We start from the raw sequence: 66,811 nt of genomic DNA on the forward strand, positions 1-66,811 counted from the left end.
GGGGGATATAAATCCAAACTCCTCCTGCTCCTTCTTCTTCCTCCTCTTCTTCTTCCTCTTCCTCTTCCACTTCTTCTTCCACTTCTTCTTCCTCTTCTTCTTCTTCTTCTTCTTCTTCTTCTTCTTCTTCTTCTTCTTCTTAATAAACAGTAGACTTTGGCAACTTCTTTCCCGTAAGACTGCAGAGGGTGGTGGTGGCATTTCTTTTTTGTACATCTTTGCATGTCAGAGAAAGGCATGGGTAGGGTTCTTGCTCACCTATAATGCACCAAAGTGTCTCCACCCCAGTACCACATGTGCTTTTGTAGTATGGGTGGACAGTGCATGATGCTACCAGGAACAACATGCTATGTGGAGAACTTCAGTTAGAAGTTCTCTTCTGTCTAATTACATAGTGGTAATGAGTCTTAGTTTAGAAGTATACAGTGGGGATCATGGAGTTGGAAGAGACCGCAAAGGCAATCAAGTCCAACCCACTGCAATGCGAGAACACACAATCAAAGCACTCCTGACAGTTGGCCATCCAGCCTCTCTTTAAAAATCTCCAGACTCCACCACACTCCGAGGGAGTGCATTCCACTGTCGAACAGCCCTTACTGTCAGGAAGTTTTTCCTGATGTTTAAGTGGAATCTCTTTTCCTTCACTTTGAACCCATTACTCCTGGTCCTAGTCTCTGGAGCAGCCGAAAACAAGCTTGCTCCCTCACCAACAACTAAACATGGCTATCATGTCATCTCTTGACCGTCTTTTAACCAAACTAAACATGCCCAGCTCCCTAAGTCTCTCCTTGTACGGCACGGATTCCAGACCTTTTACCATTTTGGTTGCCCTCCTCTGGACCCGTTCCAGCTTGTCAATAACCTTCTTGAATTGCGGTGCCCAGAACTGTACACAGTATTCCAGGTGAGGTCTAACCAATGTAGAATAAAGGTACCTCCAAGGTCATTTAGTCCATCCCTGTGCAGAACACAGGACATTTACAACTAGCTTCCCCCCCCCCCCCCATACACACACCCAGTGACCCCTGCTCTATTTCCAGAGGAAGGCAAAAAACTTCAGGATCCTTGGCCTACTAACACCCCAAATGTCTGGGTGAGTGCAAGCACAGATTTCACTTTTTTGAAGTTTTATCAGTGCCAGAAATTTTGAAAGGGAAAGGTAGTAGACTATGGCCCCTTCCGCACACGAAAAATAATGCATTTTCAAACCACTTTCACAACTGTTTGCAAGTGGATTTTGCCATTCCACACAGCTTCAAAGAGCACTGAAAGCAGTTTGAAAGTGCATTATTCTGCATGTGCGGAATGAGCCTATGTTTGAAGAACCCTGTGATTTTTCATCCCACCCTCCCATGGAAAAAACAATCCTGAGCTCCCAGTAGCCACTTGTGCCATGAAGTTGGAGTCGAACGGGAGTGTCTTATGTGTATATGTAAGCTCTGAATGATTGTTAAGTTTAGCCTTGAGTTGGAGTTTCCAACATGTATGGGTGTGAAAGTTAGACGAAGAAAGCTGTCAGGGAGAAAGTACGTCTCTTTGAAATATGGTGTTGGAAGAGAATATTACAGATACTGCCAAAATGAATAAATAACTAACAAATAAGTGGATTCTAGATCAAATCCTGTTTGAACTGTCCCTAGAAGCTAAAATTACCCAAACTGTTGTACTTTGGTGCTGTGTGGTTTCCGGGCTGTATGGCCGTGTTCTAGCAGCATTCTCTCCTGACGTTCCGTCAGATCCTCTGAAGATGCCAGCCACAGGTGCAGGCGAAACGTCATGAGAGAACGCTGCTAGAACACGGCCATACAGCCCGGAAAACACACAGCACCCTAGTGATTCCAGCCGTGAAAGCCTTCGGCAATATGTTGTTCTTTGGTCCCATAAAAGATTAACTGGAAAAGACAATAATGCTAAGAAAGGTAGTGGGAAAAAGAGGAAGGCCCAACAGGAAATGGATTGATTCTATAAAGGAATCTACGGCCTTTGGTTTGCAAGACCTGTAAACCATAGGACCTTTCGGAGGATAATGATTCATAGGGTCACCTTGAGTCCAAAGCGACAGTACTTAATGCACTCACAGGACTCCCAACAATATGACCTTCAACTGAACTGAAAGAATTTGGGAGTCCAGTAAAAGCAGCTCTGAGCCCTATGGGGGAGAGCGGCACATAAGTTTGATGAAATACATAAGAGAAAAGGCGAAACAGGGGCCAGAACAAAAGGTATTATGACATACTCCTTCACTTCCGCTAGAGCTAGGGAATGTTGCAATGAGGTTAGCTCCTGTTTTAAGAAGTACCGACTTCAATGCTAAACAAACAAGAGAACCCGAAGAGTGCCAGGAGGACAGATACGGCGTGCGTCACAAAACTTCCACTCAAGATAACTTGTAACGGAGCGTAAGAAAATCTCCCAGCAGCGGGAATAAAGAGAATGAGAGTGGTCGGGCTTTATCAGGCATAGCTGTTTCCTTTCCTTGCAGGAGTTTAATGGGAGGAGGATGGTGAATCTCTGTGGCTTCAGAGCTGCTACAGCATGAGAGGAACTGGGGCACTTAAAAGCAAATCAGCCATCTTGTAGGGGGAATACATAGAACAGCATCTATTCATGTTTAGCAGACTTTGATAGAGCAAGAAATCTGATCCTTCACAACCAGAGGTGTGTGGGGGGGGGGGAATGGGGCCCAGGGCAACACCTGCTCCAGTCAACCCCCATGGCCCACTTACCTTAGCCGGCGGGAGCCTGCCGTGGGCCACCCCTTGGTCTGGCCCTGCCAGGCTGCTCTTTCAATCAGCGGAGCCTCCGCCGGCTGAAGGAGCAGTCTGGTTGGGCGGGTCAAGTAGTTCCCAGCGGCAGCCCAGCCAGGCTGCTCCTTGTGCCACCTCTAAAGGGTCAAACTGGCAGGGCGGGGCCGAGGGGAGGGGTGTGGTGTGGGGGGGTGATTCTCCACCCCCCACGTGACCAACTGGCCTGCACCCAGGGGCATGTGACCTCGCATGTCCCCGTGAGCTTTCCACCTCTGTGTACAGCACTGGAGTCCTTTGGATGTAACACTGAGAAACTTAGTGCTGCCATGGGACATCCTAGGATTCATTGGGCTTTGCCTCATACACTCCAAGCCCTACAGTACAGGAAAGGGGCTGGGAAGTGTTCTGCCCTTCTCCATGCTTGGAAGCTTCTTGACACGCTGGTCATAGGGTTTTTCCAGCACTGCCTCCCCAAACTACAGGAAGATGGTATCTGGGGAAGGTGGAGTTTTGAGAGGATGTGGTGTCACTTCTGCATGACGTTCTAGGAATTTTTGCTGATCTCTGTGGTAAAGTCCGTAGATGCACAGGGAAATTCCTAGAGTATCTCTGTGGAGGTCGTTTTTTTCCCCTCCTGCTTCTCAGTTTCTCCAGGGCAGGAGACCAGGCTCGTAGCTGCAATGGGGACATCTGGGGCGGCTTGTCCCAGGCGGCGCCATTGTAGTCACGTGGGGCGGGGTGGGGAGAGTGCACGCTGGCAGTTCATGCCCCGGGCGCAATCCCCCCCCCCTTCATCACTTCAGGAGACTGAGGCTAACGTTGAGAGTTGCCCACTGCAGCTGGGCAAATGGCAAGGCTAGCTAGATCCACCTAGCATTCTTGTTTCAAGAATGTGTGTTGAAGCCCAGGCCTAGAACATAGGTGTCAAACTCGCGGCCCTCCAGATGTTATGGACTACAGTTCATATCATCCCCTTCCAGCATCATGCTGGCAGGGGATGATGGGAACTGTAGTCCATAACATCTGGAAGGCCGCGAGTTTGACATCTGTGCCCTAGAATGTGGCAGGATCCCCCCCCCCCCCGCCCCAAATACTGCTTCGGTTGAAACTGCTCAGTGCGACTATGTTGCTCAGTCCTACACAGATGTTGCTTTCTTTTCATGTCTTGGCAGAATCAACGTAAGCAGGGTTCCATTTTTCTAAGCCCGCTGACTTAATTTGATTTAGAGAGCCAGTGTGGCATAGTGGTTAAGAACGGTGTACTCTATCAGGAGAGCCAGCTTTGATTCTCCACTCTTCCACACGGATCTACATGGGCCATCACAGTCCTCACAGAATTCCCTGAGGCTGCCCAGAGGCAGGCAGTGGCAAACTACCTCCATTGGTCTCTTGCCTTGAAAACCCTACAGGTTTGCCATGTCGGCTGTGACTTGACGGCACTTTCCACCATAACTTCATTTAGGATTGTGCTCCAAGGCACTTTGCGTCCTGCCTTGTCACTCAAAGGAACTTAATTTATCAAACTACATATATATATTTGTGGTTGGGTCACAGCTGACTTCTGGGGATCCCCATAGGGTTTTTGAGGCAAGTGATGTCCAAAAGCAGTTTGCCATTGTCTGCCTTGAGTCATATCCCCGCTATTCCTTGGAGGTCTCCCAATCAAATACTACCGTGTTTCCCCGAAAATAAGACAGTGTCTTATATTAATTTTTGCTCCCAAAGATGCGCTACGTCTTATTTTCAGGCGATGTCTTATTTTTCTGTGTTCTGTTCATCGGGCATGCTTCCAAACAAAAACTTTGCTACGTCTTACTTTCGGGAGATGCCTTATATTTCGCACTGCAGCAAAACCTCCACTACGTCTTATTTTCAGGGGATGTCTTATATTCAGGGAAACAGGGTAGCCAGGGCTAACCAAACTTAGCTTTTCACCATGCCTACCTAGAAACCGTCATAATGAACCTGACATACAACTGAAAGCCAGCGTGGTATAGTGGTTAGGAGCAGGTGGATTCTAATCTGGAGGACTGGATTTGATTCTCCACTCCTCCACATGAGTGGCAGAGGCTTATCTGGTGAACCAGATGTGTTTCCGCATTCCTACATTCCTGCTGGGTGACCTTGGGGCTAGTCACAGTTCTTGGGAACTCCCTCAGCCCCACCTTCCTCACAAGGTGTCTGTTGTGGGGAGAGGAAGGGAAAGGAGTTTGTAAGCCCCCTTGAGTCTCCTTACAAGGGAGAGTAAGGTGGGGTATAAATCCAAACTCTCCTTCTTCTCATTTTGATACACAGAATTTAAAGTAGAATCTCTAACTACAAATCCTTGCAATATTGTCCACTAATCCCTTTTCTTCTCCTCCCTTCTGTAGTTCTCCATTTATGCTTTGTAAGACTGCCTGTATTTTCTTCATTAATTTGGTGTGAGCTGTATTGTACTGTATTTACTTGAAAGGAAGACAACCCTAAATCAGTGGTGGGATCCAAAAATTTTAGTAACAGGTTCCCATGGTGGTGGGATTCAAACTGTGGCGTAGCGCCAAAGGGGCTGGGTGGGGCACGACGGGGGCATGGCTGGGCATTCTGGGAGCGGGGCATTCCAGGGACGGGGCTGTGGCAAGGACGCAGCCGCTGCGCCAGTCCTTGGTGGGAAACGAATGCACACAGGCGCAGGCTGCCATGCACGCCGGTGCACCTCCTGCTAGACTGCTTCAAGTTCTGGGCGCTACTGCTGAGAGGAGGGGCGTAACTAAGGCAACAATCACGTGGCAAAATCACCAATTAGTAACCCCCTCTCGGCACACACAAATAATTAGTAACCTACTCTCGGGAACCTGTGAAAACCTGCTGGATCCCACCTCTGCCCTAAATGTAAGATATCCTCCCTTTAAAAAGTTGAAAACACCCCTACAAAAATTATTACCAGACATCACTGCAACTTGTATGCAAATGTAGACAACCTGCTCTTGTTTGGGACAGTATACCTGGGGAAGAAATCTAGTCTTGCTTTTGAGTAAGTACAATAAGTTCTAACAAGAAATTTGGAAGGGGGGGGGGCATTTGGTGTCAAACAGGAAAGGGATAAAACTGTTGAAAGGGATAAGACTCCTTAATTCAGCACATAAAAGCAATGGCTTCTAATTGACTCTGGGAAGAGAAATTCTTATGGATTAGTACCAGCGGAAGCATCTCTAGGAAATGGATGAAGATGGTCTTAGACTTCATCAAGTTTTTCATATTCCACAATTAGACTTTAAAAAAAAATATGAAACCCAACGTTTCCAGGGCTTGTGGGTTTTGTGAGTGTTGCTTTTGTATAAAGCCTTCTAAAACTGTTTTTGTGTTCTCGGTGCCAAAACAAACTATTATAATTCTAGGCTCAGAATAAATTAAAATGGGTATAATCTACAGTTAAAGAAACCCAATTCCCACCCGAGTCTTGTTCTCACGCATTCCCGGTGTCTGATTCCCTCTTGGCTAAGGGGGCTTTTTGGTAGATAATTCGTGGATAATTACCGCATGTAAATGTGTTGGTAGAACTGGGCACGGAGTTGCTTCCAATTCCCGTTGAGTTAAGTGGGACTTACAGCCTATTGTGTTTGCTGAAAGCATGAGACATGGTGTGACGAAAAAAGTATTTCAGATTCCAAGGCCCCAGCACCGAAAATTTGAATGCTTTCGAAACCAGGCACCAGGGATTTTTCAGGATTATTCTGGATTATTTTCTTCAGATTTTGATCAACCAATGTCTCTCCTTCTTAAGAAACTATTGGTGGGGAGGGGGGAGTGAAGAGATTTCCGGCCACCTGTGATCTGTTTTAGAAGTTTCTGTGAGTCAAAGGTTCTGTTCTGGTGGAAGGATGGGTGAAATTCCCACCAAGTAAGCTTTGATACAGATGCCCAATCACTTTTTCCCACTAGCAGAGGCGTAGCTAGGGAAAATGAAGCCCGGTGCAAAATCTGAGTTTTGCTCCCCCTTTTGTGTTTTTTTTGGTATTTTTTAGGTTTTTTTCAGTTTGCGGCCTTTAGGGGGCGCAGTGTTTAGGCTAGCAGCATACAAATTTCAGGGTATCTTTACGAGACTATCCTGATGATACCAGCCAGGTTTGGTGAATTTTGGTTTAGGGGGTCCAAAGTTATGGACTCTCAAATGTGTAGCCCACATCTCCTATTAGCTCCCATTGGAAACAATGGGGGTGAGGCACCTCCTTTGGGAGTCCATAACTTTGGGCCCCCTGAACCAAACCTCACCTAACTTGGGTGGTATCATCAGAAGAGTCCTCCGAAAACAGCCTGAAATTTTGGTATTGCTGGCCTAAAAACTGCGCCCACTGCAGGCCAAAAACTGAAAAACACTAAAAAATACAAAAAACAAACCTGAAATTTTTGCTGGCCCCCAAGGTGGAAGCCCGGTGCGACACTCACCCCAATCCCCTTGTAGCTACGCTTCTGCCCACTAGGGTTGCAAACCACAGGTTGGAAAATTCCTGGAGATTAGAGAGTGGAGCCTGGAATGGGAAGAGTTTGTAGGGGATAGAAGTCAGCTTGGATGTGACATTAGACCAGTGGTTCTCAACCTGGGGGTCGGGACCCCTTTGGGGGTCGAACAACCCTTTCACAGGGGTCGCCTAAGACTCTCTGCATCAGTGTTCTCCATCTGTAAAATGGATGAATGTTAGGGTTGGGGGTCACCACAACATGAGGAACTGTATTCAAGGATTGCGGCATTAGGAAGGTTGAGAACCACTGCGCTAGACCCTCCGAATCTACCATTTTTTCCAATTTTTCATAGAGTATCCGTATATAGCTGTGGTGGCGAACCTTTGACACTCCAGATGTTATGGACTACAATTCCCATGCTGCCAGGGGCTGATGGGAATTGTAGTCCATAACATCTGGAGTGCCAAAGGTTCGCCACCACTGGTCTATAGAATCTGGAGGTCTGCTGTAATTCTGAGAGACCTCCAGGCCCCACCTGGAGATTGGCAAGCCTGTCCATAATGCCAATGCTTTCAACCAAGACTCTGCTTCTGTAGAGATTCAGTGGGTACCTACAAGGCCTTCTTGGTAGCGGCACCAAGACTGTGAAATTCCTTCCCCAAGAGTCTTACTTAGCACTGACCCCTCTGCAGGTTGAAAAATACAGCTCTGTTAGACTAAATGTTAATGCTCGTTTGCATGATTTACTGCTGAACCAAGCATTTTATTGTTTTCAACTAGTTGTTTACTGCCTCCAAAAAAGTAGCGTAGGAATACTTTAACCAAGGAAGTAAAAATGAACATTCTCTCTCCCCACCTTCTCCTCCCTTCTGAGATGGAAAAATGGTACAATCTGATCTCATTCCCTTCCCATTTCCTACGTAGAATGCCCACATTGCGTGTTACATTTTGAACCTGGTGGGGGAGACCACACGAGCACATTTTCTTTCGCAAGTACACAGTGTTCGTCCCAAGTAAGTGTCTGAACCAGGCCTTAGGTATCCCTTTTTCAAAATAAATTTCATTTAATTTCATTTTTTTAAACCGATTCTCTTCTTGAAAACCTGTTTGAGATCCTTATTGAATCTCACCGGGAAAAGGGGTCATTTGCCAGCTCTGCAGAACGGAAAACTTAAAAAAAAAAAACCTTGCAGAAGATATTTGTCCTCCCTTACGATACAAAATGTCCGTCTGATCAGATACCCTGAACTGAAGTTACAAATATTTGCCTCCTCTTCGTGGTTCTTTCGTATTATTTCCAAAGTGCTGCTGATGTGTTACCAAGCACAAGAAGACAGTCCTGACTCTGGGGTACTAACCATCTAAAGTTTGAGATGATCATATAGGGGGAGGGAGATGCCCAAAGGGATAAATAAGGAAAATGTGGGATTATTCTGGTTGTGATGGAATATCTGTCCACCTGTTAGACTAGAGCAGCAGTGGCGTAGGAGGTTAAGAACTCGTGTATCTAATCTGGAGGAACCAGGGTTGATTCCCAGCTCTGCTGCCTGAGCTGTGGAGGCTTATCTGGGGAATTCAGATTAGCCTGTACACTCCCACACACGCCAGCTGGGTGACCTGGGGCGAGTCGCAGCTTCTCGGAGCTCTCTCAGCCCCACCTACCTCACGAGGTGTTTGTTGTGAGGGGGAAGGGCAAGGAGATTGTCAGCCCCTTTGAGTCTCCTACAGGAGAGAAAGGGGGAATATAAATCCAAACTCTTCTTCTTCTCCCCCATTTCCCGCCAGTAGCCCTGTGAGGAAGGCCAGGCTGAGAGTTTGTGACAGGCTGAAAGTTACCCAGCAAGCTTCCATGGCAGAAGTGGGGATTCCCAGGTTAATCAGAGTCTTGGGCCACTGCTCTATCCACTATACCAGCCTGGCTCTCACCACGCTGGTTTGGAGCAGCATCCCTCCCCCCCCACACACACACACCACCTCCTCACTCTCGCCCATAAAAACACTCTGCATTTTTACAGTTCCTTCAAATGATGATTGCACTATAGTCCTTATCAAAAGGTGAAGATGTGTCAGAATGATTGCCCCCCCCCCCCGTATTGTAAGCAGGGGAGGAAGATGAGGCAAAGAGTGGTGAGAAGCAGTGTGGTAGTGCCAGACGATACTGTGCCAGACAGCTACTGTGCCAGACGATAAGAGACTTGGGATCAAATCCCTGCTCCCCAGCATCTCTCTAGGACCTCAGGACTTTTGACCCACCTTCTCCTTGACCTTTTGAAGGGGAGACTCCAGGGATTGAACCCTGCGACCTTCTGTCTGCAAAGCAGGTCCCCTGCTGCTCAGCCACGGTTGCTCCTGTAGCTTTCTGCATCCACCGCTCTGTTAAAGCCAGTTATACCCACTCCTTCATCCCATTTACAGATCACCAAAAAAAAATTAGCACTGCTGAAGCATTTCTGAGCAGGCCCCTCAGAGCAGCAGTGGCGTAGCGGTTAAGAGCAGGTGCATTCTAATCTGGAGGAACCGGGTTTGATTCCCCGCTCTGCCGCCTGAGCTGTGAAGGCTTATCTGGGGAATTCAGATTAGCCTGTGCACTCCCACACACATCAGCTGCGTGACCTTGGGCTAGTCACAGTTCTTCTGAGCTCTCTCAGCCCCACCTACCTCACAGGGTCTTTGTTGTGGGGAGGAAGGGCAAGGAGATTGTAAGCCCCTTTGAGTCTCCTACAAGAGTGAAAGGGGGATATAAATCCAAACTGTTCTTCTTCTTCTTCTTTGGAGCAGCAGAGGTGGAAAAACAGGGTCACTGTCACAACCTGCTCTTTCAGGTTGCCAGCCTCCAGGCATGGCCTGGAGATCTCCAGGAATGACAACTGACCTCCAGGTTACAGAGCTCAGCTGCTCTAGAGAAAATGGCCTCTTTGGAGGCTGGACGCTATGGCATTATATCCTGCTTAGGTCCCTCCAAGGCTAAGGTGACCAGATGGTCACCTTTGTAAACCGGGACAGGGGGTAGGCGGGAAACGGCAAGCCCCAAAAGGCCATGCTCCTGCGGCCGCGTGTGCGGGAGGCTGCCGCACTGCCTTGCGCCCTAGAAGGCAGTGCGGCAGCCTCCCAAAAATCGGGACCATTGAGATAACCCGCGGGACGCGGGACAAACTGCTTGAAGGCGGGACTGTCCCGCCAAAAGCGGGATGTCTGGTCAGCCTATCCGAGGCTCAAACCCAGCCCTCCATAGATTCTACCCCTGAAATTTCCAGGAATTTCCCAATCTAGTCCATGCTGATGGGCAAAGCAAAAAATGTTTTGTGGGGGACCGCTTGACCCACTCGGAGGATGTTGTGGGGTGGGGATTTGATAGGGTAGCTCTGCATAACCAGCTACCACCTGGAGGTTGGCACCCCTAAGATTTGAGTATCTCCAGAGAGGAATCGCAAGCTCTTTCCCTTTCTGCTGCAGTGACAGCCAGGCAGCTGGGGAAAGAAAAGGAACTGCAGAACATGTTCCAAGCCATCCTGCACCCCCCACCCGGGGTGGCGGCTGCTGAGGTGGTAGAGCCGAATTTCCCTTCCCTGCAAGACCTGCTGCGGGAACCAGACTCCTTGCGCAAGAAGAGCGTGATCCTCCTCTTTGTTGGGCTGGTCCTGAGCTCCATGCTGGTGACCCTGTTGCTCATGTGAGTATTGAGGGGGCGTATCTGGAGAGGGAGGGTAGGAAGTCGCCGGGCACCCCTTTTGCCCACAGTGCCCAGACCGGGCCCCTGACAAGATCCTGTGCAGACTCCAGCTCAGCCATTCTCAACCAGGGTTCCGTGGTACCCTGGGGTGCCATGTGCATGTCCCAGGGGTACCGCGGCAACACTACCGCCCCCCCCCTCATTTTTGTGGTGTCTCCCACCGGCGCCAGCAAAGACATGGAGCTGGCCCATGGGGCAGGGTCTGCCACAAGGTCAGCAGCCACCACCACCCCCAGTGCTTCCCTTCACCCTGGGAGGGGAAGGTGGGGGGTATGGCAAGCAGGGGCAATGGGAGGGGGAGGGGGAGGGTGGCAGCAGGGGTACCGTGAGATGTGAAGAGTGAGGTCAAGGGTACCCTGACCTCAAAAAGGTTGGGAAACACGGTTCCAGCTCTTTCTTGGCTAGGGGGCGGGTTGGAATAGGTGGCAGTGTGGGAATTCCTGGCTTGTTTTGCTGTTTAGTTTCGCTGGTGGGTTTTGCTTTGGGAACGCAGTAACTTTTCTCATCCTCTGAGCCAGCGAGCCCCTGGCCTTATCTCTACTTTGGCCTTGGACACCTGACGCTGCCTGAAAACACTACTGGTGATCTCATCTCACCACTGGGGGCCCGAGGGTGAGGGCTGGAAGGGGTTTGGGAAGGAGATATTGATCAAGAGAGGTCACAGTGGAACTCGGTCCCAGCAGAGCTTGCTTGGATGCTGTTCGTAATATCCTGTCAATAAAGCCGTTTTTGAACTCGAGAGTCTGGTTACTGCAGGGGTCAACAAAACCTTCCAGCCCCTCCCGGAGAATCTCCTCCCGGAATAATGCTTGTCCTGAATTTTAAAACCCCCAAAGACATTTCAATGCCTGCGAGCTGCAGTTGGGTTGTTAAAAAATATATATAAAAGATGGTATATATATATACCATCTTTTGCAGAACCCAGGCAGTATACAAAGCCAATATTTTTTAAAAAATAGAAAAACCCTACATAACTGCCCTCTTTTTAAAGTTTTGCTCATCCCCTTCACACACCACACATGCATCCAGTTCCTCTGAAATATAAGACTCCCTGGCCATCTTTTGGCTGACAAAGCAGGACAGATAACTAACACAGGCACTGTCCTGACTTTATTTCTGATTGGAGCATGGCTGGGATGACCGACTGCAACACAGAACATGCATGACTTTTCTTCTGAGATCTGCTCCCCAGAACTTATCGCGGCTCCAACATCAAAAAATGTAACCCTGTGAGAAATACTGAAGTCCACATAACCCACTGCTAGATTAAAGTTTTGTTAGTCTTTCTCAGATGCCTCCAAGACGACTCCTCATTTTGGTCCCAGCCGCTGAAGGCTGCAGTCCTGAACTGACTTGCGAGTAGACCCGGGTTGGACCCAGCGGGCTTCCTTCTCATAAGAACATATGAACAAGCCAGCTGGATCAGACCAGAGTCCATCTAGTCCAGCTCTCTGCTACTCACAGTGGCCCACCAGGTGCCTTTGGGAGCTCACATGCAGGATGTGAAAGCGATGACCTTCTGCGGTTGTTGCTCCCGAGCACCTGGACTGTTAAGGCATTTGCAATCTGAGATCAAAGAGGATCAAGATTGGTAGCCATAAATTGACTTCTCCTCCATAAATCTGTCCAAGCCCCTTTTAAAGCTATCCAGGTTAGTGGCCATCACCACCTCCTGTGGCAGCATATTCCAAACACCAATCACACGTTGCATGAAGAAGTGTTTTCTTTTATTAGTCCTAATTCTTCCCCCCAGCATTTTCAATGGATGCCCCCTGGTTCTAGTATGGTGAGAAAGAGAGAAAAATTTCTCTCTGTCAACATTTTCTACCCCATGCATAATTTTATAGACTTCAATCATATCCCCCCTCAGACGTCTCCTCTCCAAACTAGAGAGTCCCAAACACTGCAGCCTCTTCTCAGGAGACATACACTAGATGGCGCCATAACGCTTCTGGGATTGTTTCTTCTCCTGGCAGATTATACGCATAAAAGCCATGATTGAATCACAGCACAGTCCTTAATGCCCTTCTAAACCAGTGGATTTCTCCTGCCCATTCCTCGAAAGTAAACCCAGCAACAATAGGGACTTTCTTCCTGATACAATCCAGTTCGATTTCGAATACCTTTAATGGCATATAAATAGTTTAACATTAACATTTGCAAGATAATAACAGCCTTTACAACTTCTGGCGAGTATACAATCCAGTTGCAGCTTTGACGGGGTAATCTTTTGATTTCAAATGCTTTAAGGCTTTCCGTTCAGGGTTATCTAACTTGGAGCCATTTCAAAAGCCCTTCTTAGAACCATGCAATCACTGTTTTCTCCTTGTTTCCTCTATCTTCCCCAGGGGAGTTTATTATTGGGCTACAGACGTGGAGAAATCCTGAACCATGAAGAAGTCCACAGCGACCTCCCATCTCTTCCCTCTCCTTGAGACTTCTGCTGTTCCCTAACAAAGACCATACAGAGATAAATTGTTATATAATAATTAAAAAAAACTTCCATCAACTCATGCATTTGGTTTCTAAAAGCAAGAGATGAGTTTTATATTGGTCATCCAAGATCACGGCTCACCAAAGGCTGGGAGGCATCTGGAAACGCAGGCCTGGATTCTAAGCAGAGTGCGGAACTAAATCTGGCTCTTAAAAAAAAGAATAAAGTGACATCTTTAAAGTACATGGGAGGGGTAGGTGGGATGCACGAAAGTTCAGCTTGCAAAAGGAAAGGTAAGCAAGACATTGTATGGAATGAAAGGAATTATCCGTAGGGTTGCTAACTCCAGTTTGGGAGATTCCTGGAGATTTTGGTGTGTGTGTGTGTGGAATGTGAGTAGGTATGTGATGCCACTCTAGGACTTCAGTTTCTCCTAGACTCTCTGGTTTAGGAGACCTCTGAAGGTTCCATTCCTTCCAGAGGAGCCGATCTCTGTAGTTTCAAGATGAGTTAATTCCAGAAGAACTTCAGGCCCCCTCCAGAGAATGGTTACGCTAGAGCTGGTTACTCTACAGGCAGAGAACCGTTGCCAGTAGTCCAAGTGCAAAACATGGCACAGATTCATGCCAGTGCATTAAAATCATTCATCAAGTGTTACTCGAGTGTATTCCTTACAGTGACGCCTCTCGTGCGCCCCTGTCTAATAAAGGATTCCAACAACCAGCATTTGAGCTATGGATACATTATTAGTCAGTTGCGAGCAATGTTTCCAGTGATGCTGTTTGTTTATTCCAAACAGTGAAGCAAACAGAACCGGCTTTTTATTTGTTCCTTCCTCTGCATTTTGTTATCGTTTGGCTTCCTGAATTACACAAGCGAGCTGAGCCTTCTTCCACCCAAATTCAGGAAAGCTCGCGAGTCAACGAGCTACGCTGCAGCCCTCGGAATGCTTTCCTGGAAGGAGGCTGCAATTCAGCAGGATTCTGAGCTGAGCTGATTCGGGATGGCGCTTTTCACAAGAGATGTCCAGCAGTGCAAATGCTGGTAAAATGACAAACGCCAGGGACTTTCTGCCCAGGTGCTCAATCAGGGCAACTCATCAGTTATTGAACCCGATTCTCCGCTGAAGAGAGAGTGGCAGGCCAAGGGAACCAGCAGGATGCGAGAAGCAAGCGCTAAACAATGTATTGTCGAAAGCTTTCACAGCCGAATTCAACTGATTGTTGTGGTTTTCTGGGCTGTGTGGCCATGGTCTGGTAGATCTTGTTCCTAATGTTTTGCCTGAATCTGTGGCTGGCATCTTCAGAGGAGCAGCAGTGGCGTAGGGGGTTAAGAACTCGTGTATCTAATCTGAAGGAACCGGGTTTGATTCCCAGCTCTGTCGCCTGAGCTGTGGAGGCTTATCTGGGGAATTCAGATTAGCCTGTACACTCCCACACACGCCAGCTGGGTGACCTTGGGCTAGTCACAGCTTCTCGGAGCTCTCTCAGCCCCACCTACCTCACAGGGTGTTTGTTGTGAGGGGGGAAGGGCAAGGAGATTGTAAGCCCCTTTGAGTCTCCTGCAGGAGAGAAAAAGGGGATATAAATCCAAACTCCTCTTCTTCTATATCAGAGAGAAGTCTGTTATATACTATGTCCAGATATGTGTCTGTTATACACTGGACAAAGTGTAAAACAGACTTCTTTCTGTGATACACCTCTGAAGATGCCAGCCACAGATGCAAGCAAAACGTTAGGAACAAGATCTACCAGACCACGGCCACACAGCCTGGAAAACCAACGACAATCACAAAAGCTGTTCAGTTGCTTGGCACATTCTCTGCTGTTTCCCCCAAGCTGTTCTACTGCGTAATGGAGAACATCCAATTTACTATACTTTTAGTCTATTCACAGACAGTGTTTAGTTATCGGCACAACAGCCCTGTTGTTAGCATGGTTGGGGAACACCTGATGGTGGAGCCGGAGGAGCGGGGACTCAACAAGGGGAGAGTCTTCAGTGGCGTTTAATGGCATAGAATCCACCTTCTAAAGTGGCCATTTTCTCCAAGGTGAACTGATCTCTGTCACCTGGAGATCAGAGGTAATATTAGGGAATCTCCAGCTGCTGGCTGGAGTCTGGCAACCTAGCCTGTTAGGTCGGCCAGCACAATCCCTTATTGCAAATAGCCTAACAGGTGATACACAGGTAACGATGTTAAGCATTGTCTCCAATCATGGCTAGGGTGGGTACTCTTTTCTGCAACAAACTGCAATTGACGTAATTACATCTTCCTTTGTACGCCCAGCATTCTCTGGCCTTTGATACTGCTGTTTAATGAAGAAGAAGAAAATAAGTTGTGGCATTTGGGGCTACCAGCTTCCGCATGGGGTCTGCAGTTCTCCCAGAAATACAGCTGATTTCCAGGGATTAGGCTTCCTGGAGAAAATAGCAGCTTGAGGTGACCCACTTTATGGCAACACGTACCTGCTGAGTTCCCTCCACCCCAAGATCTCCAGGACTTCCCCAGCCAAAGTTAGCAACTCTAGTACCTGTTTCCCCGGAAATAAGACAGTGTCTTATATTAATTTTTGCTCCCAAAGTTGTGCTATTGTAACCTCTATCTGGGGGTTCTGTGGGGCAGAACTTGGAATGAGTTTGCAACAACAAATTTTAAAAACAAAATGGTTTACTTTCTTAACATATAACATCAACATTTAACATCACACTTCAAGGTCCTGTTCAGGTTGCATTTTCAAGTCCTTATATTTACAGTCTACTGATACTGCCAAGTCCAATTCTTCTTTGCAAGTGGGTTGGCTCCTGAAGACTCCAAGGGCTTGATGAACAGGCTTCAACATGATGAAGGTTTCCAAGAGAACTCTCACCCATTACAAACATAAAAAACCCTGAAACAATAAACTCCAACATTTACAACATAGCAAAAATAAACAACTACCTTCCCACTAGTTCCCAACAGCATTGCAGTTACCTTAACAAGGTGTTAAGGGCTGATACAAATCAAGGTCCAAGTCTGGTAGCCTTGTCTCCTCCAAACTAGATGAGCTCTGCAGCCTTCTGCTGCTTTGAGTCTCCACCCCTTTCTGGATCAACCCATTCTGAGCATGGGGTTTACACTATGTCTTATTTTCAGGGGATGTCTTATTTTTCCGCTCCACAGCTACATGCTCTGGTCAATGGGCATGCTTCCAAACAAAAACTTTGCTACATCTTACTTTCGGGGGATGCTTTATATTTAGCACTTCAGCAAAACCTCTACTGTGTCTTATTTTCAGGGGATGTCTTATTTTCGGGGAAACAGGGTAGCCCAGTATGATGTTCCCCAATGAGGAACCACTAATTGTATCTGACAAAGCCACCTCCCCAATGACTTGAAACCTCTTTAAGGGGCAGTATGAAATATGGCATACACATTCAGGGGAGAGTTGAGTTATGGTTGGAAAGGGGCAGAATGAGACACCAGTGGGAAGGAGAGATAGAAATGCCAGAAGACCAGAGGTGGGATCCAGCAGGTTGTCACCAGTTCCCGAGAGTGGGTTACTAATTATTTGTGTGTGCCAAGAGGGGGTTACTAATTGGGTCTGCTTTTTCGTTAGAAATTCCATTAGGTCCAAAAATCATAACGTCCTGTTGTTTCCTATGTGGCTGGTTAGCGAAGGTAGAAAACGGGATCATTCTCCCTGTTGGGCTGTTTTAAAAACATGTTTTAGAAATATGGTAAAGTTCCTTGTTTAAGGAAAGTATCCTTCTTTTGATTTCTAGAAACAAAATTAAGTCTTTGAAAGTATTAAGTATTTGACAGGCAGTCCATTAGAGGAGAATTAGTTGTTTCTGTTGGCAGTAGACGATAGGACTTGCTATAATGAGTTTAAATTATGGACAGAAAGATACCAGCTGGAAATTAGGAACTTTTTTTTTACAGTAAGAGTTTTTTTACAGTAACAGAGAAATTATTAATGCCCCACCCCTGGAATGCCCAGCCATGCCCCCATCGTGCCCCGCCCAGCCCCATTGGCGCTACGCCACTGTTTGAATCCCACCACCATGGGAACCTGTTACTAAAATTTTTGGATCCCACCACTGCAGAAGACCCGTCATCTAGTCCAGCTTCCTGTTTCACACAGCAGCAAACCAGCTGTCCTGGAGGATCAAGAAACAGGGCAGAGAGGCCTGGTATTGCTAGTTCTAGGGCTTCAGTTTACAGCCTCTGCGAAGATTCCCTTTAGTTGCCCTGGCTAGCAGCCACTGGCAGACCAACTAGCTGTGGGTTTATCTGATTTTTTTTAACCACACATTTTGACGCATTCGGCCCTCCCTCGTTTTGAGATGCAGTCTATGCCCGTTCAAGAAGGTTTGAAAGATTTCTTCCTGTGAATGCCACTTGAATTGCTCCCAGATGGGTAGATACCCTGTTTCCCCTAATATAAGACATCCCCTGAAAATAAAATGTAGTAGAGGTTTTGCTGAAGTGCGAAATATAAGGCATCCCCCGAAAGTAAGACATAGCAAAGTTTTTGTTTGGAAGCACGCCCGACAAACAGAACACAGGAAAGATAAGACATCCCCTGAAAATAAGACATAGCACATCTTTGGGAGCAAAAATTAATATAAGACACTGTCTTATATTCGGGGAAACACGGTAGGAATCAGAAATCCACTCTGTGAGCTTCAAAGGTGGGTGGGGATTCAAATGCACCTCCCTCTATCCCTAGTCCTGTGTTCAGGATTCCAGGAGCCGATGCCAGAATAATTATCCACCCCAGCCTGGCCTCTGATTAACTCAGCCCACTTTTGTTAGGTTCTTCAAATGCCCCCAGATGCCCTTTTTAATGCAAAGCCAACCTCCATAGCTTTAAGCAAAGGGCCAGGATTGTTTCCTTGGGGCTTATTTGAAAGGCCATCTTATCTGGCCGGTCTACTTATGGTAGAAAAGATTTTACTGATTTAATCACGGGCTAGGGAGGGGTGTGGCTCCCCCTGCGACTGAATCAATCATCTTCACTGTCCCCAAAGGGCGACTCCGTGTTTGGAAGGACAAAATTCTTTGAAGGCCTTCCTTCGGGCCTTGTTTGTTTCCCTAACCCATTTGCCACAAGCATTCCAGCCCGTTTGTGAGCCAGACAGTTTGTGTTGACATTTTTAAGGTGCTGTATGGATGCCTGCAAATCCATACATTTTACAAATACACTAAGGTTGTGTTACTGTGATCTAATAGTGGCTCTTTACCTGCCAGTCTTATTGTTCCCTTTCCTTGTTTCCTTTGAATATTTTCGCTTTTATGCCATCCCTTTTATGTTCCCCATACTTTTTTGCAAGAATTTTCTTCTGCCAGTAGATTCTTGTAGAATACATATTTCGGCTTTAATATATTTTATCCTTGAATCTTGTTTGCCTTATGTTGATCTATGACTATAAGAAGAAGAAGGGAAAAAGGGTTTGGATTTATATCCCCCCTTTCTCTCCTGTAGGAGACTCAAAGGGGCTTACAAACTCCTTTCCCTTCCCCCCTCACAACAAACACCCTGTGAGATAGGTGGGGCTGAGAGAGCTCAGAAGAACTGTGACTAGCCCAAGGTCACCCAGCTGGCGTGTGTGGGAGTGCACAGGCTAATCTGAATTCCCCAGATAACAAAGATTGATTGATACAAAAAATAAACAAAACCTTCAAGACTTAGCTATTCCAGCTTGAGCTTCCACAGACTATTAAGTTCTTTATTTCATTTACACCTGATCTGTCTCCCCCAAAGAGCTTCATATCATTTCCCTCCACTTTATTCTTCCCCCTAACCTTGCGAGGTAGGTTACTCCAAGAGCAGGTGACTGGTCCAAGATCACCTAGCAAGCTTCCGTGGTAGAGTGGGGACTCGAACCGGGGCCTGTGACTAATTATTGCCTCAGGATTCTGGATATCCCTCCATATCACGACTACCTTCTGAGTGTTCACTGAGGAAGTGGACAGTAGTCCACGAATGCTTAAACTGGAATAAAATGTTCTTAGACAAGACCACTGTTTCTATCACGGTCCCGCTTTTCCCTTTTAACTTGGTTTGCCAACCTCCAGGGGGTGGCTGGAGATCTCCAGGAAATACAACTAATCTCCAGCCTACAGAGATCAGTTCACCTGGAGAAAATGGGTGCTTTGGAAGGTGGACTCTAGGACACCGCATACCTGCTGAGGTTTCCCATCTCCCCAAACTCCCTCCTGACATCCCAACCCACAGTAGGTAAGACTATCTGCAACTCAATTGCAACCCCTCTCTGGATGTATTATGCAAGATTGCTGTGCCAAGGAGGTTGCTGAACAGTGTTGCAGAGTGGTTAGAGGAAGAGTTTAGATTTACACCCCACCATTCTCTCCTGTAAGGAGACTTAAGGTGGCTTACAAACTCCTTCCCCTTTCTCTCCCCATTACAGACAGCTTGCGAGGTGGGGCTGAGAGAGTTCTGAGACTGGCCCAAGGTCACCCAGCAGGATTGTAGGAGTGGGGAAACAAATCGGATTCACCAGATAAGAGGAACCAAACCTGGTTCTCCAAATTAAGAGTCCATCACTCTTAACCTCTACCCCATACTGTTTAGTGTGCCAGTTTAGGACCATGAAGTTCCTGCACAGTTACAATGATCACTGGGGAATCTTTGGCTAGCCATTCTCTCAGCCTTACCTACCTCTCAAGGTTGTTGTAAAAAAACATGGAGGGGGAAGAAGAAATGTTGATTTTTTTTATACCTCTCTTTTCTTTCCTGTAAGGAATCCCAAAGCCACCTACAAACTCCTTCCCCTCCCTACAACAAACATTTGGTGAGACAGGTGGGGCTGAGAGAGTTCCAAAGAACTATGACTAGCCCAAGGTCACCCAGCAGGCTTCATGTGGAGGAGCAGGGACTCAAACCCAGCTATCCAGATTAAAGTCCACCACTCTTTAAGTATTAAACCACATTCAACATCGGGAGACCCTTAGTGGCAGGATGGGATACAAATACAACAATACAGAGGCTAATGCAAGGAACTGCTGTCTCAGCACTCCTAGGCATAAAGAATATTCAGTGTGCAGTCTTTTTTCTTTAAGTTGCAAACCGTGGAAAAGTGGTGTATAAATTCCGTGATATAGGCCCCTTCCGCACATGCAGAATAATGCACTTTCAATGCACATTCACAATTGTTTGCACGTAGATTTTGCTGTTTCACACAGTAAAATCCAGCCGCAAAGTGCATTGAAAGTGCAGTAGGAAGGGGCCATAGACTCTCAAATATTAGGGCAAAAACAAATCCTGGTCCGGAACCCCGCCTTTTGTAAAATTAAAGCACAAAGATCTGGAGGGGGGAAAAAATAGATTATGTAGTCTAGCCTTAACCCCACCGCAACAATAAAAAAAAAAAATTCCCAGTACAGCGCTCGGTCGCATCAAGCGTCGAAGCCTCACCGGCAGCGCCCCCTGGCGGCGGCGCCCTCTTCCCGCACCTTCCCGCTCCCTGAAAGGATCTCCTTATATGGTCGCTGACGTATGCGGAAGGCAGGGAATCCCCACCCCTTCCCAGCTGGCGGGACCGCCTGGGGTGAGTCAACGCCAGTCGGCAGCCGAGGCGCGCACGCCGGAGCGCAACAGAGAGTCGCGTGGGGGTCTGAGGGAAGAGAGCGCAGCTGGCCAGGACCAGGTACGACCGGGATGGGGGGGCGTGCGGGACCGTGGACGGCGGGGGGGGGGGGGGGGTCACATCCTCGCCTTTTTGTGCTTCCCGAAGAGTTTGGACTCACTTTGTCCGTCGATGAAGTTCAGATTGGGGAGCACGGCACACGCACGTGTTCTTTCCCCCAGTCCGGCGGTTTGCGCCCACGTGTTTTCATCTCCCCCCGCGTGTTTCCCGGGATCCATGAGTAGGGTCGGTCACTAACAGTCCTTTAGCCAATGGGGATCTCCCCCCTCTCTCTATCCCGCCCCCCCCCCCCACACTGCCTCCTGAACCTCTGGTTTCTTATACGGGTTAACTGAGTTAATTCTTATCTCCCCCCACCCCCTTTCTCCGGTTGTTTTCACGATCTTATACCCCGTTTCCTGGAAACCAGCCGTAAGCACAGTCACTCCAGTACAGACTGGAGGGCGTCACGCCGGCTGAATGTTTTGCCCCCCCCCCCAGGGTACCCTACGTCGTTGCCTCTGCCTTGCCACCTCTGCCCCCCCCCCCCCGGGTCCGTTCCCTCCTCCAATCCTGACCCCCTCCCCAAGCCTAACCCCCTCCTTTCGTCTCCCTGATGCTCCGATCGTCCCCGGTGCCCCCTCCCCATCAGCTGGAGGGGGCTCGTCCCCAGGCAGCGCCTACCCATCAGCCCCCCCTCCTCACTCCCTGCCGACTTCCCCCTTCTCAACACCCCCCCCCCTCTCCTCCCTCCTTTCGCCGCTTTTTGGCTGCCGCGTTTCCTCTCGCCGGAGTGACGCTCCTCTTGCTTCGCTTTCCCCGCAGGCTGATGAAATGGTCCCGTAAACTTGTCCTCTTTTGCAACGTCAGGGTTTCTCAGAGCCTGACCGAGGCGGCCGTAGGGTGATCGGTGGGGGTGGAGGGAGCCCCTGCTCTGCCCCGGACACCCCCCCCCCCCGGCCCCCTCAGGGTCCTTGACAACAGGGTCTTGACTTAGTAGGGGGTGTGATGAGCGTTTTCTCTTCATCTCGAGCTCGCTGTGATGGCAGAGTTCAGAAGGGCCATGCCAAAGAGTCATGGCGCCAACAGGAGGCTTGATGGTAGCAGCAGTGGCGTAGCGGTTAAGAGCAGGTGCACTCTAATCTGGAGGAACCCGGTTTGATTCCCAGCTCTGCCGCTTGAGCTGTGGAGGCTGATCTGGGGAATTCAGATTAGCCTGTGCACTCCAACACACGCCAGCTGGGTGACCTTGGGCTAGTCATAGTTCTTTGGAGCTCTCTCAGCCCCACCTACCTCACAGGGTGTTTGTTGTGAGGGGGGAAGGGCAAGGAGATTGTAAACCCCTTTGAGTCTCCTACAGGAGAGAAAGGGGGGATATAAATCCAAACTCTTTTTCTAGAGCCGCAGGAGGGTGGGATTTGGAGAGGGATTCCATGGAGTCCACACTCCAGAGAAGCCATTCTTTTCCCAGGGAAACTGATCTCTGGAGTCCAGAGATCTACTGTAATTTTGGACAGTCTCCAGCCTCTACCTGGAAACTGGCACTCCTGTGCAGGAGGCACTGTCCCCCATCCATTTTCTCTGTGGGAAACTGATCTGGGGGGCTCACCAGGGGATCAGTGGCAATCGTGGGAGCACTCCAGGTCCTGCCTGGAGGTTGGCAACTATGCCTCAGAGCCACCATGTCAGCGGCAGGGAAGTGGACCCTCAGAGGGCGAGGTCTCCATATGCAAACTTGTGTGCAGGGCGCTAAAAGGCTAATTGGTTTCACTTCAATACGGCAGTCGGCGTATTTCTGGATCAGGCTGAGCTCCATGCGATCCTATATCCAGTTGGCCACTGCACAATTAGGGTGGGAAGGAGTCGGCTGCCCTCTGTCGCCAACTTCAATCAGGCGGAAGCACGCTGCCTCTGAATAAGGAGGCTCTATTCCCCCCCCCCCAATTGTTGTTGTTTTACTGAGAAAAGAGGATGTGCTAGTGGCAGAGGTGGCAGAAAAACACTTTCCTGTCCCAGTATAAAGAAAAGTCACACCCAGGGTGCATCTAAACCAGAGGTGTCAAATTCATTTGTTACCAGGGCTGGATACTGGGCGCCATACTTTTATACTTTTATAATCCTACGGTTATATTTATTGTTCTGATGCTGCTTCTTTTATGGATTCTGTAAATTGTTTTAACCCGTTTTAATTTATTTATTCTGTGTATTGTTTTTGGCCAATCGTATGCCATATTGTGTCTGGCCCAGAGCCTTTTGGGGATGGGCGGTTTATAAATGTGATAAATAAATAAATATATCATCAATGTGACTTCGTTGGATTGGGATATAGCTAGGGGGGTGCAGAGGGGGGTTGATGCCCGGGGTGCCACTTCCTGGGGGCGTGTTGCAGGGCTGTGCTCCCTATCACAACTGCATCCTTGTTCTGAACTCCCCCTGGCTTGCCAGGCCAGATTGAGAGCAAGGGTGACGGGGAGGGGGGTTGCCTCAGCTGGCTTGCGGGGCTGAAAAGTCTTCTCAAGGGGCCAGATCAGGCCCCTGGGCATGTATTTGACAGCCCTGACCTAGACAGTGATGAGCTATATGCCTAAATGCAGGGATGGCATCTTGTGATGGAGGTGCTTTCCTAATTCCAGGGCAAGACCATATAAACGTAGATGGTAATTGCATCTAGATCGGGGGTGTCCAACTCTGGCGCTCCAGAGGTTCATGGACTACAATTCCTATCAGCTCCAGCCAGCATGCCATATAAACATAGACAGTAATTGCATCTAGATTGGGGTGTCCAACTCTGGTGCCCCAGAGGTTCATGGACTACAATTCCTATCAGCCCCTATCAGCATGCTGGCAGGGGCTGATGGTAATGGTAGTCCATGAACCTCTGGGGCGCCAGAGCTGGACACCCCTGATCTAGATGATTGAAAGGTGTCAACGTAACTGCTTTAAGATATATAGATTCTGCCTGTTGATACAGGTCTATAAAAACTAGGACAAAGGGGCTTAGAGACATCTTCTACTCTAGAGCTGTGGCTATGCTGAACTCCGTGGCTTCATGTTGATGTATTTGGGGCTGTGTGGAGGAAGGGGAAAGTGAGGATGGGGTATGAGTCTGAAATGGTGTGCATCGAGGAATGCTGCTGTAAATTTCGTTGTTGCTTAAGACGTAGCCATTCTGTTAATGGGACATTCCTGTTTTGTTCTCACTTCTCACGCCTGAGATCTAAACAAGGCTTATCCCTGACATCTTCTACTCCCATGGGAACTGGAGTGTTTCGTTGCTCTGTGGGGGCAGATGGCCAGGTGGCTTTATCTCTGTCTGTCTCCGACCTTGGGGCCTTCCAGTGTCCGCTGTAACTTTTTCTGACATTCTTTGGAAAAAACAGGAGGGGGGGGGGTTCAGTCTCCACAAAGAGGGGTGCAAAAACATGGTCCAGCAGAACTAGCTTCTTGCAAGCTGGGTGCTCTGTTGCCTTTTCAATGAACGCTTCTAATCAACAATCCAGAGTCTGTTTATTGCTTCAAGGATCAAGACCTATCACCAACCCTGAACCTCTTAACTTCAGGGGGAGGGGGTCTTTTTATTTTCTAGTGCAAACCTATCATAAGTTTTATTTGGAGTTTTCGTTTGGGGTCTGCAACCTGCAGCTCTGCAGATGTTCATGAACTACAATTCCCATCAGCCCCTGCTAGCATGGCCAATTGGCCATGCTAACAGGAGCTGAATAAGATTTGTCTCTTCATGAGCCTCAGCCGCAGGTTACCGAATATCAAGCTAACCAGATCTCATCAGATCTCAGAACCTGAGCAGGGTCCTCCCTGGTTAGTATTCGGGTGGGAAGTCCAGGGTTGCTACACAAAGGCAAGCACTGATAAGCATAAGCATTTTATTGTCATTGTGCACGCACAACGAAATTTACAGCAGCGTTCCTCGATGCACACAATTTCAGACTCATACCCCATCCTCACTTTCCCCTTCCTCCACCCATCCCTACACAGCCCCAAACACATAAATACGAAGCCGTGGAGTTCAGCATCGCCACAGCTCTAGAGTAGAAGCTGTCTCTAAGCCTCTTTGTCCTAGTTTTGATAGACCTGTATCGTCTGCTGGATGAGACGGGTCTCTCAGAATATTTTGGGCTTTCTTTAGGCTTCGGGAATTATAGAGTTCTTCCAAGGAGGGGAGAGGGCAGCCGATAATCCTCTGTGCAGTAGTGATCACCCTTTGGAGCGCCTTTCTATCCTATGATCAAAGCCACCTCTGACTGGCTCTTGCCTGGAAAACGCTATGGGGTTGCCCTAAGTTACCTGTGACTGGACAACATTTCCCACGCGTACACAGTGTTTTGCTTCTTGATCCTGTGCAAGACAGATGCATGTATTGTTGAAGGCTTTCACGGGATGTTGCGTGGTTTCCGGGCTGTATGGCCATGTTCTAGTAGCATTTTCTCCAAGCGAAACGTCAGGGGGAAATGCTACTAGAACACAGCCATATAGGCCGGAAACCACACAACACTCAGACAGATGTATGATTACAGTGTTGTGCTTACAGGATCTCAGATGGACCACTGGTCTGATGCGGCAGGATTCTTCTTTTGAATCTATCTGGAACCTCTTTAGCTGCCTTTCATGCTGTATAGGCATAAATGGGATTGAGACACGGCTCTCAAATATTTTAACGGTCTTCCAGACTGTGGCAGCTATATACTTGCAAACGCATGTCCCATGCTAGTGTATCAGACGGGGGTTGCATTTGGCTGCAGCTCTCTGTGGGGTGGAACATCCCGATTTGCTTTTGAGAAACGCGTGCGCAAAATCTGCCAGTCGAGATTTGTCACAGACCAGTAACCAGGTTGGAGGTGGCCCCGTTTTCCGCTGTCTCTTGGAAATGAGTGGCGCACGGTGTCTGCACACTGAACAATCTGTTAGTGACAGCCTTACGCCCTTTTTATGGCTTAGGGTGGTGAGAGAAAGCCATTTGTCCAAGGTTTTGCAGCGTGTCTGTGGCAGAGACAGACTTTGACCGCCAGTCTCCGAAGGCGGGAGTAAACCACCGTTCACAGATGGTGTGAGTGTGTTCTTCCAAACCACTTCATAGCTTTTCGCATCTTCATCTTGCATGACCTTCTTAACCAACAAGTTCAATGTGTTGGCGTGACCGGGATTTTCCCACGGGGAAGCTGTAAACCACAGAGGCGGAGAGTTTCATAACATATGTCGGGGATTTCCCCCTCCTCCACTCTGGAGTATTATTTTGGAAACAGGAAGGGGGGCAATTTCAGCAGTGGCAGGTGTATTTTAGCATCATTTTGTAATTCATTTCCCCCCTTTTATATCTTATAATATCTAGCAATATTGCTGATGGAAGGCAAGGCCTGTTTGGATCAAACCTCCAAGCTTTATATGTATTCATGGACGGCAGTGGGAGAGCTGGTTTTGTGCTTTTGGCAGACTTTCTGTGCCTGTAGGACAACGTGAACTGGCAGTGCATCTAGAGCAAGGGTAGGGAACCTGCGGCTCAAGAGCCGCATGCGGCTCTTCTGCCCTTGCACTGCGGCTCCACAAGCCGAGCCGCCGGCCCCATCTGGGCCGCGCTGCGGGCTTCCCCTTGGCAAGGCCAAGCAGCCGGCTTCATCCTTGCCCGCCCTGCAGGCAGCAGGGTGGGTGCACCAATTGCCTGCGGCTGGCTGGGCCCCATTCGAGCGGAGCGGGCGCTTTCCCAGCGGCCGGCAAGGCCGAGCCGCTGGCCCCATCCTTGCCCGCCCTGCAGGCGGGTGCATCCATGCGCTTCTCAGAATGAGCTGAGTAAAAGGTAAAAAAAACCCAATATATACAGTGTTATCTTTATTTTAAATGTCAAAAATTATTTGCGGCTCCAAGTGTTTTCTTTTCCCGTGGAAAACGGGTCCAAATGGCTCTTTGTGTGTTAAAGGTTCCCTTCCCCTGATCTAGAGGTTTGGAATGGCCAGGTTTGGTGAAGTTTGATCCAGGGGGTCCAAAGTTATGGACTCTCAAAGGTGTAGCCCCCACCTCCTATTAGCTCCCATTGGAAACAATGGGGGATGGGGGCACCCCCTTTGGGAATCCATAACTTTGGACCCCCTGAACCAAAACTCACCTAACTTGGGTGGTATCGTCAGGAGAGTCCCCTGAAAACTCCCCGAAATTTTGGTGCTGCTAGGTTGCCTAAAAACTGCACCCCCTACAGGCCAAAAACTGAAAACACTAAAAATACAAAAAAACATGAAATTTTTGCTGCCCCTACAGGTGCGCCCCTCGTGGGGCTGCCCTTGAAGGTGCTTTGGAAAGTTCAGTTTGCTCACAATGGGACTGCAAGCTGTTGACTGATTAACTGGGTCTTGCACACATGTTGTGATGCCTGCATTGGCCTCTAGTCAGTCTCTGTGTCAAATTCAAGGTGCTGGTCGAACTTTAAAGCCTTAAGCAGTCTAGGAGCATCACACCTAAACCAACACCTCTCCCGTTGTCACCCTGTGCCCTGCAGTTTCTTTGCTATGCATGGGCTTTTGGTGATGCCTGGTCCTCCATTCCTGCATTTGAAAGGGACAAAAGCCAGGTTCTAATATCCTTATATTAGGAGCAGCAGTGGCGTAGGAGGTTAAGAGCTCATGTATCTAATCTGGAGGAACCGGGTTTGATTCCCAGCTCTGCCACCTGAGCTGTAGAGGCTTATCTGGGGAATTCAGATTAGCCTGTACACTCCCACACATGCCAGCTGGGTGATCTTGGGCGAGTCACAGCTTCTCGGAGCTCTCTCAGCCCCACCTACCTCACAGCGTGTTTGTTGTGAGGGGGGAAGGGCAAGGAGATTGTAAGCCCCTTTGAGTCTCTTGCAGGAGAGAAAGCGGGGATATAAATCCAAACTCTTCTTCTTCTTATGGTCCTTTTCTGTTGTTAGCTGAGCCCCATTCGAGGGTAGGGGAAAAATAAAAATCTAATAAAATAAATAAGATAACTAGAGTTGTCAACCTCCTGGTGAGGCCTGGAGATCTCCCACTTTTACAACTGTTATCTAGACATCAGTTTTTTTCCCTTGGAGAAAAAGGCTACTTTAGGAAGGGGATTCTGAGGCATTATACCCTGCGGACCCTCCCCAAAATACCCTCCCCAGTCTCCACCTCCAGAGCTGGAAGTCCTTGGTATAACTGAGCTGGAAGTCCTTGGTATAACTGAAGTAAATAAATAAACAAGCCCCCTTCCTCTCTTTTGTGTGAGGCTATTGCCTCAGTTTGGGGAAACCAAAAGTGACAGTTGGTGCCATTAGGTTGTATGTTGTCACCTGTCTCTGTTTTATTTTGGAATGGGGAGGAAGTAATTGGAAAGCCCTGGACTCTGTCCTGGGGAGTTCCTCTTTGGTGGAAACCCCCTTTGCCGCTTTCTACTTAGCAAAGAGTTTCTGGAAAAGTCAGGCTGGAAGAAAAAGGGAAAGTGGTGGAGAAGCAGAGACCAGAGGGTTAAAAAAACCTTTACTGCCATTCTTGTTTTGGTTTCAACCTTGAGGGGAGCCGAAGGTGGAGGAGGTGGGGAAACTACTGGGCAAGGAAATGTGGGAAACCACCTCCCACCCCCAGCACTCCACTCTTGATTCTTTTTGAGGTACCCCAAACTGCAGAAAGAGGCAGTGGGACGTCTTTGAGGTGTTACAGCCCTTGGAAGACTGACTTGTTTCTTCCTAGCGTTTGTGAACTAGACTCTCGCTTTCTTGGCAGTGTGCAACACAACTTGGTCAGTCTTGGAGACTCTGGCTTATTTCTACTGTACTGCCACGGACATTTGGAAACTGCTCATGCTTTGGGCTCTTGGGGCTATAGATCAGCACCTTTCAAAGGGGCCACCCCATAAGAGGTCATGTCATTTTCCATTCCCAGATGATACCTGCCGAGCTAAGGTGGAATTGAAATTGCTGGGGGAAATGTGCAGGGTTTAGGACCCTGTCACATTTAATGATTTGTGTGGGTTTTCTCTATGGTCTGCCATAGAAATCAGCTTAGGCCAGAGAGGTCTGTTGGGGGATGGGGGCTGTTGTACGCTCAGCTTTCACTTCTGGAAAATCAGTTTGGGTGTTTTGTTTTGTTTTGCATCATTTCACAAACCTGTTTAACCAGAGAAAGCAACAGGACAAAAGAAACCTACATAGTCTAAGCCAGGGGTAGGGAACCTTTAACATTCAAAGAGCCGTTTGGACCCGTTTTCCACGGGAAAAGAAAACACTTGGAGCCGCAAATAATTTTTGACATTTAAAATAAAGATAACACTGTATATATTGGGCTTTTAAACCTTTTACTCCACTCATTCTGAGAAGTGCATGGATGCACCCGCCTTGCTGCCTGCAGGGCGGGCAAGGATGAAGCCGGCGGCTCGGCCTTGCCGGCCGCCGGGAAAGCGCCCGCCCCGCTCCAACGGGGCGGGCGAGAGGGGAAGCGCGCGGCCCAGTTGGCTGCGGGCAATTGGTGCGCCCGCCCTGCTGCCTGCACGGCGGGCAAGGATGAAGCCGGTGGCTCGGCTCATGGAGTTGCAGTGCAAGGGCAGAAGAGCCGCATGCGGCTCTTGAGCCGCAGGTTCCCTACCCCTGGTCTAAGCAAGGTGTATACTCTGGCTGGGAAAGGGTGGGATATAAATTAAATAAAAAAAATAGCTACTGTAGGTTTCAATGCTTTGCTGTTCCAGCTTTTGTCTGCAGGGCACTGAAATGAATTTTGAAAAGTCACAAGTATATTCTGAATTTGCACAAGGGCTATCTGAGGCTCAATACCGGGAGCTTTTGAGTGGATTTGTTGGAAAGAGAGGACAGGGTTATTTTTCTGCTTGTTCATATCTACCCCATCTCTCTCCAGTGGGGACCCAAAGCAGCTCACGTCAACTTGCCTCTACCTCCATTTTATCTTCACAACTACCCTACGAGGTAGGCTAGGCTAAGAGCGAGTGACTGGTCCAAGGTCATGGGAGCTTTGACTCTCAAAGGTTTATTCCCCCCACATCTTGTTAGTCTTTAAGGCGCTACTGGGCTCAGATCTAGCTATTCTGTGGCAGAGCAGGGATTCAAACCTGGGTCTTCCAGATGCTAGTTCACCCCTCTAATTACTAGTGATGATCCAGTTTGTGTTGATGTTACTCTGGGTTCAAGCTGGCATTGTGTCGTGGTTAAGAGCAAGCGGACTCTAATCTGGAGAACTGGGTTTGTTTCCCCACCCCTCCACATGAAGCCTGCCGGGTGACCTTAAACCTCGGATGTCATATTTCTGGGTTCGTTTGTCCATCGTTTCCAAGACTCGGCTTTTGTGTAACCTTTTTGGCCAGGGCCCAGAGGTGGGATCCAACCAGTTCTCACCACTTCTCTAGAAGTGGTTACTAATTTTTTCTGAGTGCCGAGAAGGGGTTACTAAAGCAACCTCCCTGCCCAATAGGGACTGGAGGTGCGTGTGTGCGGCGGCGCCACTGTTTGAATCCCACCACCATCGGAACCAGTGGCGTAGGAGGTTAAGAGCTCGTGTATCTAATCTGGAGGAACCGGGTTTGATTCCCAGCTCTGCTGCCTGAGCTGTGGAGGCTTATCTTGGGAATTCAGATTAGCCTGTGCACTCCCACACACGCCAGCTGGGTGACCTTGGGCTAGTCACAGCTTCTCGGAGCTCTCTCAGCCCCACCTACCTCACAGGGTGTTTGTTGTGAGGGGGGAAGGGCAAGGAGATTGTAAGCCCCTTTGAGTCTCCTGCAGGAGAGAAAGGGGGGATATAAATCCAAACTCTTATTCTTATTATTATTATTAAAATTTTTGGATCCCACCGCTGCCTGGGTCCTCTATGAGGTCATTTAATTTGTCACTGAGTTGGATCCGAGGCGGACAAAGGCAGGTGAGACAGCTGATTTGGGCCCAGGCACGGATACGTCAACTGCCTGCATGGGTCTGACAGGCGGGGATTATTAAATGTCAGAGGCCCAAGGGCGTGAAATATACAATCCTGTTTTGGTGAGATCAATGAATCACCTGTTTGGAATGTTCCCCAGTGTTTCTTTTTTTAAAAAAAAAAAAACTGGATCACCTCATGGATCAGTAACCTGCACCCAAAGGCTGCGCTGTGACCCATCTTTTGAAAAGCCGTGACCTGTTCTGTTGGGTTCTATTGTCATTCATACTTTTATCGGTTAAGATCTTCAGGGCACAGTTTAAAGGTGCAGTTTGGCAGCTACGAAACCTTCAAGGGTTGGGGCCCTGAATAACTCCTGGGCTTTCTTTCCCCTGCTTTTACCATAAGAAATACTGAAAGAAGTATGCATAAGAACATAAGGACTAGCCTGCTGGATCAGACCAGAGTCCATCTAGTCCAGCACTCTGCTACTCGCAGTGGCCCACCAGGTGCCTTCGGGAGCTCACGTGCAGGATGTGAAAGCAAAGGCCTTCTGCTGCTGCTGCTGCTCCCGAGCACCTGGTCTGCTAAGGCATTTGCAATCTGAGATCATGGAGGATCAAGATTGGTAGCTAATTGGAAGCCATAAATGAGCCATGGGGCTGTACAATGGGCATCCAAAGCGTGAATGCGGGGGGGACCTTGGGTGGACCATATGTCTTGCCCAGTTCTCTTCATAACACTGTCTTATATGATGTTGGCCTTTGTCTGTGTAGAAAAACAGGGCCAATAATTTCAGAACCCAATGGCCATTCCCCCTGGTGATAATTGAATCGTAGGGATTCTCCTCAGAAGTATATACTAGTCGGGGAAATCCTGACTGTATCTTAATCTCCTCCTTCTGCCCTTAGACATGGAGGAAAGACACTTTTATCCCGTGGTGCTGAAAACAAGTATAGCATTCCTATTGTGTATTAACCAGTGGCATAGGAGGCGTAGGAGCAGCAGTGGCATAGGAGGTTAAGAGCTCGTGTATCTAATCTGGAGGAACCGGGTTTGATTCCCAGCTCTGCCGCCTGAGCTGTGGAGGCTTATCTGGGGAATTCATATTAGCCTGTGCACTCCCACACACGTCAGCTGGGTGACCTTGGGCTAGTCACAGCTTCTCATAGCTCTCTCAGCCCCGCCCACCTTACAGGCTGTTTGTTGTGAGGGGGAAGGGCAAGGAGATTGTAAGCCCCTTTGCGTCTCCTGCAGGAGAGAAAGGGGGGATATAAATCCAAACTCTAAAAAAAATTGGGTGTATAAGTCAAACCAGAGGGTAACTGTACCTGAATAACTCCTGGGCTTTCTTTCCCCTGCTTTTACCATAAGAAATACTGAACGAAGGATGCATAAATGAGACATGGGGCTGTACAATTTGGGAATGTGTATCATCAGACTGTTGAATTATTCCTTTTGGGGGCAGGTTTTCAGTGCCAGGGATGAAACAAGTGTTTTGTTTTTAATTTTAGCTATGTATGCAATTTTCCCTTCTGCGTTGCAGGGGTTAGGGGCACAGCACCCCGTGTGATCTGGAAGTCCGGGGACATTTTTTGAACCTCCCTTCATACCAGATAATAAGTTTGATTTTTTCCCCCTCATTTGGGGCTCCTGCAAACCTTCCAAAAATTCCCATTTCATTTCTTATGCCGACCCATGATATATCCAAACCACAATAGGGAAAGTCGTGATGTGGAAGGGATAACTGTACTCTAGTTTGCTCCCTGGTGGGGACCCAAAACCAATAACATCACTGTCTCTACCTCTTTGTGAGGTAGGCTAGGCCAGTGATGGCATACCTTTTCGAGACGGAGTGCCCAAATTGCAACCCAAAACCCACTTATTTATCACAAAGTGCCAACACGGCAATTTAACCTGCATACTGAGGTTTTAGTTTACAAAAAACAGTTGGCTCCAAGGCATTTGTTGCTCGGGAGTAAGCTTGGTAGTAGTTGGCAGCTTTGCTTTGAAGCAACTGTGCAACTCTTCCAACGGGTAAATCACAACCCTAGGAGGGTTTACTCAGAAGCAAGCCCCATTGCCAGCAACCAAGCTTACTTCCAGGTAAAAGACCACGCTTTAGTTCTTTGCATGAAAATCAGTGGGGTTTAACATCACTTAACAGGGTTACCTACACTTCTTCCCCAAAACTACATCTTAGGTTTAATGCTAATAATCGAGCCCAGTGGCCCAGGCCAGCCTAGATGTGGGGGGGGGGGGGGCGACTCCGTTTCCACGTGCCCACATAGAGGGCTCTGAGTGCCACCTCTGGCACCCGTGCCATAGGTTCGCCACTACTGGGCTAGGCTGAGAAAGAGAGAATGGGGTTAGGAGCAGATTTGGACGTAGGTTTCCCAGACTCTACTCTGACACTCTAAACCCTCCACTGCACTGATATTCCCTGTCCAGATATGAGGTATTTACAAATGGGTATAGACACTGGGTAGCATTCTCTGTGCAACAGTGGCCCACTTCAATACCTGTTGGAAGCCCAAAGCTGGGGAGAAAAGTTCCAGCTCTTTGCTGTGTGTTTACTCTGGGTATCTGGTGTTCAGAGGTAGACTGCTTCTGAAGATGGAGGTTCCATTTAATTATCACAGCTGGTAGCTCTTGATAGAGCTTGACTCTGTTCATTTATCTGAACTCTTTTTGCAGGTATTAGGTATGCGTTTATGTTTTCAGATTTAATCGTTGCTGCCTGGTATTTGAAAAGAGTCAGTCTGAAAACTGAACCCTGTAAATAAACAGTCTAAATTCTCACCCAGGGTTTGTTTTCTCAGTTCCCCTTTGACATTTATGTCTTTACCACTCAATATTTCCTCCCAACTCAGGACAGTGTAAGTGGTCTCCCTCCTCTGTTTAATCCTCTCAGCAACCCTGCAAGGTTGGTCATGCTGCAGATTTTGGGACAGTGGGGATTTATATCTGAGTTTGCAAGATTCTAGTCTGATGTCCTAACCTAGGGGGCCCCAACGTGATGCCCATGGGAGACCTGTCAACACCCATCTTGGTGCCTGTTAAATTGAACTTCTGCCTGAAATATTGAGTTGGAATTCAGCATTGAATTGGTCCTACTGGAGTTATCGATAACCTTGCTCCCTGGCATTTTGTGTTGGTTTCCCCCTGCTATGGAAGCTATTTTGTGATTGGGTCCATCGTCCTGTACCAGATTTCCAAAGTTCCCCCCAAAACACCCCCAAAATTGGAGACGCCTGCCCTAACTGCTATTCCACACCACCTCTCCATATCAACATGCTACAAAATTGAAGCCACCCGAATGGGCATTAGAAAAATTGGTCAGAAAAACAAATCTTGAGTTGCTGGCGAGGTTGACCTTTCTCCGCACCTTCTTTCCCCCCCTATGACTGATCACAACAATGACCCAAATGAGCCAGTTTGACAACATTCATGCCATGCTGAGTTCCGGTAAACACAGATATGGACATGAGAGAGCAATTCTTTCTCTGCAATAACAAGCCATAAATCTCTTGGGAGGTACAAACAGCCTTGGGTGTGTGTGTGTGTGTGTGTGTGTGTGTGTGTGTGTGTGTGTGTATGAGAAAGGGAGAGAGAGAAAACGAACGTGCCTATCGTCATGTGCTTGTGTTTTTGTAACGGCGCATGCGACACACCCACACACACCCCTTTGTTTTGGCCCTTTTCTGGCCCAGCCTCCCTACTGCAAACTAACTCAGAGTGAACATCTGTGTCCCAACATGGGCAGACACTCTACGGAGACAGGTTGTTCCCGGAAGCTGTGGTTGAGATCTGAGAATTGAAAGGCAAAAGACTTCATGCTGAAAAGGTTTGCTTAAGTTTTGACCTGCACCCTTGTGTAAAAACTTTGGGTGCTGCTCGAGGTCTGGCTCTTCGCCGGTGTTCAGGTTGGGAATCTTTTTTGCTCCCCTTTTCAGACAACTGGTCAGTGACTTCACTCCGTTGGGCGCAGCTTGACTCACTTGCACGAGCCGTTGGGTGCTCATTTTTGTGCCATGGTCTCTGTTTATGGTATGCGGCTAGCTTTGGACTGCAGTTGTGAACCTTTGAAAGAATGGTCTGTCATTTTTTGGGGAAAGGTCAGCAATCAGGTGTGCGCTGTGCTCCAGGCTTAGCCCTGCAATTTCATGGGGTTGCTAACTTTTGACTAGGAAATTCCTGGAGACTTCAAAGCAGAGCTTCGAGAGGGTGGAGTTTAGGGAAGGTTGTGTGATGCCGTGGGGTTCATCTTCTGAGATGCCATTGCCTCCAAGGGAGCAAGTCCCTGTAGTCAGCTGTGATTTTCGGAGAACTCCAGGCAGTACCTGGAGGTTGGCAACCCTATAGTATCCCAATCTTAATAAGGCAGGAATTCGGGACTGGATTATGCCCTACGTGAAGCAACTTTGCTTCCAACCACAGGGCACTCTCCCCCCTTCTTGCATGATTTGTGGGTCACAGGTAGGGTTGCCAATTCTAGTTCGGAAATTCTGGGAGATTTTTTTGGGGTGGGGGGGAGCCTGAGGAAGGCAGAGTTTGGATACAGGAGGGACTTCAATGGGGTATAATGGCGTAGAGCCAGAGGTGGGATCCAGCAGGTTCTCACCAGTTCCCGAGAGTGGGTTACTAATTATTTGTGTGTGCCGAGAGGGGGTTACTAATTGGGTCCGCTTTCCCATCTCCACGCCCTCGCCTCCCCGAGAGGCCTACTGCCTTTGAACGTGAAGGTTCCATATAGCAATTGCGACTAATAATGTAACTCCCTGAACTGGGTTAATCCCTTCCAGGTACCGCAATTCATGGATTCTCAGCCTTTCGTACCTTTTATCTCCACAGTCTCTATCAAAGAACCTGTGTGTTTCACCATTGCTGTGTTCAGATTTGTGAGTTGGGGCATTTTCTATAATGTGATGATGATTTAGAAATGACCTGGTGCAAAAAATTTTTGGGGTCGTGGTGGGGTGGCTGCCCATGGAGGGGGAGCATCCAACTCAGGTTTTGCCCAGGGCTCAGGTTTGCCTAGGTACGCCTCTGCCCCCTTTGCTGAGTGGGGGCTGGCGAGGGAACCTGTTACTAAAATTTTTGGATCCCACCACTGCGTAGAGCCAACCCCCCCCAGAGCAATCATTTTCTCTGCTGTCTGAAGATCAGCGGTGTTTCTGGGAGATCTCCAGGCCTCACCTGGAGGCTGGCACCCCCTAGATTCACCCCCGTATATGTTGTCGTGGATGGAGTTGGCCGGGGGGGTGGGGGGGGGGGCAGAGTACCGCTGTGTTTGTTTTCCTCGAGGGTCTGATGAAGCCTCGTTATTGCAGTCTAATGATGTAACGGCTCTGCAATCTCTCTTCCCTGAGTGGGTGACTCACTCTGATATCATATGCCTAAGTCGCTTCGTAATGGCCTGTGTCACAACCTCAGAACAAAAGGTTTCTTTGTGCCTGAGCAGGAACCCTCATCTACCTGCCGGGTTGGCCTTGGAGAGAGCATTGTGTTCCTGACCCCGGCAGAAAGGCGTTGTTTTCAAAGAGAATCTCGGTTCTGTCGGGCTCTGGCTGATGCCTCGGTCGCTGAACAGGGTTCCCGTTTCTCCGACAGGGTGTCAACATGAAAGAGGAAGTGGAAACCGGCGTCAAGTTCATCTCCCGCCTGGTGAACCGGCACGAAAAGTTAGCCAAGGGACAGGTGAAACGTTTCGGGGAGAGCTTGGTCACCGTTTTGTGTGAGCGCTTCAGCGAACATTGGTACCCCGAGAACCCCCTCAAAGGACAGGCTTACAGGTAAGCAGGTGTGAGTGGCGGCTGAGTAGGGCAGGCGCCCTACAATATTATCCCCGTGTGAAGAGGTGGGGGCGTAGTCTGGGACCCGCGGTTTGAGATTTGGGCTGGTGAGATTCGAACCCAGGGCTCTGCCATTCCGTGACGCAAGTCTGTTCATGACAAATAATGGTTTAGAAAGAAAGAGGGTGGATGCTCAGTGTTCCAGAGGTGGTTGAACCAATTTGCAGCTTCCAGGACAACTGGAATGGGTTGGTTTATGGGTCTTGGTGTTCTTTAGAAAATCCATGCTCAGTTCATTTTAATGCAATGGTTTTCTGCATAGTGTGAGGGATTCCTATTTGCCAGTGGTTCTTGCTGATTTATAGCAGAGAGTGGGGTTCAAGCCCAGGTGAGAGACCATATTCCCTTGTGTGTCTCCCCCCCCCCCCCCCGCCCTTTCTTCTCGAGTTTCCAGTTCCATAGTGTGACCCTGATGGGAAATGGAAAAAAAGAATCATAAATCCCCCCACAGGTGCCATCATTTCTTCATAACATAGTAATTTCTCACTTCCTGCAGAGTCTTCCAAAAGCATCTGTACTGAGATCTGGGGCATTTATAAACTGGTTAAAACCACCTCTTGTGGTTTAAATTTCAAGCAGTCTCATCTACCTCTTTTTGGAACTGAAAAGTCAGCCTGCAAGTAGAGACCCAAGTCTGATCATTTTTCTTCTTTTTATTTCTTCTTCTGTCTTTTTTCTTTGGGGGGGGATATTGGTTCAACAGGCATTCTCTCTCCCCAGTGAACTGCAGGGAATGAGGTCTATTCAGCACATTTTTAGGCTGCTGTTTGTACTTGGATGCTGAACGCTGAACCCTCCTCTATTTTGCCTCGCCACCGGCTGAGATGGGAATTGGCAGAATGGGAATTCGAATCTGGGTCTTGATCCTAGTCAGAGGCTCTAACCACTCCCCCCATGCTGCCTGTCCGAAGATAAAGGCAAACGGCGTTTCGCACACCTGCCCTCCCCAGGAACTGCCCTCTGCAACCTTCTGGCACGTTCCTAGCAATGTTTTTTGCCTGGGTTGCTGGCTGTGTCTCAGCTTTCTTAGCGCTTCCACAGGCCATTCTGATGCTGCCCTGCTTTTTAATCTTTAGAGGTCTCTCTTTCCTCCTGCTCTTTGTGATTAACTTTCCATCAGTCGAGCCAGAAACGGCAATCCCAGGCAGCGTGGTTTTTGTTTCCCCCCAGAATTGTGAGAGCTGCAGGCAAATTCCCGTTTTTCTCCGAAAGAGGGAGTGGTCACAGCAATCCCATTCCACGTTGGAGGCTGCTGTCCGTGGGCCGCCACACGATGGCAGACAGTTGTTAGACACTCTCAACTTTGTACGTTGTTTGTTGAGTGTAGGGCAGACCAGTGACCTAATGCCACTTTGCTGAGTGGCTTGTTCGCAAGGCAAGCTGAGAAAATAACTGTATTATACCTCTCAAGGCATTGTACCTCTCAAGGTATTGTACCTCTCAAGACACCATTTGCGTAGCGATTGGCGGTTTGGCCTGAGTTTTGCTACCCGGCAGCCCAGAGAGGGGGGAATCTGTCCTAGGCTGGCTGGATTGTAGATTATTACCTAGCAAATAGCAATTCTATTGTGCGTGTGTACACAGTGGCGCTCAATTGTATACACTGTACAGCACATCATGTACCTGAGAGTAGATCGAATAAGCGGCCTGGTACTGTATTCCCTTGCAAGTCAATTCTTCTGGCCCAGACTAGCTCAATCTTGTCGGATCTCAGAAGCTAACCAGGGTTGGTTAGTACTTAGTTGGGAGACCACCAAGAAAGGTACGTGGAGGCAGGCAACGGTGAAACACCTCTGAAAGTCTCTCACCATGAAAACACCACTGGAGTTGCCGCAAGTCGGCTGCAAGTTGTGGCTGTTACCTGTGAGGGCTAAATTTATTTATTTAATTCTTAAAAGGACATTTTATGCTGTCTTTCAGTCCACTCGGGGCCCCGGAGGCGGCGAACCTAAAAATGTTTAGGCTGTGTAGGGATCCTTTGGATACCCAGTTTTTCGCCATCGAGATGTTTATTGGGTTTTAAAGTTTATTGTTATAAGTGAATTTGATTCTGTGGTTGGTTTTAAATTATGTCTGTGAGCTACGCTGAGCCTGGCTTTGGCCAAGAACATTGGGGTATTAAATTTAATAAAAAAAGAAAATACTTACATTGTGAATGTCCACAACATTTTTGTGTTTGGAAGTTGGAGAATGAAGAAGGAAATGTTGGCAACAGTTGGATATTTTGTAAGGGTAAATTTCAGCCCTGTTCCATCAGCCAAAGAGAGACCCCACACTTTAGGTTTGCCTGGGTTGTATATTATGATAGGGTGGTGTAGCGGTTAGAGCAGTGATGGCGAACCTTTTCAAGACCGAGTGCCCAAACTGCAACCCAAAACCCACTTATTTATCGCAAAGTGCCAACATGGCAATTTAACCTGAATACCGAGGTTTTAGTATAGAAAAAAATGGTTGGCTCCAAGGCGCGCGTTATTCAGGAGTAAGCTTGGTGGTAGTCGGTGGCTTTGCTTTGAAGCAATTGTGCAACACTTTGAGCAGGTGAATCACGACCCTAGGAGGGTTTACTCAGAAGCAAGCCCCATTGCCAGCAACCGAGCTTACTCCCAGGTAAAGGATCACGCTTTCGTTCTTCCCATGAAAATCAGTGGGGTTTAATAGCGCTTTCCAGGGTTACCTACACTGCTTCCCCAAAACTAAGTCTTAGGTTTAATGCTAATAATCTCCCTGAAATAATTACACTATTATCACATGACAAACTCTGTGCACGCGTGCCCACAGAGAGGGCTCTGAGTGCCACCTCTGGCACCCGTGCCATAGGTTCGCCACCACTGGGTTAGAGTGTTGGGCCAAAAGATCTTGCCTTGAATCTCCCATTGAAACACGAAGCTCACCCGTGGCCTTCTGTTAGCTGAGGCTACCTTGCAGAGTTGTTGTGAACGGGGAAGCTCTGAACTCTCGAGGGGACAGGAGAGAGGCAGTATAGAGTAGGGCTTAGGTTAGAACAGTGGTTCTCAACCTGTGGGTTGCGACCCCTTTCACAGGGGTCGCCTAAGACTCTCTGCATCAGTGTTCTCCATCTATAAAATGGATAAATGTTAGGGTTGGGGGTCACCACAACATGAGGAACTGTATTAAAGGGTCACGGCATTAGGAAGGTTGAGAACCATTGGGTTAGAACCGTGGTGGCGAACCTTTGGCACTCCAGATGTCATGGACTACAATTCCCATCAGCCCCTGCCAGCATGGTCAATTGGCCATGCTGGCAGGGGCTGATGGGAACTGTAGTCCATGACATCTGGAGTGCCAAAGGTTCACCACCACTGGGTTAGAATCTGGGAGGCCAAGGTGGAATCCCCATTCTGCCATGGAACCTCACTGGGTAACCTTGGGCTAATCAGCCAAACTGCCTCATGAACTTGTTGAGAGCATAAGATGAGGAAGGGGAAAGCCATGTCCTCCGAGTTCCTTGGAGACATGGCAGGATTTAAACATACTAGCGATTGAACTATCGCTATTTTTTATATTATTCTGTTTTGCTGCCCAACGATCCTTCTTGCTTCAGATCTAAGTCCCGTTCCGACTCTTCTCCTCCTGCTCAGGTGCATCCGGATCAACAAATGGCACACAGTGGACGATTCCCTCCTGAAAGCTTGCACCGAGTGTGGTCTGGATTATTCGGAACTGGCTTTGCCCCGGGAAGTCTCGATCTGGATCGACCCTGGCGAGGTTTGCTGCCGGTGAGTGCGTTGCACGCAGAGCTCCTTTCGCCTGGTAACGGGGTTATAAGCAGTGGTAGCATTCAAATAATTTAACAACCGGTTCCGAAAGGACTCAGTGGTGGGATTACGCCAGTTCTCTGAACTAGACAAAAAATTAGCTACCGGTTCTACCGAATAGGTGCCAATAGGCTGAATCCCACCACTGCTTATAAGTCCAATCTATTATAAATGCAGGGTTTTGCCCAGGGCTGGGAAGGGGGGTGGATGGTGGTGGTGGTGGTGTGGTGTGGGCTTTGGTCAGCACCTGACATGGCAGACTCATTGCTTTTGATTACAGGGTTCTTGTGGTGGCGTAGGGCCCGGAGGAGGCAAGATCACACTGTGGGTCCTTTAAATGCAAATTGCAGCCTCAATTGGCCTCAGGGCTGTACAAGTAAATGATTGCATCTAAGGAAAATGGGGGGAGGGCTCTTTCTGTTGCTGTTTTTTTGAACTTGCTGAAGGCTTGTCCCCTAGGTCAGTAGTCAGCCCCTAGGTCAGTGGTGGCGAACCTTTGGCAATCCAGATGTTCATGGACTACAATTCCCATCAGCCCCTGCCACCATGGCCAATTGGGAATTGGGGCTGATGGGAATTGTAGTTCATGAGCATCTGGAGAGCCGCAGGTTGCAGATCCCTGATCTAAGGGATAGGAAGAAGATTATTTGCAGTTATATCCTTCTCGGCTGCATGAAAGGCTTGGATGGGCAGAAGCACCTGTTGAATTTCTGCCTGTTTGGGCATCTCAGGGGTGACTCTCCATGGAAGCCCCAGCAGTCTAATTTCTATCTGCTTCATCCCTGTCAGGCTGGGTGAGAACAACCCTCACTTCAAGGTCAACAACGAAGAAGAAAGCAGTGGCAAAGCGTCGCCAGAACTGGAAACGTCCGACTACCATTCTGAATCTCCCTCAGAGTGCTCATCGGAGGATGAGGGTCCGGCCAAGTCTGCAGCGGCAACACCAGTGCCGACCAAAAATGATCCGGGGGGAAGTAGTTGTGCCAAACAGGTGAGGGGGAGAGGGTTCCAAGTTACAAACCAGTACTTATTTATTTTGCTCATAGCTAGGGGGTAAAGAATAGCCGGGGAAAGCAATGGCAAACTACTCCACAAAAACGGCTTGCCTATAAAACCACTGCTTGCAGTGGTACCCCAGGGTTGGACTCGACTAATTACTTATGACTTATTCATTTTGTATTTATTTACACAATGCATCGCCTCCTTTTCTGCCCTTGTCAGGGTTACCGAAACAAACTACGCGAAAGAAAGCAAAACTAAGCTTGTCTTGCTGTACCAAGGTGACGACGAGGGTTGGCGAAGCTGCCAGGCTGAAATTGCCTTGGACTACAAAACCAGAAGACCCATTTTACCCAGGGCAGCTGTTACCGAAGCAGCAACGGGTGGCAACCGGCATATTCCATAAAACTCGCCCCCAAAGCAAGTTTCAGAAGCGGCGTCTTCTTGCCACTCCTCTGCGAACAGTGCCCCAGGGACCGTTTTTTCCCCGTCCCTGGAGCGCTGTTGTTTCCCCGTGCGGAAACCGCTACTGTGCCTGTAAAGTGCGGTTAACTCTCAGCGTTTTCATGGCCATCCCTCAGGGTTTTCGAAACAAGAGGCATTCAGAGGTGGCTTGCCATTGCCTGCCTCTGCATAGGAACCTTGATGGACGTCCCTAGTGGTCCCCTATCAAAGTACTAACCAGGACCAACTCTGCTTAGTTGCCAAGACTTAGCTGACCGAGACCACCCAAGATGTTTATTTATTTAAATTCACTAGGCTGCTCCGCCCCTTCCAGGCTAGGGGAGGCTTGCTTAAAATACATACACACACACACACACACACACACACACACACACACACACACACACACACACACACACACACACACACACCGTGTTTCCCTGAATATAAGACAGTGTCTTATATTAATTTTTGCTCCCAAAGATGCGCTATGTCTTATTTTCAGGGGATGTCTTATTTTTCTGTGTTCTGTTCATCGGGCATACTTCCAAACAAAAACTTTGCTATGTCTTACTTTCGAGGGATGCCTTATATTTCGCACTTCAGCAAAACCTCTACTACGTCTTATTCTCTGGGGATGTCTTATATTCGGGGAAACAGGGTACATACACACACACACACACACACACACACAAAATCATCTAAAAATTTTAAAACATTTCAGTAAAAGTTCCAATAATTTGCAACTACATTTGTCAAGCTAGGGACACATGTAATGTTCCTGTAAGATGAACTCATACCGTAACAGCCAGATGGAAACGACAAAGAGGAAAACCTCGGAGAAAAGCAGCTGGAGAAAAAAGATATTTCTTTTAAACCCTCTTCTCTCAACCCTTCTCTTCATTTTTTCCAGGCGACTCAGTATTTCTACATGCCGTCTCCTCTCTGGGTCCCATGCCCCCAGCCGTTGATCAGTTACATCCCAACCTACCAGCCCTACACCGTCTACTATGTCGACGTGACCTCGAAATCGCCTGGTCGCCGGAAACCCAACCCGAATCTTGTGAAACGGCTCACCTACCGGGCATCCAAAGCGTGAAGGCGGGGGGAGCTTGGGTAGTCCCGATGGATGATAGATCTTGCCATTCTCTTCATAACACTGTCTTATATGATGTTGGCCTTTGTCTGTGTAGACAAACAGCCAGTAATTTCAGAACCCAATGGCCGTTTTGTTTCCCCCCGCGATAACTGAATCGTAGCGATTCTCCTCAGAAGTATATACAAGTCGGGGAAATCCTGACTGTATCGTAATCTCCTCCTTCCACCCTTGGACATGGAGGAGGGACACTTTTATTCCGTGGTGCTGAAAACAGTGTAGCATTCCTGTTGTGTATTAACCAGCACTTGTCTGTACAAGTCAAACCAGAGGGCAACGGTATCCCATGCTGGGCAGAGGTGAAACTTAGAACTGGACTTCTGGGGGTTTTAACCCTACTCTGGCAGGGAAATTAAGTTTTTAGTATTTGTGGTTGTTTAAAAAGGGGTTCTGTTTTCAAACCTGGTAGAGGGATGAAATTCAATGAAGAAGAACCAGGTTACGGGATTCTTGCCTTCTGTTTTCTCCGCATCCGACTTTCCTTAAAAGGTTTCCTTTTCTGTGACACTGGAATAGAAACAGCAGCTGTGTGTGCTTTTAAAAAAAAAACCCCAAAAAATTCTGACTGCAAGAAAACTTGCTACGGCTTGGATTGTATGTAAATGACTGAAAATGGAGCAAATCTGCATATGGTTGATTTATTTTTCTTCATTGTTTTGGAGTTTGCTAGTCACTGTGGAGCAAAAACCTCACCCAAGCAGCTTCTGTCTTTTTACTAGAAGTAGTCTCTTGTGTTTTTACTGCCATATGGGCTAGAAACCTGCTTTTTTTAAAAACAAGAAAAGAGAGCTAAGATTTTTAGGTTACAACATTCAGGACCTGTTCCCAACTTCTGTGCTTGCACAATGCAATCCCTGGATATACGCAACTCTCAAAATAATACTTAACCTACCTCAAGAGATCTAAAGAAGAATGAAATGAAAGGGTGTTTAAATTTTTAGGGTTTTTTTGAAGGACTTGTTGTTGGGCCAAGTATTATTAATATTGTTATTCGTGTCGATAGTTAATATATATATTGTCTTCTGTAAATAACAATCGGGGATTTTTAATTTATGAAATGACAATACGTGTGTAAATAACATTTTATCTGCGGGCTGGTTTTTAATGCGCCATTGGTAATGCGTCTTGCTTTCTTTTCTTTTTTTTTAAAAAATGGATCTTTTCTATACAAAGAATGAAATATTAAAAATAAATAAAGGACAATGAACAGTAGTAAAAGGATGGAAATTTTCTGTTGGTTAATAGAGGGGGCTATATATTCTGGTCCTGATAACCTTTGTACAATATCGTTTATGTAGAGATTAAAAAGTAGCGGAGCTAGGACACAGCCTTGCTTTACACCTCATTTAATTGATATTTTGTTTGTTAGGGAGCCCATCATACCAACTCTAATCCTAGCCTGGGTGTCTGTATGTACCATATATACTGGCGTATAAGACTACTTTTGAACCCTGGGAAATCATCTGTACAGTCTGGGGTCGTCTTATACGCCGGATACGTAGTCTTATATGGCGAGTATAACCCAAACTCTATATTTTAACTGGGAAAGTGGGGAGGGGGGGGTGTCGTCTTATACACCCAGTCGTCTTATACGCCGGTATATACAGTAATTCACGAAGAAGGAATAACAAACGTTGATCGATTTTTAACTTCGCTAGTTTTGACCAGAGTCTGTTTCTGTCAATTGAATCGAAAGGATGGTTTTGTGCATTTGGGGGCAGAATGGTCAGCAGTGGATAAAAAGACAGGAGTTCTGTGCCTTTTTAAAAAAAGTATTTTGCACGTGGGAAGGTGGAGTTATTACTCTAATGCCATTCATAAGTGAGACATGCGGAAGAACACGGCGATCTCTTCCCTGCTATCTGAAATGGGATCTAGACAAACACTAGGAAGGGAAGAGGATGAAATGCTCACTGGTTAGATGTACTCAGGAAAAGTAATGTCCGGAATAAGGTCTAACAATAGCCCTTCTCACACGTTACAGTGAATGCGCATGCAGTGTTTGCACAGTGTACGTGTAACCTCTATCTCTGGGGCAAAACTTGGAATGAGTTTGAAACAACAAATTTAAAAACAAAACAAAATGGTTTACTTTCTTAACATATTAACATCAAACATCAACATTTAACATCACACTTCAAGGTCCTGTTCAGGTTGCATTTTCAAGTCCTTATTTTTACAGTCTACTGATACTGCCCAGTCCAATTCTTCTTTGCAAGTGGGTTGGCTCCTGAAGACTCCAAGGGCTTGATGAACAGGATTCAACATGATGAAGGTTTCCAGGAGAACTCTCACCCATTACAAACATAAAGACCCTTAACAAGGTGTTAAGGGCTTATACAAATCAAGGTCCAAGTCTGGTAGCCTTGTCTCCTCCAAACTACATGAGCTCTGCAGCCTTCTGCTGCTTTTAGTCTCCACCCCTTTCTGGGTCAACCCATTCTGAGCATGGGGGTTACATACGCTTAATAGTTCTTTGAGGAATTCTCATGCATGTTCAACCCGTGTAAAGCTGAATGTGCAATTGAAGCCCCATGTTTATCCTGGGAATGGTCGCTAGTTTCATTTGTAAAGCAAACATATCTCATTTCTCTCTTACAAACACCAGAGGTGTAGCTAGGGAAAATGGAGCCCAGTGCAAAATCTGAGTTTTGCTGCTCCCCCATGTTTGTGTTTTTTTGTATTTTTTAGTGTTTTTCCAGTTTTCGGCCTGCAGGAGGTGCAGTTTTTAGGCTAGCAGCATCAAAATTTAAGGGTACCTTTAGCAGACTCTCATGATGATACCATCCAGGTTTGGTTCAGGGGGTCCAAAGCTATGGACTCTCAAAGGTGTAGCCTCCATCTATTAGCTCCCATTGGAAACAATGGGGGATGGGGGCACCCCCTCTGGGAGTCCATAACTTTGGACCCCCTGAACCAAACCTCACCTAACTTGGGTGGTGTCATCAGGAGAGTCCCCTGAAAACTTCCTGAAATTTTGGTGCTGCTAGCCTAAAAACTGTGCCCCCTGCAGGCCAAAAACTGAAAAACAGACAGGCTGTTACATGCATTTACTGTAACATATAGAGGTTTTCAAACTGGATGGCCATCTGTCAGGAGTGCTTTGATTGTGTGTTCCTGCATGGCTGGGGGTTGGACTTGATGTCCTTTGTGGTCTCTTCCAACTCTATGATTCTATGATCCCTCTATGTGAACAGGGCTCCTGTCAAGAGCTTATGGGGAAATAGGGCTAGCGCACTGTAGAAGCAGATGCTGAACGAATGGGGAGGGGAAGGGATGTGGATGGAAAGAGCAGATATGGCTGACCTGCTGGAACCACCTGACCTGGTACCATTGCTCTCAGGCCTATGCAAAGCAGGTTCTGACCGTATTGACCTCTTATGTGATCTGTGAGCATAGTGGCGTAGTGGTTAAGAGCAGGTGTACTCTAGCGGGTTTGATTCCCCGCTCTGCCGCCTGAGCTGTGGAGGCTTATCTGGGGAATTCAGATTAGCCTGTACACTCCCACACACGCCAGCTGGGTGACCCTGGGCTAGTCACAGCTTCTCGGAGCTCTCTCAGCCCCACCCACCTCACAGGGTGTTTGTTCTGAGGGGGGAAGGAAAAAAGAGTTTGTCAGCCCCTTTGAGTCTCCTGCAGCAGAGAAAGGAGGGATATAAATCCAACTCTTCTTCTGAACTTTGGATCCTGCGATGAACTAGATAGATGCATGGTTGCTGCATTTTATAAGGGGTGAGCTTGGAAGATCTTAACCTGAGATGCTGGAGAGCAGCTGCCAGTCTGAGAACCTGAGATGCTGGAGAGCAGCTGCCAGTCTGAGAACCTGAGATGCTGGAGAGCAGCTGCCAGTCTGAGTAGACAGTACTTACCTGGATGGACACTTGACACTTGTTGTCTCACCCCTTATAAAATGCAGGATCCATGCATCTGCAAACCCCAGACACTTGTCAGCCAGTCAATCTTTATTACAGGCACAGACCAGCATGGACTAGAGCAGTAGTTCTCAACCTGGGGGTCGCAACCCCTTTGGGGGTCGAACGACCCTTTCCCAGGGGTCGCCTAAGACTCTCTGCATCAGTGTTCTCCATCTGTAAAATGGATAGATGTTGGGGTTGGGGGTCACCACAACATGAGGTACTGTATTAAAGGGTTGCAACATTAGAAGGTTGAGAACCACTGCGCTAGACGTATGGATTTTTTCTCTTATTGGTGCTGATGGAAAGAGCCATCCAGTCACACTGACTTATGGTGACCTTGAGGCTTTCCCCACTACAGAAGGGAGCTAAGGTCGACTCGGTTCCCTTCAGTGGAGGGCGATTCCAGGCTGTCCCCACAGCAACTGAGTTGGCCCCCTGGAACCAAGCTAAGTGGGCGGGATCATCTTGGTGCCTGTTTCGCTCCTCGATCGTGATTGGCGCTTGTGTTACGGTGGGAAATGGGAGCATTCTTTTTTTTCTTTTACAGTTTTTACAGTTACATGCGCTTTCTGCCCGCCACGACTCTCCCGTTCTGTGCATGCCACAAAAGCGGCTCTTGATTGGTTGAATGGATGAGGTGTCGTTTCGATGCTTCCCCACTTCGAAGTTTCGAAGCGGTATCAACCTTGTTCCGGCAGAAAAGTGTAGTTCATAACTGCGACAAGGATGTCGCAGTTCGGGGGAGGGGGGGTGTTGAGACAAAGCAATGTTGAGCTTGGTGGCAGTGGGGATTCACTGAGACGAACCTAGGTAGAAACCAGTTCAACTCTGTCAGTGGGGAAAGCCCCCTTGTAGGGTTTTTGAGACACTGAGACATTCAGAGGGGTTTTGCCATGGCCTGCCTCTGCAGAACTGCCTTGGACTTCCTTGGTGGTCTCGATTCCAAATCTTATCTGGCCAACCAATGAGATCAGGGCAGTTCTTCAGAACTATCTCACCCCACCTATGTCACAAGGTGTCTGTTGTGGGGAGAGCAAAAGAAAGGAGTTTGTAAGCTGCTTTGAGTCTTCTCACAGGAGAGAATGGCAAGGTATAAATCCAAATTCTTCCTCTTCTTCATCATCATCATGATCATCACTGGGTTGAGATTTGGCTGTATCGCTGAGTCTTAATGAAGCCCTTTCCAGATCTGGATCAGGGCTTCTTGCACAGGGGTCAGCAGAGGTGTCATTTCTTCGCTGTCCCTGGTGGGGTTCCTGTATCTGTTTGAGAACTCCAACAGGTGAGTCTCTGCCATTGTATTTCTTAGACAAGAAAAGATGCGCCAGTTAAATTCCTGTTTGCTGGATGACTGATGAAAGCACAGGTTGCCTCTAAAAGTTGGAGGGCAATTGATGATGTTGCCAAATTATACATGAATAAAGGAGTATTGTATTGCCTTAAACCCGCTTGTGGCAATTGGGTCAGCCTCTACCGTTTGTTATAGATCCTTTCCACACAGACCTTTTAAAACGTTTGAGGCAGGAAATAAAACATTTCCTCCATGGAATTCCGCATTGTTTTTACCCCCGTTGGTTCCCGAAACATTGTACTTGCAGTCTCAAAACGTTTTAAATGGATGCCCTTTTAAAACGATTCTTTAGTTGAAACGTTTTCAAAACTGCTTCATTTGCTGCCCCAATCTCTTCAGGACATTTCCCATACCTGTCTGCATTCCCTGAACTGCCTCCAGAACACCATTTTCTCAGCTCGTCCTCCCTTTCCCCTCACCTGGTTTTGGCACATTTCAGCAGAGTTTATTCAGTTTGTGGGATTAATTTTAGATGGATGGAGTGTGGAAGGCACAGAGAATTGCACTGAAATGCCGATTCCCCAACCAACTCAACAAAAGGAGGAAAATCTCATAATGGCAGCCAAGAATCACTTTGAGGGGATGAGTGGGAACATACAAAGTGGTTAAGGGCAGGGGGAGAATTGAAAATATTTTATGTATGATTTATTTTTATAACTACAAAGCTACAAGAATAGTGAACCAGCCACCCTACCAAAAACAGTAAAGAGTAAAGCAATAAAGATTAAAGTGTCACCCTCAATCCTCCCAAACATTACCCCACAACATACTGCGATATTAAAAGTAAGAAAAACAAAGATTACAGATTGAAAAAAAACAAGCATTTTAGAAATGTTTTCAGGGATTTGTGTGGAAAAGGCAAAATTCTGAGTTGAAGTGAGGGCGGGGTGGGGGGTGAATTTATTCATAGTTATAGGCTTGTTTGCTGTATGCAGACTCTTGTCAATGCACAAGTTATAGGGTTAAAACCCAAAGCGGAGTTGGTACCCAGTTGCTTTCGGATAGGAAATCACAGATTAAAATGGGATAACCCAACCCATTTCAGACTGCAGACCCCTTTGGAAATCTGCCATAGTGTGGTACGTGCAGCCCCAAAATGGAGTCATTCGTACAATGGCTGCTGCAGTGTAGCTTCAGTCGCACAGTGAAGATTCTTATGATGATTCCACCAAAGCAATGGGTTTTTAAAAAGAAAAATCTGTCTGTCCAAGCAAATCTCCGACATTCAGTCGAAGGCCTTGCAGGACAAAAGCCCTACCTGACCCCACCCACTTTCTAAAAATGTTTGGCAGACACCAAGAAAGGTATCCATACTGTAGCACCCATGGATACTGCCAGTGGTGGGATCCAAAAATTTTAGTAACAGGTTCCCATGGTGGTGGGATTCAGACTGTGGCGTAGCGCCAATGGGGCTGGGCGGGGCACGACGGGGGCATGGTTGGGCATTCCAGTGGCGGGGCATTCCTGGGTGGGGCATTCCTTGCCACAGCCGCTGCGCCGGTCCTTGGGCGGGAAACGAATGCAGGCAGGCGCAGGCTGCCACGCACGCCGGTGCACCTCCTGCTAGAGTGCTTCAAGTTCTGCGCGCTACTGCTGAGAGGAGGGGCGTAACTAAGGCAAAAATCACGGGGCAAAATCACCCATTAGTAACCCCCTCTCGGCACACACAAATAATTAGTAACCTACTCTCGGGAACCTGTGAGAACCTGCTGGATCCCACCTCTGGATACTGCGTTGAGGACCCCACAATTACAATCTGGGTGAAACAGTAGAGATGCAATTCTGCTTCAGGCCACCAGAGTGGGCTGTTTACTTGCACGTCTATGAAAAGCCTGTAGTTTCTAGACATGTGGTTGTTCCTCAGGGTTTTCATGGCCATTGCAGACTGGGAGATTCTTGGAGATGATATATATGATAATTTAATGTACTACAAAGTTACTCCGAGAGTCTTGTGGTGCAGAGAGGTAAGCTGCGTTATTGCAGCCCAAGCTCTGCAGTTCGATCCCAACAGAAGCCTGCTTCAAGTAGCTGGCTGAACGTTGACTCAGCTTTCCGTCCTTCTGAGGTCAAGTAAAATGCGTATCCAACTTGCTGGGGATACATTCTAAGAATAATAACAAAAACCTGTGCTGAGGCTTGATATCTAATAGGTTTCAGAGGTCAGTGTGCAGAAGTATTTATACAAGTAACAGCACGAAAATTTATTTCATACAACCAAAATTGTTGGCACCAGCAAAAAGGGCTTTCAAAAGTATGCGCAACGGAACAAACTATCTGAATGGTGCTGATACAAGCAAAATTAGGGTAGTGATCACAACAACTTATATAAAAGCAAGAAGCAAACTCCAGATTAGAGTACACTTGCTCTTAGCCACTACGCCACTGCTGCTCTGCTTTCATATAGGGTCCCTAAAACAATCATACTCTAAGTCAAGTTTTGAATCGGGGACTTGCCAACAAGAAGCCTAGCCTGTTAGCTAGCACACTTCGCCCATTTTCTTCCTCCAAAAAGAACTATGCGCAGTTTTAGAAAGCTAGCATGATATCACAGTTAGAGTGTCAGACTAGGATGTGAGAGGCTCAGTTTCGAATCCCCGCTCTGCACAGAAGCTTGCAGGATGACTGTAGGCTGGTCATTCTGAGCCTAACCTACTTCACAGGGTTGTTGTAAGGATAATATGAAGGAGGGGAAATTGCTCTTCTAAGCAGCTTGGGGAGAAATATATCCACAAAAGACCAAGTAACAGGAAGCCCCCATAGGCTTACTTTCCACAGATGATTACAGGGCAATTTGATTAGGATCTACCCTGTTTCCCCGAAAATAAGACATCCCCTGAAAATAAGACGTAGTAGAGGTTTTGCAGAAGTGCTAAGTATAAAGCATCCCCCGAAAGTAAGACGTAGCAAAGTTTTTGTTTGGAAGCATGCCCATCGACCAGAGCATGCAGCTGTGGAGTGGAAAAATAAGACATCCCCTGAAAATAAGACATAGTGCATCTTTGGGAGCAAAAATTAATATAAGACACTGTCTTATTTTCAGGAAAACACGGTAGCTGTAGGGGTTAAGATGTCAGACTAGGATCCAAGAAACCCCAGTTCAAATCTCCACTCTGCCATAGAAGCTTGCTGGGCAACCTTTGGACAGATGAATATTCTCAGTCCTAACCCTGACAAATATTTGAATGGGAGACCTCCAAGGGAGATTGGAGTGTGGCCCAGAGGCAGAGGCGTAGGAAGGGGGGAAAGCGCCTAGTACACTAGTGCGTCCTCCGCCCCTGCCATGCCCCCGAAACGCCCCCCGGAACATCTCTTCCCTTGAAAACCCTACAGGGTGGCTACAAGTCAGCAGATGTGATTTTCTACCACCACACTACGAGCTCTGTTAACCTGGCTCTATCTAGAGTTAAACTTGTGACAGAAGGCCTGTAGATTTTCCCAGCAAACAAGGTGCTATCCTGCCTTGAATATTTTGCAGCCTGCTGCTAACAATGGGATCGATAATGCAGAAAAGGCGATAATAACTATCTTGAACCTGCCAATTGCATTTCAAGGAGGGCCAGGAGGAAAAAACTGGCGGCTTGCAAACTGGGATTACCCTTATCCACCCACATAAAAGAGTCTTTTGTGTTCTTAAAATGACAGTTGTAAAGTAGTTTACTTAGGCAAGATTGTCAAGAACAGGCCCAACTGTTTCATTCCAGGAGGAGGGAAGTCGCTGCTTTGTTCCTTTAAGAAAACAGCTTAATCTGAAGCGATTAGCAGGCGATAAGGTTTATCTAGAGAGCCAGCGTGGTATCATGGTCCAGGCTAAGGAGTGGAGATAGGACTTGGGAAACTGGAGTTTAACTCCCCATTCGGACCATGGAATCCTTGGGCCAGTCACACAGTCTGAGCCTGGCAAACCACCTCTGAAATGTCTTTTGGCTCACAAACCCCACCAGGGGTCGCCCTTAGTCAGCTGTTACTTGATGGCAAAGAAAAGAAGTTTATCTCCCTTGAAAAAGGTTCACCTGCTAAGTCCCTCCATAGCTCATGCAAGGCGCGGATCCCTGCTCGCGTGCGGCTGTTGGGAGTTGCTCATATAATGATCATACCGAACAAAAGAGTGGGACAGACTAGAGTTCACCGCATGCAATTCCACCTAAATTATATCACCGCTAAACTATAAAGATCAATTCCACCAAACCGGCCCATTTAACAAACACCTAGTGATTGCCAATCTCCAGCTGGTGAATGGAGATCTCTTGGAACTATAAACAGATCTCCTTACAAGAGAGTAAAACAGGGTATAAATCCAAATTCTTCTTTTTATTATTTTTCGACCCTAGCTTTGTTACCTGATAGCAGAGGTGGGATTCAGGGGGTCCCGAAGGTTCTGTAGAACCTGTTGTTAAAATTTAAAATATCGCGCGTGTGGCGAATGTTGTTTGTTGGTGTTGGCGTTTTGTCGCTGAGTTAAGGGTTGTGTTAAAGATATTCTTTTTGTGGCGGCGGTCGTTGTTTGGATCCCACGCCATCGGACGCGTTTGTTGAAATGTTTGGATCCCACCTTTGCTGCCTGATAGAATAGGGTTTTGTTAGATTGGATTTATGCTGTGTGGACTGATAATTCTGTGCTGCTGGAAGGACTGCTACTTTTTTGCAGGCCAGCTTTTGTGTCTCTGGCAGCAATCCGGACCCAAAACTTTGTCAGATAACGCCTTCCCCCTTGCTGTATTTCTGCAAGTGTGTAAACTTACCAGAACTTTGTCTGAAGGAGAAGGGGTGGGGGGGACATCTGTTCTCTACCTGCTGAATTTCTGCCAACTATGTGACCTTTGAAAGGCACAGGTAGTCTGGAGAAATTCAGAATGAGGCCATGTGTTTCACAGTAATAATAACAGATTCAATAGGGTCCAAGACCAGCACCTAATTACATCAGTACATTGAAACATAAAATATATAATTTCCCAGCATTAAAAGAGTCCTATACAATTGTTTCAAAAATACAAGTGAAATATCAGGACACTTCTTGGGCTGCCTGGCCTTTCCACAGTTTCCTTACCACGGAGGCCAACCAACCGAATGTTGCCACCTTAAAGGTTACCTCTTGACCCTTATCTGATAACATAGCAGAAAATTAAAAACCTTCTACGTCTCCCTGGAAGACCTTCCACTGTAGGAGCATTCAAGTCTTCCCTTACATCTGTATACATCTTACAGTCAAAAACAACATGTTCAAAGCCAGTGTTGAGAGCCAGCGTGGTGTAGTGGTTAAGAGCAGGTAGATTCTAATCTGGAGAACTGGGTTTGATTCCCCGCTCCTCCACCTGAGTGACAGAAGCTTATCTGGTGAGCCAGATGTGTTTCCACACTCCTACATTCCTGTTGGGTGACCTTGGGCTAGTCCAGGGGTAGGGAACCTGTGGCTCTCCAGATGTTCAGGAACTACAATTCCCATCAGCCTGTGGGGGGGACACCATGCCCCGGAATACCTCAGAACGCCCCCACCAGTGGTGGGATTCAACAGGTTTGCACCACTTTGGCAGAACCGGTTGTTAAAATGGTGCTTGTAAACAACCAGTTGTTAAATTATGTGAATCCCACCACTGGCCCCTGCCCTGCCCCTGCCCTGCCGCGCGCCTGGGGCAAGATGCTCCACCCTGCCCCCTGGCAGCTACGCATCTGTTCAAGAGGTGTGGAGGCTGGAAAATGGATCTTCCAGGCCAAGGTGTAAAGGTCTGGTCTTGTTTGCTTCTATGAGATGCTGGGTGTTTTTTGATGGGGGGGTTGGGGTGGCAACCATATAGGGTTTTTAATGCAACAGAGGTTCGGAGGTGGTTTGCCTGTCTCTGAGAATATGCCCTCAGTATTCTTTGGAGGTCACCCACCCAAATACTAGCCTGGGTCAGGGCTGAGAGTGGGTGACTGTCCAAAGGTCACCCAGCAAGCTTTAATGGTGTTAGTGAGGATTCAGACCTGGGTTTCCCAAGTCCTAGTTTAACACCTTAACCACTACACCACACTGACTATAGTCTGTCTCAGAAAAATATGTTGGTAGGGTTGTATATTCCTCCACCACAGAATCATAGCGTTGGAAGAGACCCTCGGGGATGGGGAGGTATAAAAATCTAACTAACTAACTAATAAATAAATAAATAAACATGCCAGACCTTCTTTGATGTAGAATGCTTAGCCTGGGTCCTAGCGCCTACCTAGCTCTGTTCCCCACAACCTGTTTAAAAAATTGAAAGTAAAAAATACATTTTGGCATTCAGTTCGAACTATAAATGCTTTTGTATCAAAGTACCATGTTCGATAATGCACAAAATAATGGTTTTGACAAAGGCAGCATGTAAAAAATGAATGATAATTCTCATTTTCGTTCGGGACTATATTCTAATGTGGAAGCACCTCATCTGACCATACATCTGACCATATCAACCTCATCACCTCAACTGCTGCACCTCATCTGACCATACTAACATCTTTTTCTGAGACAGAGTATAAAAATTTTATTTTATGTTAAAGTGAGTGAAATCACGATGAGGACAACTTTTGGGTTGCATCATGTTACAGAGAAGCACAGATTCATTTTCACAGGAAACAAGATTTCCCCTATTTACAGAGAACAGCTGACCAATTAAGTCTGAGCAGCCTAAGAGGAGGATGCCAGGCAAGCTTTTTTGCACCAGCTCACAAAACACCTCCCACCACCAGCAAAACATACATGCCTCTCTCCCCACCAACTCTCTTTCCTAATTTTGTCCTCACACCAACCCTATGAGGTAGGTTGTTAGCCTCAGAAAGAGCTCCAAGCCAGTGCAAGTGGGAATTAACTTTTAAGCATGTAAATCTCTCACAAATCACCGCCCCCATCAGAGGTTGGAATAAGAGAGCCCTTCCCCCCAAAAGCAGTTTGAGCAAAGAAAGAAAATCAGAGAGACAACTGTGAGTTGGCTAAAGTGCCTTGGATAGCAGGCTTTCCCCATTTATCTTTGTGGATCTGATGTGGCGTAAATCTGCCACGTTGCAGTAGTGCCTCTACCTGGCTTCATGACTGTCTGCTTTTTGCAAGTCTGTTGCAACCTGGGCAAGTTTTGAAAAGTGAAAAATGAGAATTAGGTTGCCCTCGTAAATTAGCCCACGACCTTCCACACAGGTATATGGTAGCAAAGGCAACTCCGCAGGGTTTTCAAGGTAAGCGAGATTTGGTGGTGATCTGCCATTGCCCATCTCCGTGGGGGTTGAGAAAGTTCTGAAAGAACTGTGACAGGCCCAAGGTCACCCAGCAGGCTGAATGTGGAGGAGCGGGGAAACAAATCCAGCCCATCAGATAAGAATCCATTGCTCATGGGAGGAGTGGGGAATCAAACCCAGATCTCCAGAATAGTGTCCACCATTCTTAACCACTACACCAGTGATGAACATAAGAACATAAGAACAAGCCAGCTGGATCAGACCAGAGTCCATCTAGTCCAGCTCTCTGCTACTCGCAGTGGCCCACCAGGTGCCTTTGGGAGCTCACATGCAGGAGGTGAAAGCAATGGCCTTCTGCGGCTGTTGCTCCAGAGCACCTGGTCTGTTAAGGCATTTGCAATCTCAGATCAAAGAGGATCAAGATTGGGAGCCATAAATCGACTTCTCCATAAATCTGTCCAAGCCCCTTTTAAAGCTATCCAGGTTAGTGGCCATCACCACCTCCTGTGGCAGCATTTTCCAAACACCAATCACACGTTGCGTGAAGAAGTGTTTCCTTTTATTAGTCCTGATTCTTCCCCGCAGCATTTTCAATGAATGCCCCTTGGTTCTAGTATTGTGAGAAAGAGAGAAAAATGTCTCTCTGTCAACATTTTCTACCCCATGCATAATTTTATAGACTTCAATCATATCCCCCCTCAGCCATCTCCTCTCCAAACTAAAGAGTCCCAAACGCTGCAGCCTCTCCTCATAGGGAAGGTGCTCCAGTCCCTCAATCATCCTTGTTGCCCTTCTCTGCACTTTTTCTATCTCCTCAATATCCTTTTTGAGATGCGGTGACCAGAACTGGACACAGTACTCCAAGTGCGGTCGCACCACTGCTTTATATAAGGTCATGACAATCTTTGCAGTTTTATTCTCAATTCCTTTCCTAATGATCCCCAGCATAGAGTTTGCCTTTTTCACAGCTGCCATGCATTGAGTTGACATTCCCATGGAACTATCAACTAAGACGCCCAAATCCCTTTCCTGGTCTGTGACTGATAGCACTGACCCTTGTAGCTTGTATGTGAAGTTTGGATTTTTTGCCCCTATGTGCATCACTTTGCATTTTGCTACATTGAACTGCATTTGCCATTTCATAGCCCACTCACTTAATTTATCAAGGTCCGCTTGGAGCTCTTCGCAATCCTTTGTGGTTCTCACCACCCTACATAATGGCGAACCTTTTTGAGACCAAGTGCCAAAACTGCAACCCAAAACCCACGTATTTATCGCAAAGTGCCAACATGGCAATTTAACCTAAATACTGAGGTTTTAGTTTAGAAAAAATGGTTGGCTCCGAGGCATGCGTTACTCAGGAGTAAGCTTGGTGGTAGTCGGTGGCTTTGCTTTGAAGCAACTGTGCAACTCTTCCAATCAGTGAATCACGACCCTAGGAGGGTTTACTCAGAAGCAAGCCCCATTGCCAGCAACCAAGCTTACTCCCAGGTAAAGGGTCACGCTTTAGTTCTTTGCATGAAAATCAGTGGGGTTTAACAGTGCTTAACAGGGTTACCTACACTGCTTCCCCAAAACTAGGTCTTAGGTTTAATGCTAATAATCGAGCCCAGCGGCCCAGGCCAGCCTAGATGTGGGGGGAGGGGGCACTCCGTTTGCGCGTGCCCACAGAGAGGGCTCTGAGTGCCATTTCTGGCACTTGTGCCATAGGTTCGCCACCACTGCACTACACCATGCTGGCTCTTACATATTTACATAGTCATTTGTTGGCTAAATGGGGAGGTTGGTGGGGCGGGGGGAGGGATTGAATATTGTAAACGTCACCTGGACTCACTGACTCACTGCAGGTGACTTTTACAAGCCCGATTGTCTTTTTAGCATCCCTCGCTAAATGCCTGCCAACAGAAAGCAAACTGATTTTAACATTGCTGTCTCAGGCAAAATAAAAATAAAAATTGCCATACTTCAAGAGAGCAAAAAAGATTAAAATCTTTTGACTCTGCATGTCATACACACTGCAGGAGATTTTTTTGCTTAGCTTTCAAGATCAGATCTAGCTTGGTTTTCTCATATTTCACTTGGGGCCTTTTGCTTTGACTTAGAATGGGAAGCTATGTAAGGATTCTTCTCCATGATGTTCTGGACGGGTAAAGCCTTGAGAAAAATGTACTTAAGATGGAGGTCTGCTCTCCAGTGGTCTCAGATCTTTCACCTCACCTGGTCCTTTTCATCAGGCGATGCTGGGGTTGAACCTACGACCCTCTGCAGGCAAAGCTGAAGCCGTTCCACTGAGCCACAGGCCGTCTGCATGGCTCTACAGAGTCTCAGAGAGATGGGTGCTGTGTGGTTTCCGGGCTGTATGGCCGTGTTCTAGCAGCATTCTCTCCTGACGTTTCGCCTGCATCTGTGGCTGGCATCTTCAGAGGATCAGAGAGATCTCAGAGAGATCTTTCCCATCTCCTACAACCTGATCCTTACTGGAGATGGCAGGGCTTGAACCTGGGACCTTCAGATGCTGTACCGCTGAGCCACAGCCCCTCCCCATCTGTGACCTGAGAGCCAAAAAAGGTCCCCTTTTGCAATCCATCTTCCTTATCAAAGGAAGGTGCTTTCCACCAAGTCAACTCAAATTCACTTAAGCCTTCCCTGAATGGCAACAGGTCTCCAGGTTCCTGGGCAGAGAAAGGTCCCACCCGATCGCAGTGTTTAGAAAACACCCACAAAGAAAGAAGGCTGGAACCAGAACAAATGCAAAATATTTGAAATGGGGAGGGAGACGCCTGCTCCAGGTGTATCAACAGGTACGTCACCCCTTCCGATAGCGCACAATAATAGTGGAGATTGCTTGTCCCTTATCAGTGTCCCGGAGCTATTTGAGGGGACGAACTCGCCTAAGAAAGCTCTGCCCTCAGACACCCAAACGGAAAACAAGTCTATTGTTAATCTCTTTAGCCGCTTACCTCCAGTCGGCCAAACTGCAAATCGGGGACTCTATGCAAGGAATGTCCCATTGTAGACTTGAGCATTCGCCTGCTGCGTGTTGCGTGGGCCGGTGGTAGATTGTTACCCAGCAGCGCCTTCTTGTCTGTTTCTTTGCTTCATTCACATCTAGGGTTGCCAACCTCCAGGGGGTGTCATACAGAGGTGGGATCTAGCAGGTTCTCACAGGTTCCTGAGAGTAGGTTACTAATGATTTGTGTGTGCCGAGAGGGGGTTACTAATGGGTGATTTTGCCACGTGATTTTTGCCTTAGTTACGCCCCTCCTCTCAGCAGTAGCACGCAGAACTTGAAGCAGTCTAGCAGGGGGTGCACTGGCGTGCGTGGCAGCCTGCGCCTGTGTGCATTTGTTTCCCGCCCAAGGACCGGCACAGTAGCTGCGTCCTTGCCACAGCCCCGCCCAGGAAGCCCCGCCCCCAGAATGCCCAGCCACGCCCCCAGAATGCCCAGCCCAGCCCCATTGGCGCTATGCCACAGTTTGAATCCCACCACCATGGGAACCTGTTACTAAAATTTTTGGATCCCACCACTGGTGTCATATCATGACCCCACAAAGTTTAACGATTACATCCAACTGCTCATAGATCCCTGACAGCTGTTCCAATAGGTCCTAATAAAAACTCTAGACAACTGATTTCAGATGCAGCACAAATTCCCAGCTACTACATCATTGATTAGGACTGAATTCAGGCCGAACCAGTATTAAAACAGCCCATTATTTAAATGACAAAATGTGCATAAACAACAAAAACAGCTTTACCAGTTGAATAGCTGGCTGGTGAATTAACATCAGTTCCTAAGGCCATATGTAATCACTTAACTATCGTACCAATGTGATATATTGATGACGTTTGCGATATGCAGAAACAACAGGGAAGAAAGCTTGACCAGTTGAATAGATGACTGGCCAGTTAAAAAGTATCTGACAAATTAACATGATATCCTAGGGCTAAACACAGTCACTCAGATATCATAATGACAGTATCTTTTTTGTTTGGTGATCTTCACCGTGTTTTTCTGTTTTTTGTTTGCAACCTCCTCCAGGGACAGAGTGACGGGGAACTGTGCCCTAGGCACGCATTCGTGCTGCGCCCTTCCACGCCCCTGTCTACCCCTGCCACGTCCCGGAACGCCCTCGCCACACCCCCGTACTGGCACAAGCCCGATGCATCATGCCCCACCTGGCCCCCTGGGAGCTACGCCATTGACCTTCTCTCTTGAAATTTCCAAGCAGCAGAGATCAGTTAACCTGGAGAAAACAGCACAACCAAAATAAAATGTTTTGAGGCAGGAAATGAAATGTTTCTTCCATGGAGTTCCACATGTTTTTTTCCCCAACGCATTTTATTTTCAACCTGGAAACGTTTAATTCGCATCCTCTTCTTTAGCAATTCTTTTGCGGAAATGTTTTCACAGCTTTTTCACTTGCTGTGCATATCTTTTTTTTAAAAGCCTCTCTGCAGTCCCCGGACCTTCTCCTTGGAGCCATTTTCTGTGCTCATTCTGGCTGCCTTGCCTGTCAATTTTGCAAGTTCTGGCCTTTTTGTTTAATTTTTCAGGGTCACTTCTTTGAACCGCACAGGCTGATGCAAATCGCAGCACGAAGCACTAGAGCATCGAATCCACACAGAGGTAACAAAATCCAGAATGAACACACAATGGTATCCAACAATCGTTTGGAGGATGAGGGGTGGGCAGGGATTGAGAACGTTTTGTAAACTTTTTGCAAACATTCGAAGTGAGTTGTGTGGAAATGGACATAGTCCAATCACCCCTATTGCTCAGTTGGCCTTGTTTCACTCAAGACCCTTCCCCTCCCCTTCCTTGCATGCCACCCCTCACTCCCCCTCCCTTGCATGCCACTCCTCCCTTCCCTTCCCTTGCATGCCACCCCTCCCCCCTCCGCCAGGGTGGGTGGGCCATGTCCAGATGCTGGGCCCCCTTCCTCCCCTCCCTCCCTTGCATGCCACCCCTCACTCCCTCCCCTTTCCCACTCCCCTCTCCTTGGATGCCACCCCTCCCTCCCCTAGTTTGCTGCACCCTTATGGTTCTGGTGTGGATTTCTCTAAAGAACAGCACAATTCTGAGCAGAGGTTCACCTGCCTAAAGCCATTGGCTAAGAACTGCAGTCTGGGCCTCTGGCTCACTGGGAAATTTCCTGTTGGGCTCTGGCCCCACCAGTGTCCCAGAGCAAGTCAGGCCAAGTGGCAATTTTACAAGGACCACACAAGCCAGCTCTGGACGGTGGCAACTATAACAGGTACAGGCTCACTCAGCCATACCTGAGAAAAGCAGCACTGCTTGATCCAAGATCAAAATCCGTGCACACACATCCTGTTGTAAGCTTTATAGAAATGAATGAATATAGTTTAATACGCCCAAAGGCCAGGAAAAAAAAAGGAGAAAAGAAAGGAGAAAAACAGCAATACACATCCCTAACAGCAGAGTCGAATAATTATTAGGCAATTAACTAGTTGAACAAATATTTGACTTTCAGCTCATACCCTAAGTAGGATCTTACGTTTATTATAAGCTAATGCACAAATCCTCTGAATGCACAGATCCTCTGAAGATGCCAGCCACAGATGTAGCCGAAACGTCAGGAGAGAATGCTGCTAGAACACAGCCATACAGCCCGGAAACCACACAGCACCCCAGTGATTCCGGCCGTGAAAGCCTTCGACAATATAATGCACAAAAACTTTGTGCTACCTGATGAGAGATGGTTACATCCTTGTCCTCTAACAAAATTTTCCTAATCTCTTGATCAGGATCCTTTGCAATTATCAAGCATTTGACAGCTTTCAAGAAGGGTTGGGACGTACAGATGGCGTCAGAGGGCTAAAAGAACATCTTCACCTGTTAACAGGTGGATTTGGAAGGCCAGGGGTGACTGCCCCATCATTCCAGCCTTCTGTCAGGAAGGAGACAAGTTGTTTCTTTGCTCGACCTCCTGTGCATGGTTTTAGAAAAAGAGAAAAAAGGACAGAGAGGTACAGTCAAATTCTTCCTCAAAAGTGAGAATCAGGATTAGAACTGGGATCCTTGCATTCAGGAGCAAGAGGAATGCGCTCTGAGAATAAAAAAAGGAAATCTGTGGTGCAAGGACAGGGGAGTGAGAGAGTAAAATAAGTGTGTGAGAGAGAGAGAGAGAGAGAGAGAGAGAGAGAGAGAGAGAGAGAGAGAGAGAGAGAGAAAGAAAGAAAGAAAGAAAGAAAGAAAGAAAGAAAGAAAGAAAGAAAGAAAGAAAGAAAGAAAGAAAGAAAGAAAGAAAGAAAGAAAGAAAGAAAGAAGGTTCAAATATTTGGTGGGGACTGAAAATCTCCAGGATTTACAACCAATCTCCACACTACAGAGATCAGGTCCCTGGGAAGATATTGCTGTTTTGGAGGGTGGACATTGGCCCCTTCCGCACGTGCAGAATAATCCACTTTCACAAGTGTTTGCAAGTGGAATTTGCTATTCCACGCAGCTGCACAGTGGATTGAAAGTGGGTTGAAAGTGCATTATTCTGCATGTGCCGAAGGGGCCATAGTGGCGTTATTCCCTGCAGAAGGAAGTCTTTCCCCTTCCCGAATCCTGCCCTCTCCAGTCTGCACCCCCGAGCCTCCAAGAATTTCCCGGTCCGGAGCTGCCAACCGTAATCCCCGAGACTCGTTACAAAACCACAGATCTGAACCGGCTAATTAGCTCCACTGCCTTGCAAATCTGGCAAAGAATTTTAATAGGCAGATGGAAACATTTAACAATCTTCTGTTGGCAGAGCTCCTATACCTGGCAAATAGAAAGGTGGCAAGTGGAAATGTTTTTTTCTCACCTGCCAGGAGACACTTCGTTCGCTCATTTATTTTGGGGAGGGTCGCAGCAATGGAAGGAATAAGACATTTTGGGGTGGAGAGGGTTGGACTGCCTTCTAACAGACCACACTTTTCAAATAAGAAAGAGTGGCTATTAATTGTTCAGGCTGGGCTGTTTTACCTGCGTGAACAATCTAACTTGAACAGGTAAACCTTTTCCCAGCGTGGAGATGGAATAACCGTAGAAGCTTCATCTGTAGAATTTCTGCCTGCCAATTAATTATAAAAAGCCCAGGAACATTGTGAAACATCTTATAGTAAGCAGCTTGATAATTCCAGGTACAGGAGAGAATTTACATTGTTAGGATATAATGTACTCCCTTCTGCTATCCTGGAGACTAAGTACAAGAAGAAGCCAATAGAAGAAAGTACATGAGATGAGAATGTAGCATCTTTTGAAGAAGAAGAAGAGTTTGGATTTATACCCCACCTTTCTCTCCTGTAAGGAGACACAAGGTGGCTTACAACTCCTTTCCCCTCCTCTCCCCACAACAGACACCTTGTGAGGTAGGTGGGGCTGAGAGAGTTACAAAGAACTGTGACTAGCCCAGGGGTAGGGAACCTGCGGCTCTCCAGATGTTCAGGAACTACAATTCCCATCAGCCCCTACCAGCATGGCCAATTGGCCATGCTGGTAGGTGGGGGTGGGGGGGGGGGGGGGTGGGGGGGGGGGGGGGTGGGGGGGGGGGGGGGTGGGGGGGGGGGGGGGTGGGGAGGGAGGTGGGGTGGGGGGGGGGGGGGGTGGGGGGGGGGGGGGGTGAGGGGGGGGGGGGGTGGGGGGGGGGGGGGGTGGGGGGGGGGGGGGGTGGGGGGGGGGGGGGGTGGGGGGGGGGGGGGGTGGGGGGGGGGGGGGGTGGGGGGGGGGGGGGGTGGGGGGGGGGGGGGGTGGGGGGGGGGGGGGGTGGGGGGGGGGGGGGGTGGGGGGGGGGGGGGGTGGGGGGGGGGGGGGGTGGGGGGGGGGGGGGGTGGGGGGGGGGGGGGGTGGGGGGGGGGGGGGGTGGGGGGGGGGGGGGGTGGGGGGGGGGGGGGGTGGGGGGGGGGGGGGGTGGGGGGGGGGGGGGGTGGGGGGGGGGGGGGGTGGGGGGGGGGGGGGGTGGGGGGGGGGGGGGGTGGGGGGGGGGGGGGGTGGGGGGGGGGGGGGGTGGGGGGGGGGGGGGGTGGGGGGGGGGGGGGGTGGGGGGGGGGGGGGGTGGGGGGGGGGGGGGGTGGGGGGGGGGGGGGGTGGGGGGGGGGGGGGGTGGGGGGGGGGGGGGGTGGGGGGGGGGGGGGGTGGGGGGGGGGGGGGGTGGGGGGGGGGGGGGGTGGGGGGGGGGGGGGGTGGGGGGGGGGGGGGGTGGGGGGGGGGGGGGGTGGGGGGGGGGGGGGGTGGGGGGGGGGGGGGGTGGGGGGGGGGGGGGGTGGGGGGGGGGGGGGGTGGGGGGGGGGGGGGGTGGGGGGGGGGGGGGGTGGGGGGGGGGGGGGGTGGGGGGGGGGGGGGGTGGGGGGGGGGGGGGGTGGGGGGGGGGGGGGGTGGGGGGGGGGGGGGGTGGGGGGGGGGGGGGGTGGGGGGGGGGGGGGGTGGGGGGGGGGGGGGGTGGGGGGGGGGGGGGGTGGGGGGGGGGGGGGGTGGGGGGGGGGGGGGGTGGGGGGGGGGGGGGGTGGGGGGGGGGGGGGGTGGGGGGGGGGGGGGGTGGGGGGGGGGGGGGGTGGGGGGGGGGGGGGGTGGGGGGGGGGGGGGGTGGGGGGGGGGGGGGGTGGGGGGGGGGGGGGGTGGGGGGGGGGGGGGGTGGGGGGGGGGGGGGGTGGGGGGGGGGGGGGGTGGGGGGGGGGGGGGGTGGGGGGGGGGGGGGGTGGGGGGGGGGGGGGGTGGGGGGGGGGGGGGGTGGGGGGGGGGGGGGGTGGGGGGGGGGGGGGGTGGGGGGGGGGGGGGGTGGGGGGGGGGGGGGGTGGGGGGGGGGGGGGGTGGGGGGGGGGGGGGGTGGGGGGGGGGGGGGGTGGGGGGGGGGGGGGGTGGGGGGGGGGGGGGGTGGGGGGGGGGGGGGGTGGGGGGGGGGGGGGGTGGGGGGGGGGGGGGGTGGGGGGGGGGGGGGGTGGGGGGGGGGGGGGGTGGGGGGGGGGGGGGGTGGGGGGGGGGGGGGGTGGGGGGGGGGGGGGGTGGGGGGGGGGGGGGGTGGGGGGGGGGGGGGGTGGGGGGGGGGGGGGGTGGGGGGGGGGGGGGGTGGGGGGGGGGGGGGGTGGGGGGGGGGGGGGGTGGGGGGGGGGGGGGGTGGGGGGGGGGGGGGGTGGGGGGGGGGGGGGGTGGGGGGGGGGGGGGGTGGGGGGGGGGGGGGGTGGGGGGGGGGGGGGGTGGGGGGGGGGGGGGGTGGGGGGGGGGGGGGGTGGGGGGGGGGGGGGGTGGGGGGGGGGGGGGGTGGGGGGGGGGGGGGGTGGGGGGGGGGGGGGGTGGGGGGGGGGGGGGGTGGGGGGGGGGGGGGGTGGGGGGGGGGGGGGGTGGGGGGGGGGGGGGGTGGGGGGGGGGGGGGGTGGGGGGGGGGGGGGGTGGGGGGGGGGGGGGGTGGGGGGGGGGGGGGGTGGGGGGGGGGGGGGGTGGGGGGGGGGGGGGGTGGGGGGGGGGGGGGGTGGGGGGGGGGGGGGGTGGGGGGGGGGGGGGGTGGGGGGGGGGGGGGGTGGGGGGGGGGGGGGGTGGGGGGGGGGGGGGGTGGGGGGGGGGGGGGGTGGGGGGGGGGGGGGGTGGGGGGGGGGGGGGGTGGGGGGGGGGGGGGGTGGGGGGGGGGGGGGGTGGGGGGGGGGGGGGGTGGGGGGGGGGGGGGGTGGGGGGGGGGGGGGGTGGGGGGGGGGGGGGGTGGGGGGGGGGGGGGGTGGGGGGGGGGGGGGGTGGGGGGGGGGGGGGGTGGGGGGGGGGGGGGGTGGGGGGGGGGGGGGGTGGGGGGGGGGGGGGGTGGGGGGGGGGGGGGGTGGGGGGGGGGGGGGGTGGGGGGGGGGGGGGGTGGGGGGGGGGGGGGGTGGGGGGGGGGGGGGGTGGGGGGGGGGGGGGGTGGGGGGGGGGGGGGGTGGGGGGGGGGGGGGGTGGGGGGGGGGGGGGGTGGGGGGGGGGGGGGGTGGGGGGGGGGGGGGGTGGGGGGGGGGGGGGGTGGGGGGGGGGGGGGGTGGGGGGGGGGGGGGGTGGGGGGGGGGGGGGGTGGGGGGGGGGGGGGGTGGGGGGGGGGGGGGGTGGGGGGGGGGGGGGGTGGGGGGGGGGGGGGGTGGGGGGGGGGGGGGGTGGGGGGGGGGGGGGGTGGGGGGGGGGGGGGGTGGGGGGGGGGGGGGGTGGGGGGGGGGGGGGGTGGGGGGGGGGGGGGGTGGGGGGGGGGGGGGGTGGGGGGGGGGGGGGGTGGGGGGGGGGGGGGGTGGGGGGGGGGGGGGGTGGGGGGGGGGGGGGGTGGGGGGGGGGGGGGGTGGGGGGGGGGGGGGGTGGGGGGGGGGGGGGGTGGGGGGGGGGGGGGGTGGGGGGGGGGGGGGGTGGGGGGGGGGGGGGGTGGTAGGGGGGGGGGGGGGGGGGGGGGGGGGGGGGGGGGGGGGGGGGGTGGGGTGAGGGGGGGGGGGTGAGGTTTAGGGGGGGGGGGGGGTGGGGGGGGGGGGGTGGGGGGGGGGGGGGGGGTGGGGGGGGGGGGGGGGGGGGGGGGGGGGGGGTGAGTGTCCGCTTGGCATGTAGAAGGTTCTGGGTTCAATTCCTGGCATTTCCAGTTAAACATCAGGTAGGAGAAGATGGGAAAGACTTGGGCCGGAAACTCTGGGGAGCTGCTGCCACTCTGAGTAGGCAATGCTGACTAAGGGGCGAACTCCCTGAGTTCAGTATTAATAAGACCAGTTTTCAAAGCAAAAACAGCTTTGAAAACTGGTCGTATTTAACCGAATTCAGTATAAGGCAGCATCATGTGTTCATGAGAATAATTTCTGAATTAAGCTTGACAGTCTAAAATGATCAGAGAGCAGCAATGGCATTGTGGTTAAGAGCAGATGCACTCTAATCTGGAGGACCGGGTTTGATTCCACTTGAGCTGTGGAGGCTTATCTGGGGAACTAGATTAGCCTGTGCTCTCCAACACATGCCAGCTGGGTGACCTTGGGCAAGTCACAGCTTTACAGAGCTCTCTCAGCTCCACCCACCTCACAGGTGTTTGTTGTGGGGGGGGGGAGGGAAAGGAGATTGTAAGCCCCTTTGAGTCTCCTTACAGGAGAGAAAGAGGAGGGGGTATAAATCCAAACTTTTCTTCTCTTCATCCTTGTATCAAACCCACACTTGTTGGTAAATGATTGTTTCCTGTGAGCTAGGGTTGGAATGAAATTCACCACCGTCTTCTGATTTTGTGACTCCAATTGGGCAGGTAAAATTTCAGGTCCAGTGTTTGTTGTGCGTGTGAGTTTCCAAGAAATGTCTAGCAGGCTGACTTGGTGACCCTGATTTGACCAGGCTCAAC

General features: G+C 49.6%; 1 protein-coding gene and 1 long non-coding RNA gene across 3 annotated transcripts; both read left to right on the forward strand.

Moving 5' to 3' along the window:
* Nucleotides 1-10,646: 10,646 nt before the first annotated feature.
* On the forward strand, nucleotides 10,647-13,407 carry LOC125435789. Its single transcript, XR_007244919.1, has 2 exons — nucleotides 10,647-10,857; nucleotides 13,266-13,407. It is a non-coding gene; the product is annotated as an uncharacterized LOC125435789 (long non-coding RNA).
* A 7,508-nt stretch (nucleotides 13,408-20,915) lies between these two features.
* On the forward strand, nucleotides 20,916-44,215 carry LOC125434965 (protein BTG3-like). 2 transcript variants are annotated; one of them, XM_048500872.1, is made up of 5 exons: nucleotides 20,916-21,004; nucleotides 36,457-36,638; nucleotides 40,298-40,435; nucleotides 41,264-41,465; nucleotides 42,831-44,215. In XM_048500872.1, the coding sequence occupies exons 2-5, from the start codon at nucleotides 36,466-36,468 to the stop codon at nucleotides 43,014-43,016; spliced, it is 699 nt and encodes a 232-aa protein (XP_048356829.1). In that variant the 5' UTR covers nucleotides 20,916-21,004; nucleotides 36,457-36,465; the 3' UTR covers nucleotides 43,017-44,215. The 2 variants fall into 2 exon arrangements, with proteins under 2 accessions (XP_048356829.1, XP_048356827.1); XM_048500870.1 differs by lacking the exon at nucleotides 20,916-21,004 and adding an exon at nucleotides 34,601-34,690.
* The last annotated feature ends 22,596 nt before the right edge of the window (nucleotides 44,216-66,811 follow it).

The sequence above is a fragment of the Sphaerodactylus townsendi genome, linkage group LG06 (assembly GCF_021028975.2).
Source record: "Sphaerodactylus townsendi isolate TG3544 linkage group LG06, MPM_Stown_v2.3, whole genome shotgun sequence".
Taxonomy (NCBI): domain Eukaryota; kingdom Metazoa; phylum Chordata; class Lepidosauria; order Squamata; family Sphaerodactylidae; genus Sphaerodactylus; species Sphaerodactylus townsendi.

Coding starts and splice junctions, on each gene's coding strand:
- LOC125434965 (XM_048500872.1), top strand. CDS start 36,466: ATGAAAGAGGAAGTGGAAACCGGCGTCAAGTTCATCTCCCGCCTGGTG. Junction 36,639..40,297: donor CTCAAAGGACAGGCTTACAG/GTAAGCAGGTGT, acceptor CCTCCTGCTCAG/GTGCATCCGGATCAACAAAT. Junction 40,436..41,263: donor CCTGGCGAGGTTTGCTGCCG/GTGAGTGCGTTG, acceptor CATCCCTGTCAG/GCTGGGTGAGAACAACCCTC.